This window comes from Pseudochaenichthys georgianus, chromosome 7 (assembly GCF_902827115.2).
Source record: "Pseudochaenichthys georgianus chromosome 7, fPseGeo1.2, whole genome shotgun sequence".
Lineage (NCBI taxonomy): Eukaryota > Metazoa > Chordata > Actinopteri > Perciformes > Channichthyidae > Pseudochaenichthys > Pseudochaenichthys georgianus.
This window is the reverse complement of record NC_047509.1, coordinates 7625645-7697733: the sequence shown is the minus strand read 5'-3', so window position 1 is coordinate 7697733 and position 72089 is coordinate 7625645. Positions and strand designations below refer to the sequence as shown.

At 40.9% G+C, this 72089-nt stretch overlaps 1 protein-coding gene across 1 annotated transcript; it reads left to right on the top strand.

Moving 5' to 3' along the window:
• The first annotated feature begins 32432 nt into the window (after positions 1 to 32432).
• sox18 (SRY-box transcription factor 18) lies at positions 32433 to 38977 on the top strand. The gene is made up of 2 exons (XM_034087601.2): positions 32433 to 33257; positions 34956 to 38977. The coding sequence occupies exons 1-2, from the start codon at positions 32855 to 32857 to the stop codon at positions 36281 to 36283; spliced, it is 1731 nt and encodes a 576-aa protein (XP_033943492.1). The 5' UTR covers positions 32433 to 32854; the 3' UTR covers positions 36284 to 38977.
• The last annotated feature ends 33112 nt before the right edge of the window (positions 38978 to 72089 follow it).

The following is a 72089-nucleotide window of genomic DNA, read 5'->3' as shown; positions in this document are numbered from 1 at the left end:
CTAAAATAGATGTAACTGTGGACATTTAAAAAAGTAAAAAACTGTATTTTCATTGGAGGGGGTTTTTAAGTGTCCACGTTAGCAAGTGCACAAACCGAGGGCCCTGGATCTCCTTCACCTAAAAAGGATGCAGCCAACATTAATGCTATTACTTTAACCTTTGCTTTTTGACCAGACAAAAGGACCATATACTGTAGAGGTCAAACTGAAAGTTAGTCCACCTTAATGTCAATAATAATGCTTTAATACATTATCGTAAAAATAGTAGATAAGATCTTAGCTCGTACCTTGGTGAGTATTGTAACGAATAGAAATGAAGATTTGAGTTCCAAAAGTAAAACCCAAGTTGACAAAAACAGTCTCAACATACGGAAAGTATCGAAGACTATTTTGTCAAATGCTGTTTCCTAATTCAATTGTGATCTTTCGATCTCAAAGTCTTGGCTCTATTCAGCCGTATTGTTCTGTAGATGCTGTTGTGTACATTTTATTCTATGGTCAAATTAAAAAGACAATGCAACAGGACAGGTTGACATCCAGCGGGGCAAAAGAGGTTTTTTAAGCTAAATGAGTGTCTGTCACTCTGCATCAGGGCTTTGTCCTTCTTTCAGCCTGCCCTCATTATTCTGGGTGAGAGTGTGTGCCTGTGTGTGCCTGTGTGTGCCTGTGTGTGCCTGTGTTTGTTTGCATGCAAAGTTGGATATAGGTCAGACCAGGGTGTATGCATGGCTTTGTGTCTGTGTGTGGGTGATTTTGAGTGTTGAAAAGGCGCTCTAATCTTTATCCATGTAACAAGTGAAAACAATGAACACACACACACACACGCACGCACGCACGCACTCACGCACGCACACACACACACACACACACACACACACACACACACACACACACACACACACACACACACACACACACACACACACACACACACACACACACACACACACACACACACACACACACACACACACACTCGCACGCCCACGCACACACACTATAGATTCCTATCTGTTGTGTACATAAGTGAGCACTGCACGTTGTACACGTGTGTCGACGTGTTTACATTGTGTATGAACTAAGTGCAGTAGGACAATGGTGGGACGCAGTGGATATGACATGGCTGTGTGTGTGGACATTCTTGATGACCACACTAACACACACACCAACACACAGGCACACACCGAGGGGATGTATGTTTGTTTGTTCTGTAGACCTGTGTGTCCTTTGTTTGTCTCTCTGTTTGTTTTCCTTCACACAGAATGCACCATCAGCTGTTTTCTGATTGCTTGTTTGTGTTAGCTGACGAGTGCTCGACCACCTAAAATCACAAATCTCTAATTATGGACATTTGCCAAAAAAAAATCTAATTTGAAAATTGAAAAGAAAGTCTCTCGATTCTGAGGAAACTCCATTAAAACATTTGTATTGATTTGGCTCAGCTGCAGTGGCTTCCCCTGTTGCTAAAAGCAGGACCACACCGAGGCTACTGGTGCTTCTCGGCTCCAGAAGCTTAAACAACATGAAATCAGAGGCTGTTCAAAACCAGCACATTTTGAGCATATCATGATCATCTGTTTGCTATCTTGCTCCAAAATGGTGGAACTTGCTCCCTGTTTATATCAGGAACGCTGAATGTCTACAAAGCGTATGTCGCAGACTGAAAACCTACCTGTAAACCGAACATTAAAACGATTTTATTAATATCACTTCAAACTAATTCACCAGCAGTTGCAACTTTTGGCTTAGTTGAAGTGAATGCACCTGCCTGTTTGTCGCCGTTTTGATCTCTATCTTCAGTCTACTGCACTTATTGTAGGTACATTAGGATAAAAGTGTCAGCTAAATGAAATCTAATATAAGTAATTAAGAAGAAAATACATTGTTTTTGTCTGTTTTGTTGCAGAAGAAACATCATGCTTTTACATTTCTGAGTAATGCTTGGGTCTTCCTGCTCAAGCTGTAAAGAGCCCTCACAACCTCCACCAATAAGGTACGACAGTTTCTATTAGGGGTCTGCACAAGTTCATTTGGTTCTGAGGAACTAATAATCAAGTAAAATGTCAGTAAAACCAGGTCCGGTCCGGGTTTAACATTACATACGGGCTATGCTTAAACACACACACACACACACACACACACACACACACACACACACACACACACACACACACACACACACACACACACACACACACACACACACACACACACACACACACACACACACACACACACACACACACACACACACACACACACTCACACACTGAGTCAGTTATCCCCTCCCTCCGTCTTTAACATTTTCTGAATAGCTGCAGCGACCACAGAATACTTTCCCAACTTCTGTGGCAGACTAAACTGGAGGCTCTGAGTTCGTTCACTACCACTCTGTCACTTCCACACTCTACATATCTTCCCCAACAGTCCCGAGTTGACTCCTCTCTCCTCAATTATGTTCCTCTTTTTTCCCTTTAACATTCACATATTCTTCCCATCCTCTTTTAGGGGTCTCTCTCCTTTCAGGAATATGTCTGATTGACTTAAAACAACTATGTTTCCATACAAAAAAATGCTGATCCACATCAAAGCAACAAAAGAGTTAAAAGGCTAATTTATCCTTTACAAGTGCTTGTTGTGGTTACTGTTCCATATGTTATGTTTTGATCCCAGAATGGAGAACAGCATATTCCAGTAGGCTCACATGAACAACACTTTATGTTGTGACGTCTGGTCACGGATGGCTTCTCAGGCCTTCCGTAGACTGTTTATTTGTCATGCTCTGGTCCGGTTTGCTTCCAAACATGTTTTCATTCAGATCAGTGCAAAGGCAAAGAAAACATCCAAAGAACACATTTTGCTGTTTATTTTACCAACTTCGACAGGTTGCATCTTCCCTTTTCTCCTAAATCCACCAAAGGCTGAATGCCTCATTTGCATTTTAAATAATCTGAGACAAGCCAAAATCAACCCCCACTTAAATAGCCCTAACACACACCAAATGTTCCAGTCTGTATTCTGAAGGTTTTTACATAGGGATTTCAATTCCTTAAAATGTGGCAGAAATAATACAAATAAGTGTCTTAATTGAATAATATGAGTATAGGAAGTTTTATGGTGATATTCATTCATTCAAGTTGGACCCTCTTCACCTGCAGTCACCATGTTATTAGTGGTATGGGATTCACCTGTGCCTCATGCATATGAGCCAGAGCAGCAGGCTTAGAAAACCCAACATTCATGCAGCACATTTCCACGTATCCACTACCGTCTTTTTTTAAATTCTTTCCGTTCTGATTATTTTGGTGCAAATGCATCACTTCATTTAGTATACTGTGTGTTTCTATACATTTCTACAGTCATTAAGGAGTCTTACAAACAGACAACATGAAAATGAACATACTTAAAACTCCAATGAGATCCTCAATCCATGACAGTGAAATCGTTGTTGACTATTTTCATGAAAGCTATTTTATTATTAAAATAGTTGAAAGACATATTGCTCTTGGAGGTTATTCAGGTGCATTCATGGATTCAGGGAAGCACTGAAGTCTAAAAGAAGCATGTTAAATTAAATTTGCAGTTCCAAATAACATTGGGACGGGGAGGAAACCGTAGATTTGTCTAACTTGTGTTACATAATGGAGCTTCCTGTCAGCCTCATCAGACTGTCACTAACTAATCATTGAAAATAAAAGCTTACTTGCTGGATTATGTGTCTGCGTAAAATTCTCTCCAAATTGATTTGTATAGGAATGAACTAAAACCACAGGCTGCCTGGAAGGGAGCAAATCATAATAAAACCTTTTTTTATGCTCTGGAAAATGTTAGGCAGTAATTCATCATTTGTATTAAATAAGGTAAAACATGTGAAGACGCCATTATATTCCTTTAAGGTCAATGAAAGCGACCTAACACAGTGTGGAAACTATGAGTTACACTTCAATGACTGACTTAATCCACCACAAAATGCTGAAAAAAAAGTGTAAGTATAGTAAAAATAAAAATGTGATTCACTGCATTCTTCCTAACCTGCTGTTTTCCAGCAGTGATGGGATGCACTGCTGAATTACAGAGATGTAAAAGCACGCAGCTGAGGACTCAGCAGCAGCTCTGCCTCTCACTCCCTTTCCTCCAAAATACAATCACATCACACCATTTAACATCTAAATCAGATAAAAAGTGTCAACCACACTCAAAATAATTCAGCGGCAACTGAGATGAGAGGAGTTCCACAGGACAAATGCTCAAACTTGTTAATTAAACATTTTGAACTCACTAGACGCATCTTCACATTGTGCGCCATCTAAGGCAAATGTACTTCTAATTGTGTCCTTCTGGTACTGTTTACATTCGGTCTTAAAGGTCACATGTCATGGCGATTTCCACTGATCATAATTCCATTGTTGTGGTCTACTAGAATAGATTTATACTGTGCAATTTTCCAAACTCACATTGGTTTCGCATGTATACAGCATCTCTGTAAAGTATGTGTATTCACTCTCTGTCCTAAACGGCTCGTTGCAGCTCTTGCCCCCCCCCCTCCCTGTGAGCCCAGTGTGCTCTGATTGGTCGGGACCAGTCGGGACGTTGTGAATCGCGCTGAGCTCCGTGGAGGTGTGATTTCCTTGTTTAGCGATACACAGCGAAACACAGCCAAACTCACCCTGAGCACACACAAAGTCACAGCCGAAGTAAAAACAATAAGTGTGGCTTGATATTGAGTAAGAAAAAGGTTGATTAACGCTGTGAGAATGGGTCTGCAGAGAGAATTTTGCCGCGATCCCAACTGTCTGTTATCAGCCTGCAGCCAGGGAGGAGAGATCAGCAGAGCTGCATGTACTGAGTGTGTGAGGAAGTCCGTGGATTGGTCAATTTGGACCAATCAGCGGGGGCTTAACGTAACGGCTCCGCGGATTGGTCCATTTTGTTCCCGGGGACGACATGACATCATGATGTACCCGGAAGAATCAAATGGACAGTGACGTATCTCCAACTAACTAATAACTAACGTTATTTGTCATTCTAGCCATTCGAGCGTAAAAACTGTAACTATAAGTATCTGAAATAAATATGTGTACTGAAACAAATACCAATAACTGTATTGCATTGTTTTCTTATACTTATACTTCATACTGTCTTTGTATTTTTCGTCCTGCATGTATTGTGCCCCTCTCGGGAAATAACTGGCCCCAGCCTGGCCCCCCTAGTCAAATTGGTCTAGAACCGCCACTGGCGAGTAACCAAGGCTATGAGCTAGCATGTGTAAGCAAACGCCATATAAGTATTAGCATTATATACATTTTCCTTCAATCTAATTTATTTTCTGTACCACGGTTGTTCAGTAAAAGAAGCTTTGCATGCTGATGGGAAGTTGATTATAACACCGAAATGTACATGTTTTAAACCCATGAAATATATTTCTTCTCTCAGACTGAATGGCAGCTACTGAAAATATGTAGACAAAAACAGACAGACACCATACAAAATGAGTAAAGAGTGAAGTCAAAGTTAAAATGTGTTCAGATTCTTTAAGTGAACACCGGAAAACCATTTAGCAGTGTCAAAATGCTGCCAGCAATAGCACCTATAATTATAATTGCCCTCGGCCCGTTGGTCTGCTCTGCCGTATTTTAATCACAGATCGTCCGCCCTGATTTAAATAAGGATGTTTTTTGCCTCAGAAATGACTAGAATGAACATCATCATTATCCCGTTTCACCTCTAAATCACTTTCTCTCCCCTGAACCGCACTCAAGCAGCTGCAGCCTCTGGAAAGTGGTAAAACAGTACTTAGGTTTTAAATTAGTGGCGTTACTGAGAGAATGAGTTTGTGTTGTTTGAAGAAATGACTGGGCCAGCAGTTTTGGGTGGGAGAAAGGATCAATGACATACGGGGTTGCAGTTACAGTAGTATGAAACAAATGTACTTTATTGCTTTGGATTAACAGGAAATTACACAAGACAAGCAGGGGGTTGTCATCAAGCGTGATTTGTTGTAGCTACCACCAGTTTTAAATTAAGACGAAAGATACAAAGATGTAATATTTCATTCTGAGAGATCTTTATTGTACCCCACTGTGTATAATGTGTTTAAATTGTATCCAGCTGTGAGCAGCTCTTCCATTACTGTTATACTTTGCAATGTGGAACAACAACTCAAAAATCAAACAAACTCAGTCTGCATCTTGATCTCCATTCTGTAAATCTGTTAAGAATTAGCATATAGAATAAACTAGGGCACAGCATTTGGAGAAAATAAATGGTGAGAATGAACCTCCTCGTTATCCTACTTCACGTATAAATCACTTTCTCTTTCAAAACAACTAAAGCCGAGAACACTGGCATAGAAAATGGATAGCATTTAGGTTTGCACAGCTCAGGGCCTTCCAAAGAATACCCTCATGCGTCCATAAACTTGTATTTAGGTGAAGATAGTGTTTATGATGACCTGTTTTGAATAATGATCATGTAAAAGCAAAATGATAAATTCAAATTAGAGCTATTGAAATAAATTCATTATCCCACTTTACAACTAAATTACTGTCTATGCGCTCAGACACTCATTTGAAGCAATGGCTTTTAAAACAGACGGTGGTAGAGGCTCTGAATTTTGTTTAACCAGGGGAGAAAAACACCTCTACAGATCTTAGCAACTGAGAAACTGTTGAGGACCAAATGAAAGCTACCGAACAGAAACTGTATCAACCTAAATGGGTTTACTTGATGTCTTTGGATTCTCACAATTGAGGAAACTGAATCTCTTAGCACTATAAATATGTGTATAAACTAGTGCTGTCAAAATTATCGCATTAACGGCGGTAATTAATTTTTTGAATTAATTGCGGTAAAATATTTAACGCATTTAACGCATGTGTAGAATGGCCGCCCCACACCAGTGGCAGCGCCAGGGTATGGCTGGGGTAGGCTACACCCATACCAAGAAATGGCTTAGCCCCACTATGAAAAATGATGTTAAAGTAAGCAAAATAAAGTCTGCCAACTCGCGGAGTAAATTGCACAGACAGCAGTTAGTAAGATTGATTTCAGTAGCCACGGTTTTGAAAACTTTTGTCACGTAGTGATCGACTTCTCAATAGAACATCTTTGATAATGTCTTCTGGCCAATCAGAATCAAGATAACGGCGTGGTGTTGTTGCAGGAAGTCCCGACGGAGAATACTTTTGCTGTAGTACAGGGGTGCACATAACTAACTGGTACGCAGGTTATGTGCGTAATCTGAGATGCGTACCGTCACTTGTGTCACAAAGCGCATTTGCCTACCGACGTACTTGTGAAGCTTTTCCAGAAGGCGGTTAGATCACCGGACGACAGAGTCGGTCTCCGTATGCACAGACAGGGCTGCTGTTAACGTCGGTCTGTACAACGGAATTGTGCCAAAACTACGCCAACCGGCTGCGGAGGGAGACTCCCCCCTTCACTGGAGAACTGCGCTAAAACATCTGATCACAACGTTCACACTCTGTGGTCACGAAGTACTCCACTAGCCGCCGCCGCCCCCCCTCTGTCAACTTTCCTGAAGTACTCCACTAGCCCTCCCCCCTGTCGACTTTCCTGAAGTACTCCCCCGTTGATAGAAATCAACACGTAATGAATTAAGACCCCACGGTTTGATGATTGATAGGTGTGTGGGCTGTCTTTCATTTTGACACGCAGAAAAATGTTATAATAAACATAGATACTGTATGTTAAATGGATATATCCTCCTTCTTTCATTTATCTTTCCATTCCCACAACAATATACATACATACATGGCATATTTTGGACATAGTTCGAATGGTGATTAATCATGATTAATTCATTTTTAAGCTGCGATTAATCTGATTAAAATTTTTAATCGTTTGACAGCCCTAGTATAAACAATTTAAAAACTGTGACTTACTTCACACTGTTGAAATATTGTAGACTTAAGAGTGCACCTTCACTTCCCATATTCAGCAATATGTTTTAATTTCTTTATTTGAAAGAACATTGTCAGGGTTTTGAGTTGTTATGTCTATCATTCTTATTCTGTTTGTATTTGTTTTCTAACTCTGCTATATTGCAGACCCTACCCTCCTCTCCTCTCACTAGATTCACATCACCTGTTCATCCTCTCAACTCACCTGTTACCCATTCCCTAATTAGCTCCTTAGTATATTAACCAGTCCACTTTTGCTGCCAGATTGTCCGTGTGTCATGTGCTTAAGCTTTCCAGCCTATAGCCTTCTTCAACTTATCCATACCCAGTTTTATCCCAGATTCTGGTTTAGCTCTTAAATTAAGAGGATAGAGTGATGGTGAGATGAAGCCTTATGAAGCTTTGAAGCTTTCCAGCCAATTGGTTCGCAAAAGCGTTCATCTCATGAGGCTTCATCATGGGCTTCATCTGAACACAAACCCCCCTGTTGGTCAAAGTGTGTAAAACAGGCAGATTGGACATCTCAACAGTGTGCTCTATCTCATACAGAGCTCATACAGAGTTCCCAATGAGTAAAGCCTTAGAATAACTCTAAACAACGAACATTAAATCATATTTTCATGTCAACAATATTTTATTTATTCCAGTTGAATGATTGTGATTGAAAAGCCTAAGGAGGCTGCTAAACATTGCAAAGAGGGATTTGTATTCCTTCATAAACTTAACCATGTTGTAGCCTGAGAAAGGCTAAACCATATCAAAGAATACATTTATTAACTACATTATCTCATTTAGCTGTAGCTTTTATAAACAACAAAAAATACGTAGGCCTATTGACCAGTTGTTGAACCAGGGACCCTGCGGTCGTGAGTCAACTGCTTTCCAGCTGAGCCGCAGCCCACACACTGAATCTCCCTGAAAACACTGCACGATATTTATTCCTGTATTTATTCATGTTTTTATTCCTACATTTATTTATGCTTGTATCTATTTATACTTATGACATGTTCCGACCTCTATATAGGTGAGGGTCTGAGCTCTCTTAATTCCATCGTGTCACCGGGCCCGGGTACAGGAGGGGAAATATGGTTCTTCTTATTATACATCCATGGGTATTATGAGCGTTGTGGTTCAACCGATCTGAATCACGTGGTATTGACAGGCAGCGAGGCTTCGTTTGTCATCGATGACGTCATTGGCCCAACACGATACAAGCCTCGATACATGCTTCACAAAAAGCTTCGGGGATTACTCGACACACGCTCCGAAGCCTCGGCACAATACGTAACATCACTAAGGATAGGCCCCAAAGTATTCTTAATCTGTTAAACCCTGAGCCTGTTTTTCAGGTTTCAGGCTCGAAAATGACATTCCCAGAACAAATGACCATATCTTCCCTTCTAAAAGGGTTACATTAATAATCTTTTTTCTCAAAGTAATGATAAACCTGTGAGTTGGATGTAGAAAAGTCAGATTCAATATAAATGTTTTTTATTTTAAAGAAAATTCAGATTGAACATGGTAAAAAACTGTAAATTATAGTGTCCGTCCAAAAAATATTTTGTACTTATAGTGAAAACTAACCTTGGATGATGGGTTAGTAGACTCAAAGCTTTAGGAATCCAAAGTACAACATATAATAAGTACCCTGTATCAAGATTGATGCAAAACAAGTGATATTTGACCTTTTTAGACAGATTTAGCAAAAAAAAACCCTCTTCTGGGGCCATTTGGGTGGATTTTCCATATCTCTGGCCCCCCTTGCTGGATTTTGACATGTGACATCTCTTTCTGACGGTCAGAGCCAATGGAATCGAGGGGAATCCCACATAGTCCTTATTTGGTAATGTGTGTGTGAGACTGCCGCATAGCCTAGACCGGAAGCAGCAGCCACTCTGGTGGCTACCACTAACATTTGCTCTCCGATTTTTACATACAAATTGAATTATGGATTATAAATTAAATCATTATTTTATACAGAGACGTTAAAAACCTATGGATTAACCGATTCAGCCGCGTTTTTTCTGGTTTTAATGCCATTGAACACATCTTTTGATCAGATTGACAGCTACGGTGAGACGATCTCCCTAGAAGCTCCGTAAAAGGTACGTGTTGTGATGTCTGTGTTTGCTTCCCCTGTCAAGAGTTCGGATCACTCAGTGATGATACTATATACCTAAATAATCTGTGGAACCTCAGCTTTAATCGGATATCTTATATGTGCAGCTACGATAAGTAATAAGGGTACTTTTATCTTGAGTTCTGTGCGAATGTCCGTTAGCATATTTCGCTAAGGGGTCATTTAGATGCTTCTTATGAGACTTGTGTTTTGTTTTGGTAAAAATGGTTTGTATCGTCAGTTAGCTGAGATTATTCCCGTTAATCTGGTACACACATTAATAGGTTCTTAAATATTAAGATCCCCTGAGACAGTGTCGTGAAAAAAAGAAACAGGGTCCCCGCCGACGGGGACCTTGGGGTTTAACAGGTTTTAAGAGTGTTACATTTGCCTACCTGGATATTTGTGTATACCTGCATCCTGAGTCATGCTATTGGGTTCTTTTATCTTTGAGATGTGCGACAGCTAGCTTATCTATCATATTATATAATATAGTTTCCCTGCCTAGTATATTGTCTAAAGAGTAAAATGGCATCACAAGTTACAGAGTTCAGTCACAATTATCCGCATTGGTTACAGGAAGCGACCCCAAACAGTGGATTGTCGGACGAATTGTTAGTGTAATAGTTTTTGATCAGCCATATGCTTAGTGTTGGGGACAGATCCTTAGATCTGGTTATTGTTTAGATTTAGTAGGTCTGTGACATGAAGCAGTCTTTGATCTACAACATGTCAAGTGACTAATGTCAAACCTCAGAAATCTGCAATGAACATAGATGAAACAAATTAAAATGAGACAACAAAAACAAACTATATGTGAGATTACAGCTTAGATCCTTTATCAGTTCTTTTCAACTGCTGCAGCTGTGAGCTCCATTTAACAAAACACACAGTGGCTGAAGATACAGTGTTTAGTGAGACTTTAAATTAGCATCTATTTGGGATGGAGGTGGTGTTGTTTTAGTGCTGGGCAGACACAAGGAGTCCCAAGGAGCAGGGCATTTCTTTTTTATCGTCATGGATACTTGGCTCGGCTTTAATTAATGATAATGGTAAACCACAAAACGACTAGAACAAACATTATAATTATGTCACTTCACAGCTAAATCATTTTCTGTTCTCCCAGCTCCACTCAAAACAACTGCAGCCCAGAGCACTGGTTGGCTAAGTGGATAGCGGTGAAGTAGATGGTACTTAAGTTTTAAATGAGTGGCTTTGCTCTAGGACTGAGGTTGTGTTTGTGTTTAAGCCCTCTGCAGGACTCTAGCTTCAGATTCTATAAACCTGCTTGGAGTGCGAAGTTCTTGTCTTTTAGTACCTTATATTAAATGTTCATAGTCCAACACTTTGCTGCAATAAAAAAATCCTTTAAGAGAGTGCTAAGAATTCCCGTCCCACAGTGGTATGCCTCCGCCAACCACTCAAGATGCATTTTATAGTTTGTCTGACCAAAATGGCATCACTCCATCATTTTATCCTGTTAGACATTTTGTGAAATGTAATTCTCGAGCTATGGCCACAAACATGTACATGAGGACCTTTTAATCACCAAAATCTGACCAGTTCACCCTTGATTTCAAGAGGATGTTTGTACAAAATTTGTATACATTCCAAAAATATCTCCTTTATTTCAAGGCTATACTATAAACAAAGACAGAACAGAACACTCACCGAAGACCAGGTCATAACACAAGACGAACCGACAAAGACAGACTTAAATACACACAAGACTAATTATACAAACAAGACACAGGTGAGGAGGGAGGAGAAAACACAGGGACACCAGGGCTGCAGTCGAATAGTCCAAAGATCAGCTCCTAAATTCTAACCCTATCGTCTATTCCTTGACCTCTGAGTGAAACGTCACGGGGTTAAGGGATAGTGCATAGGAGAATTCAAAAGGACTTAGGAGAAGAGACTGCGGTACTTTAGAGAATCCGAATGCACTTTCACTATCCGAGGTGTTTATGATGCGCCAGCGGACGTCATGAATGTGCGTCTGCTGCTGTGGGGTAACTATTGAAACTACAGTTTTCTATACAGCGGACTACAACATGGATGTTTAATAAGAACGAGGGACTACTGTAAACTCATCTAGAGACTCTGCACCGTGCTCTGATGCTGCTGCTTTGCTTTATGAACGTGGACAACAGAGAAACATATTCTTCATGACCAAAGTTGGAATTGAAATAAAAAAGGAAAGTGAAACTTATGCTCGTCACCCTCTCCCTCCGGTCCACATTAATACTAATGATCCCAATAAGTATGATTGATGGAAAGATCTTAAAATCAATACAAATGTATTTATTATAAACGTTAGTCCTTAACATCTATCACTGTGTACATCACCATTCAAACATCTTTTAAAAGTTGAACAAACTCCACACAGCTCAGTCCAGACTGAAATGTTGACTTTATTTGATCATTTCAGTGAAAACTAACGTTCATATTTCTCTTTTTGATTATAATACTGATGAACGTTCAAAACAAAGCACTTTGGCAACTTACCACCTACGTTTTAAAATGCTTAATAAGCACCGTAACTTTCATGATATCATTTCTCGGTCATAATCGGTTGTTTCCGTGAACGGCCGACTGTTGAGTGACGGCAAATGCTGCGGCTGCAAGGCATTGTGGGGCAGCATTTTCGCTTCTCCTGTCGGTTAGGGAGGTCCAGTGGTTCCTAAGCTAAAGGAGGTTATAAAGGAAGTTTGAAACCTCCTTTCCTTTCATTCTCATCATTCTAGAGAATTCGAACGGCACTTATCATGGCTGCCACTGAGGGACTTCCGGGTCATTTCACTCCTTTAGGAAGGTTCCTAAGCTAAATGGACTATTCGACTTCAGCCCAGGTGCACACAATCGGGTAATAAGACACACCAGGGAAACTAATGACAGGGAACCACAGACAGATCTAAAGACAAAACACCACGCAGACAGAAAACCAAAGACAGATCGAGACAAGACAAAACACAACACAGACAGAAACAGGCAAGACAGGAGGTGAAGACCTTTCAAAATAAAACATGAAACAAAAGACAGAAAAAGACAAGACAAAATACAATAAAGACAGATCTTGACAGTACTCCCCCCTCAAGGGATGGATCCCAGACGTCCCAACAAAAAATCCAGCAGGGTGGGTGGAGGGGGACCAGAGGAGGGACACAACACTAAGGCCAACAGGGAGGGTGGAGGGGGTCTGGAGGATGGGCTTGGGCTGACAGCGGAGGACCCGGAAGGGGTCTCGGGCGGACGGCCCGGGGGAAAGGCAGAGATCAAGGATGGGGTCTCGGGCGGACGGCCCGGGGGCAAGGCAGAGTTAAAAAAGGGGGACTCGGGCAGACGGCCCGGGGGCAAGGCAGAGTTCACAAAGGGGGACTCGGGCGGACGGCCCGGGGGCAAGGCAGAGTTCAAAAAGGGGAACTCGGGCGGACGGCACAGGGGCAAGGCAGAGTTCAAAAAGGGGAACTCGGGCAGAAGAGTAGTCGGCGGGGCCTCCAACGGCACTGGACATAGGGTTGGCAGGACCCCCGGCAGAAGAGTAGTCGGTGGGACCCCCAACGGGACAGGACACAGGGTTGGCAGGACCCCCGGCAGAAGAGTAGTCGGCGGGACCCCCAACGGGACAGGACACAGGGTTGGCAGGACCCCCGGCCGGAGAGTAGTCGGCGGGGCTTCCAACGGCACAGGACTTAGGGTTGGCAGGACCCCCAGCGGAACCTCCAACGATACAGGACATAGAGTTGGCAGGACCCTATTAGAGATTTGTAGGGATTACTAGTCCGCATTCCAAATCTCTGCGCGTCCCTAACAAGCTGGTTATCATACAGGAAGGAATCCAGAGCATACAATTAACCGTTTAACAATAATCTATTTTAATGGTAATATAACAATGCAATACAATCAATACATTACCATACAAAACCATATCATATGTGTAATGTCAGGAGTAGGCTTACTCCTGGCCCCTGTTCACAGGCCGCCACGACCTTCCGGTCCGAGCGGCGCGAGAAGAGAGAGGCAGAACAGAAAGCTGAATAGGCTTTCATACCAATAGATACAGGAAGGGGCGCACACACACACACACACACACACACACACACACACACACACACACACACACACACACACACACACACACACACACACACACACACACACACACACACACACACACACACACACACACACACACACACACACACACACACACACACACACACACACACACACACACACACACACACACACACGTGTCTTAAAGGATATTTCTTTGCTTCCAAAGATAACACAAATATTTCACCTCTCATATCTCCAACTTCTGGTTACACAAAATACAAAGTAATTAAACCCACACATATACTATTCAAGAGATGTAGACTTCCCTGAAAACATGACATGCTAGTGATCTTCCCCCACCTAGCCCCATGTCCTGCATAACACCTCCCCCGCAGAGCAATAAAACCCTGTTTACTGCAACTAGCCCTTTGTTCATAGCCATTTTAGTCCTCACATTTATGAAAGGATAAAACAGAGAAATCAATATAAAACACAAACACAAGTATTGTTTGAACAGTATTCACTTAACTGCTACTATTGATAATTACCAGAGAAACTCAAAGGACCTCTTTTAATATCTGGAAATTGCAACAAGACTTTCTGCCATTTCAAATGTAACACACTTCTTAAATATCAGATGCTGCAACCCCCAGCAGAAGAGCAGTCTGCGGGACCTCCAACGGCTCAGGACATGGGGTTGGCAGGACCCCCGGCAGAAGAGTAGTCTGCGGGACCTCCAACGGCACTTGAGTAGGGACTTGAGTGGGAACTCGAGAGGAAACTTGAGAGTTGACTTGAGAGGTGACTTGAAAGGAATCTCGAGAGGGAACTTGAACGGGGACTCGAGAGGTGACTTGAGAGGGGACCCGATAGGGAACTCGAGAGAGGGCTTGAGAGGGGACTCGAGAGAGGGAACTCGAGAGGAGACTCGAGAGGAATTTCGAGAGGGAACTCGAGAGGTGACTTGAGAGGGAACTCGAGTGGAGACTCGAGAGGGAACTCGAGAGGGGACTTGAGAGAGGGAACTCGAGAGGGGACTTGAGAGAGGGAACTCGAGAGGGGACTTGAGAGAGGGAACTCGAGAGGGGACTTGAGAGAGGGAACTCGAGAGGGGACTTGAGAGGGGACTCGAGAGGAGACTGGAGAGGGGCCTCGAGAGGGGACTCAAGAGGGGATTTGAGAGGGGACTCGGGTAGGAACTTGAGAGGGGACTCGGGTAGGAACTTGAAAGGGGACTTGAGAGGGAACTTGTGTCGGTCGGTACGCCGACAGGACACGGGGATCTGGCGTTGGCTGGAGAGCCAACAAGAGACGAGGTGCTGGAGTCGGCCGGTACGCCGACAGGACTCGGGGAGCTGGTGTTGGCTGAAGAGCCAACAGGAGACGAGTTGCTGGAGTCGGCCGGTAGGCCGACAGGACACGGGGAGCTGGCGTCGGCTGGAGAGCCAGCAGGAGACGAGGTGCTGGAGTCGGCCGGTATGCCGACAGGACTCGGGGATCTGACGTCGGCCGATGAGTCAACAAGTGATGAGGAGCCGGAGTCGGGACCATGACTGCTGGGGCCGGTACTTGAGCCAGAACCATGGCTGGAACTGGGGCCGGAACCATGGCTGCTGGGTGCAGTACTTGAGCCGGAATCATGACTGCATGGGCCGGTTCTGGAGCCGGAAACATGGCTGTAAGATCCAGTTCTGGAGCCGGAAACATGGCTGTAAAGTCTGGTTTTGGAGCTGGAATTGAAGCCGGAACCATGGCTGCTGAGGCCGGAACTGGGGCCGGAACCACAGCTGCTGGAGCCGGAACTGGGGCCGGAACCATGGCTGCTGGGGCCGTAACCATGGCTGCTGGGGCCAGAACTGGGTCTGGAACCATGGCTACTGGGTCTGGAACCATGGCTGCTGGGGCCAGAACAGGGGCCGGAACCATGGCTGTTGGGGCCAGAACTGGGACTGGAACCATGGCTGCTGGGGCCTGTACTGGAGCCCAAGGCATGGCCTCTGGGGCTAGGGCTGCTAGCCTGGACCTGCGATTCCTTCCCTTAAGAGCCTTTTGGAGGCTCCGTGGACCTCCAAAAGCCAGACGAGTTCCAGAGAATGGCTCCTGGACAGGAGCAGGCAATGGGGCAGAAGCCAGGGTTGACTCCAAACAGACCACACCGATGCGTGTGGTGTCATAACGGGAGTTGGGAGGCCTGGGGCTGTCAGATAGGGGATAACACACCATGAGGAAATCCAAAATCCCGCCCGGTAAGAATCTCACCAAGCCTGGTTTCTCCATAGTTATCTGGCGCGCCTCTGCCAGAGCAGCCTCTCGCTGCTGAACCCCGGACGCTCCCATCCATCGATCAGAGCAGGTAGCCAAAGAAGTAAAATACAACAATTCCTGCTCAAAAGGATCTGCTGGGCCCATATTTCAGGTCGGTCCGTAATGTTACGGTGTGTGCAGGAAGCAGGGCCCAAATGCAGATTAAAGTGTCAAAAATATCTCCTTTATTTCAAGGCTATACTATAAACAAAGACAGAACAGAACACTCACCGAAGACCAGGTCATAACACAAGACGAACCGACAAGGACAGACAGACCAGAACTTAAATACACACAAGACTAATTATACAAACAAGACACAGGTGAAGAGGGAGGAGAAAACACAGGGACACCAGGTGAACACAATCGGGTAATAAGACACACCAGGGAAACTAACGACAGGGAACCACAGACAGATCTCAAGACAAAACACCACGCAGACAGAGAACCAAATAACAGATCTAGACAAGACACAACGCAGACAGAAAACCAAAAACAGATCGAGACAAGACAAAACACAACACAGACAGAAACAGGCAAGACAGGAGGTGAAGACCTTTCAAAATAAAACATGAAACAAAAGACAGAAAAAGACAAGAAAAAATACAATAAAGACAGATCTTGACACGTTCAGGAGTATAGGAACGGCAAGAAACCCTAACGCCTCATATGCACGACTATGGGAGATCCGCAACATTCCCACGCTTGACGCCTTCAAAAGGGCCCTCAAGTCCCATCTGTTTGCCAATGTCTTCGGCCCCTCATTTATTTGTTGTTTTTTCTGTCTGAATGTTTATCTGACTACCTTTTGTTTTTACTCCTGTTTTTTCTCTGTAGAGCGACCCTGGGTCCCATGAAAGGCGCTATATAAATCTAAGCTATTATTATTATCGCTATGCATTGAAAGGTTCTACATAACTGGACATTTTTTTGGTGACTTCTTGGATCTTAATCAAGAGATTTACCAACCATAACTCGGAGGCCCTGTATACGTTTTTGGATTGGACGTTAGACTGCCCCCTTTAGGTTGAGAAATAGTGCTTATTTTAAGTAAAAGTTTCTCTGGGTTTTTTTGTGAGCCTGAAATGACTTATTCTACTATCCTCAAGAACATAAGCTCAGTGTTAAGTCCTGATCTGAATCTACACTATTTGTTTGTTCATTTCTTTATATCTTGGAGATGTTGAAACAGTATATCTCCTCCCCTTCCGAACACTATCTCACAGCCTCCTATAATAACTCAGCCATACCCACTAATCTAAATCTAAAGACTGTGCTGCCCTCCACTCGACTGTTTTTCTCACTGCGGTTAACTGGAGGCTGATTTTGTTTAGCAGCAGCCAACCTTTCCTCCAAGGAAATGCAGTATGCATTCTTTATTCCAGCAGAGGACAGATGTTGGAGATGCAAAATAGTGTAGCTTTACAGTTACAAGAAATATTAAATTAAGCATGCCAGTTAGTTTGTCGGGTTGGCACACATGATGCATCCTTTCATTTTAAATAGAAAAAAGATGCACCCTCTTGGGAGCAGGAATGTGGTCTCATTTCTTTGTAGTCAGCAACACGATGGACTTTATGTTAAAGTCACATTTTGTTTGTGATAGCCGGACCAAAGGAAATCTCAACGGCGTTTCAAAAATGAGAAGGGTTCATCCTCCGAATGTACTAATTTCATTTAATGTTAATCCAATATTTCTTTAATAAATCGTACTATTCTGATATATCTTGCCTCAAAGAAAATGTTTGGCCAGACGGCAGAGCTAGAGGAAAGAATGGGAGAGTAATCAATTCACACTTTTAACATTAATACTCACAATTTGACCCAAACATAACACATCACTAAGACACAAACCAACTCAAAGACTGTATAAAACATAATATTTTCCTCCCTTACATTATTTTTACTATCATCAGTGATCCATCTGTTACTTAAAGGTGGGGTATGTAATTTATTTCAGAAACGCTTTTTGTTATATTCCATGGAATGCTCTTAACATCCTGAAAGCAATGAATAAATTAAATGCTATGACAATAAATACATAATATCATCATAATGTCATCTGTGGAAGCCGTAGTACTGTAAAAAGCACGACCAATAATCTGAGCCGGCCCGGCTAAAATAACTGGATGGCCTACCTGCCTGTCAGCCTTCCATCTCGTGCACAAACTTATCTCGTGCCCTCATTGGTCATGTGCACATTTGTGTGTGTTGGAGGAGGGGCTCTGTAAGGAAGTCTGAAGGAAGGGGCGGATTTTTTCCGGTTGTGTATTTTCAAATGCTAGCGCACTCGAGCTGGTTTCTCCAAAATTACATGCCCCACCTTCAAATCAAGAATTATATATTGTGTAGGAAAGTGTAAAATTAGTGCATGTTTTGAACCCTATGGTATATATCTTGTCTTTTATCTATTAAGACATTTTAGACATTGTAGACAAGAGGTGGAACAAACAGACTGACCAGATTACAGGTAACTGTGCTTCCAAAATGTGATCCTAGAAAGTACACTTTAAAAAATGCGGCGTCAACAACATGCTCTTCATAATGGAGAATCTTTATTGAAAGTTTTGTTGTCTCACACAAACACAAACTTAGTTACCATGAGCTTATTCTCACCAGATCACATCGAATATTTTTTTGTATCATTTAAACATGTTGCAATAAATTATTAATCCATGATTAATCTGTTAATGTGCTACCAAAAATGAGAAGAAAGAATGATGTTATCAAATGAATTATTTTGTCAACTAAACTTGACGTCAGAGCGGACCCTCACAAATTATATGTTTGGATGACAGGACAAGAAAACTCTCATAAGTAATTGAATGCATGTCTTCTCTGGTGCTTGCTTTGATGCGTGTCGAGACTGACGGATTGATTCAGTGAAAACATATTGAACTATGAGACACTGAGTCGAGCCAAAGCTTTAAACCCGGGTAAGATCTTGCTCGTATCTTTCCTAAACTCTACATGTATTTCTCTGATTCTGATTCTCTTGTATTCGTTTAGTTTGGTATCAAGATCAAATTTGTTGGAACGCACGGGCCCCATCCCATTTCTTATCAACCTCGACCACCATCACCCGATCCCAATCAACCCCCCTTCTTCCCTCTGAACCAGGGCCAGTGTTTGAGTGTGTCTAAGGCTGATAGCATTGACTTCAGGAATCACTTCATCTCATTCAGCAGTTCCCACAGGCTCACCACAAAAAAGAAAAACACACATTACACACACCACAAAAGAAAAAAATAGCCTTCACTTGCACACCACATAACTGTATCTCCCACCCAACTCCTCTAACTGTGCCAAACAATCCAGACTCCAACTTGTTTCACCCCCTCCCACCCTTAGTTTTGTTCGTGTGTACATTGTAGTCTTGCTCACCCTCCTCTTGTTCAGAAACACTTGTTTGATCGGCATAAGATATTCGGTTGCTGCCGGAAATGAATATGAGTCAGAACAATTTGGGGAGTTTACAGAAAGTTGTTGTTAGTATGGTAAAAAATAATGAAAATGGGAGAAATAAGATAAATGGAATGTACAGTCTAAACAGGCAAAAGGTCTGTTTGTCCGATAAAGAGCGAATACGTGAAATATTGCACAGACTCACTGCTTGTTTTTGCTTTCACACGTAAGCTTTTCGAGAGTTTTTCACATTTTACCGTTGAATTATTTTTACACAATTATTGAAATGTTATATTTCCCGCAGATGCCTAGGCTTAATTCATTGCACAACTATTATTACATCTTAACTTACAAAAAGCAAGACTCAATAACTAGGAGTAGCTAAAAAGGTTCACTGTAAAGTTTCGCAAAAGATGTACAATTTGAGTGCAAATACTAACAAATATCACAACCTTTGATTTTTGAAAGATACTAACAATTGATGACTGATAATAAGGACTTAAGATATAAGGAAATGTCATATTGTCTTTCTGAATGAAAAATTACATTTTCCAACTGGCTGAATAATTTTTCCTTTGATTTAAAAGTTTCTTAGGACTAACTAATGATGTAAGATTACTCTTGATGCTTTTAATGAGAACGATTAACTTTATATCAATCTTCTTCATCAAGCTCAGATTTTACAATCTCTATAATCTGTTCTATTTCCAAAGTTTTGGAGAAAATAATTTATAATCAACTGTCACATTATCTCAATACTTATAATATTTTATCTCCGGTTCAATCTGGTTTCAGGCCTAATCACTCCACAACAACTGGCCTACTTAAATGTACGAATGACTTGTACTCTGCTGCAGATGATGGTGAACTCACAGGTGCCATTTTTATTGACTTGACAAAAGCCTTTGATTTTGTTGATCGATATCTGCTCTTGGATAAACTTCACGGCATTGGCCTTTCTAATAATACAGTGTTATGGTTTAACTCGTACCTTCACAGTGGAAAGCAATGTGTGGTTGTTAATGGAAAACAGTCTGACCTGTTGATCCAACAAAAGGGTGTACCCCAAGGATCAACTCTGGGCCCACTTCTGTTTTCTATAAATTATTTATCTTCTTGTCTCATTAATTGTTGTACTCACCTTTATGCTGATGACACTGTCATATATACATCCAAATCAGATTTTTCACAAATTCAGATCTCTCTTCAATCGGAATTTAATATCTTACAGGACTGGCTATCACACAATAAACTACTGCTTAACAAAACAAAATCTTATACCATGGTCTTTGGTACCAAGCAGAAGCTCAAATCCAAATCTAATGTAGTAATAACATGTAAGGATGGCACTTCTCTGCATAAAGTTGATAGCTTTAAATATCTTGGTGTATGGCTAGACTCTGAACTTTCATTTAAACTACATACAGCATGTAATACAAAAGTCAATTACGGAATCAGTGTTTTACACCACTCTCGCAATTGTTTTACGCTCAGTGTCCGAAAGAGAATTGCTTCTCAACTTATTCTTCCGATTATGGACCGTGATGTTGTCTACCAAAATGCACATAAATCAGATCTTGCTCCACTCAACATAGCCTACAACAGACTATGCAGATTTGTTCTTGGTTGTCCTTTTCATACACATCACTGCACAATGTATAACCAACTTAAATGGCCTTCTTTAAATGTAAGAAAACACATGCATTGGCTTCAGCTGATATTTAAATGCATTTATCTTAACTATCCCCCTTATTTAAAGCAGTGTGTTGTACCCTACTCACCAATTCATCAAGTTAGACATTCTGATCAGATTTATTTCTCTGTCCCCTCTGCAAAAATTGATTGGCAGAAGAGCGTTCATTTTCAAAGCCCCAACTGACTGGAATACTTTACCTGCTGCTATTAGATCTCTTGCATCATTGGGTATATTTAAACATGCATTGTTATCTCACTTTCAACTGGTCTGTTCTTGTTATTAACTGATATTGATGAAACTGATTTGCTTGACTGTCTCAAATTGTAATGATTGTATGCATTGCTTGAATTTCACTTAACAGACTGTATGTGGTTTGTCTTGTGTGTCATGTTTTGCATTTTGTCTTTTTGTTTATGTATGTCTGTAAGTTGTTGCTATTGTCAGGACCCCCTTGAAAACGAGATGGTGCATCTCAACGGGTTTATCCCAATGAATAACATTTCTATATATATATACACAGTGCTTATGTGCTTTGTTCAAATTCAAAGCAGCAGTTAATGAAGTAACAACTCCCAGACTGCTATACTAAATGACTGAGATTAAACATGGCAGTCTTTCAGTTGTATATATGCTTTAAAGATGCAGCTGTTGAATAAACAACGAACATGCCAGGACATGCATCCATCAGAGAAACTCATTCTGTGACACGAAGTTGCCGGTTTTAACAAAAAATGAAATCAGTAAATGTTGTTACTGCAACAGTAAATGCATAAACAAAATGTAGAGTCAGCACAACAACAAGAACCAAAATGTCAGCCAAAAAAAGTAATGTTTTTTCTTTCTGAGCCACACTGACTTGATCTTGGGTTCATCTGGACATACGTCTTCAGGATGCTTTACCTGTAGATGTGACACATGTTGTTGATCTAGAAAAATTAATGTGCATTATTGCTTCCATTCTTTGTAATCCAAAGTTGTGTCGTTATAGTTTAAAAAAGGGGCTCTGCTCGGTCATACCAGTCTGAAGGAATGTGTGTGAGGGAAGCCAACATCATGTGGCTCACAACAATGCAGCGTGGGTTTCAAGTCTGTGTGAAAATAGTTCAGAAAAGTTGAGTTTGCAGACTGAGCTGTCTGTGAGATATATGACTGACAGACTTCTATATCCTCTCAAGGTGTTGATACTTTGGTTTATTGCAGCCTTTTTAGCATTCATGTATTACCCTATGGGACTTTGTAATGAAAGAAGAGAAGTCTGTAATGTAACTTAAGCTTGGTTAACCTAGATTAATTATAACAGAAGCAAATCTTTGACACTTTGGGCTGCATTTTAATACAAATATTTTAGTTTTTGTGCTGAGAAACAGCTATCCTCTTGTGAATAGTTAGAAAAACCAAACTTACAACGACAAACAAAGACATACAACCACTGAGAATCAACATCCAACTCTGTATCTCCACATACATGTCTGGCTCTTACTTCATTGTTTTGGTTAACTGGCCCTAAATTGAATGGTAGAGTACCTCAGGCTCTCACCTACCCCCTATATGAAACCAGAGGCACCTACTTCTAGTAATCAAGCTCAGGATGATAATGATGTTCTGTGTCTCCTGAATACAAAACCAGAAGTCAGGTCACCATAACAACTTGATCAATCTTACAAGTGGTAAAAAAAAGGCTTAATGCTATCTTTTGTTGTCTGTTAGCACAACCGAATTAGCAACGAGGACATCATCGGAACATTTTTATTCCAACTTGATCATGTTATCACATACGGTGATATTTGTTAGGGTTAGCTAACAGGGAAAACCAGAAAACGACTAACAGTGTGTTATTGTTTCCATTTAGCTTCATCAATTCAACGTTTTTGAGTTTGTATCAACATGAAACCATAATAATAATAATAATAACAAAAATAACTCTACTGGAAAGAGGTAGCTTGACTAGCTTCACAAGTTCACATTCAGTCATAAATAATAAAATAAAAATGTGGCTTAGTGCAGAATTCTAGCCTTAAGACTAACTAGTCTAGTAATAATGCAATGAACAACAGCAGCTTAACATAACATGAATAAACAAAGTATTATATTTCCATCTTACTGGAGTAACACAATTCAATAGTAATCAGCAGCGAACCACTTCAACACGTGTGTTTCGGTGTATTCACGGCATTAATTTAGTTATTCTACAGTATTGTTGTTTTATAGTTATTTGTTAATGTAACCCAATTTGTGTTCTTTGAAATTGAAAACGATATCGCATTGTGTTTGTTACTTTCGTTGCAGTTGTATATGTCTTAAGTGAAATATGGCTTGGCTTCCTATTTGTGGACATGCTTTTATTTTGAAGGAGAGGTAGCGCTGTTGACAGGAAGTTGTTGTTGCTTTGGAAACAACGTGACGGATATTAACGGAGAAAAGTAATATCTACATAATAAAGACCATATATACAGTCTATGATAAAGACGGAGAAAGTAAACGATAACGTTTATGGTTAAGTGTTAGCACCCCCCGAAGAGGCACAAGCTCTTACGTGGATATTGGAGATTTAAATAAATTCAATTTGAAAAAGAAAAAAACGGGGAAAAAAACAAACCAAAACGAATTTCCGAATAACGAAATTGAAACCCGAATAGTACTCCAACAAACGAATATTCGGGTACAGCCCTAGTGTACTCGCCGTGTTGTTGTTGGTGTTTGTTTCTCAGGTGGCGTATTAGATTGGTGGTGTTGAGCGTAGCTCTGTTCTTTCCACCACGTGGAACCTCCTTCTTGCAAACATTGCATATGGCTGTTACACTGCCTTCACTTTCAATTTATAATACTTCCAAACTCCTGACATTTTCTCTGTCCCGACTCCCGAGTCACCAGCTGAACGTAGCCTCTCGTTAGCTTACTGCTACTATTAGACACTGCGCCCACTCTGTTGCCAGATTTGAGAGAAATAAGCAACCAGGTCTGAAAACAAGCCCAAAGAAGAAACACATACATGATGTTGTGTAATTTTAAACCAAAACTAAGGCCTTTAAGACGTGAACATGGTCATTTTGTTTTGTAACATTAAATAAAAAAAAAAGATTCCCGATCCCCGATCTTTTTCTCCCGATTCCGATCTTTTAAAAATCACGTGATCGGCTCTGATCCCCGATCACGTGATCGGATCGGGTCATCTCTACTTACAAGCATTTGAAGCATAGTATATTTGAGATGGCTGAGTTTATCTCTCGTACCATCCTTCTTCTGGAATAGGTTCTCTTTCTCAATGCCACACTTTGCACTGCAATCATAACTGACTTACAGACACATACTGTATTTGGTCTCCGGTTAAAATACAAATATTGGTTAAAAGACTTTGAACCAAATGTGGGCATATGCGGTTGCTATACTTGTCAGCACCGTTGAGACAAGATGATTTGAAAGAAAAACTGGTCCTCACACAAATCCCTGAGGAGTCCCCAAATTGTCACAACCCAGGAGACATGAGAGAGACCACATGTCGTTTGTAATTTAAACATTCGCTTTGATTCAGAAAGAGACTACTGTAATTTTTGAATATTTGGTGTTGAGTCATTTTTAAGTTTTGAGCAACCATAGTATGATTGAACACTGTCTGCCCTCATCCCATCTTTCTGACTTTAGACTGGCGGGTGCTGCCGAGGCCAAGTTTGGTCATTTCAATTCATGCCCACCTGGCATTATCTAAAGTGGAAGGCTTTAAAGTCGCCTTACCATATCACCACTAGGAAAAGGTAACAACCTTTTAGCATGTCATTGGCCAACAACACTGCATATGCACTAGTTCTTTTGAGCCATCTATGATCAAAGCATTCTAAAACCACCAGCCTTTCTCTATCCTCAGATGCCCCTAAATATGAGAAATTATCCACAGGAGTCAAAATTGGTCAGAATTGACATTTGAATATTCTTCCAAAGAAAAACACATGTTTATACAGTAGGAAGATCTGTTTGTACATTTTTACCATCATCTTTAACCTTTATCTGTCGTTGGGCAGAGGTCGACTAAACTGGAGCTCATGGAAGATGACATTTTAACAGCCTTACTTGTCTTGATATTTTAATGCTGGGCAGAGGTTAGTAATTTAAAGATTTTGGAGAGTTGACACTTCCTGTCTCCAAACTCATAATCACATGTACTTAAATGTATCATGGTGCACCAGTAGGCACTATGACTGACACTAAAGCATGTGAGTCCATAATATTTAAATGTATTCCATAACCATTCACTTTAGTATCTGTTGAAAGTGTAAGCTCCGTTTACTATATATAACTCCATGATGTAACCCTATCATTTTGCCACTTTTATTTTTCCTGTTGCCACCACATTTTTGGCTCCTCATACACTTGTAATCAGGAGGAATGGTATGCTATGATTTTTGGCAGTAAAATGTGCAAACATGGTTAACGCATTTTCTTCCCACAGAGAATTGGGAGAGGGTGGCAAGGAAGAAGAAACTGCAATAAATGAGCTGGAAACTTTAGTCAAACGTGCAACAGATCACCTCCTGCATAGCTTTGGACCTTTTAAAAACTATTCTACTACTATTCTACTTTCTAAATTTAAAGATGCAAGATTTATTTTTTTAAAACTGCTATTTCAAAGAAGAGTAAATGTAAAAACAAAAAGTGCAAAAGACGTCTGTGTGTTCTGGTTCGGATGTTTAATGGAACTGAGAAAAAACTTGTTTTTTAAATAACATATATAACATTTTTATGCTTTGTTAAGAATTTAAAGTATTATTTTATAAAGCTTGAGAGAGCGGTTTTATAATAAACTATTTTCACTTTCAATACACTAATTATAAAGTAGGGGCTGCAGCTGTGTCTCATTTTAATATGTGAAAAAATCTAAACGACACATAAATCCATGTGATCCCAAAAAGCACCACGGCCAAAAGTATCTATAAGGCCACAGCCGTTACCACTGAGTCACTGATTATTACCTGTTATCAAAGACGACTCATAATCCTGATCGTGACATCACATGGCCTTCAGGTCACTTTCCCACAATGCATCTCTGCTTTATCTCTCGACCCTTGCTGCTAGGTTCCTGAAATGTCAGCGTGAGCACTTATTTTTCTGATAAATGGTGTGGGGCGTTTCCGGATTTTCCTGATGAAATAAAAGCAGATGAAGAAGAAGGATACATCTTTCAAGGAGACAGTGTTGTGAGAATACTAGCGTGAGAGTCAATAAAAGAAAGGCAGACAATGACAGGGACGAGAAGGATAACAGATCATAAGGGATGAGAGACAAAAACAAGTGTTTGACTAGAGAACAGAGGCGTTGTGTTCAGTAGGTCGTATATTGTCCTGCGGTGCTGCAATGCATTAATTACAGGACAAGAAATGATAAGCTCCGCAGCGGGGATATGACTAGACAGACAGAGAGACAGACAGAAAGCTGACAGTGCGACCGGATGCTGACTGTCTCTGCGCTGCTCACAGTTTGCACGAAATTAGATGCGATGACTATTTCTCCTCCATTTCCTACACCTCCGACCATATCTATAGTGTTAGTAAAGTTAGGTGGGGAGAATCAACTGAACTGCCAGTTCTCTGACCATGGGTTCTCTAAACAATATTTCAAGTTTTAAAGTAATTATTACCGTAGACGTAAGACATTGTTTCAAAGGTTTCCTGCTGTCCGTAAAGTGCTATGCGGTTATGAATAGGGGATAGTGTTATTTAGGGTTAGTGCTGGAGCTCTGCATTTAATCAATCAATCATCAGCTGACTAGCCATGTCCAATTGTATTCATGCAGGTATACAGCAGGCATGACTCCCAATCAATCTGCAAATACATTCATGCCAGTGATTTTTGCTGCACAGATTCCACAATCACCTTGACATCCTCCTTATATTCGTGGCATGGTTGGTAGAAATGAATAAATGTTATTTTTATACCTCATCTTATTATACTATTTCTTTCTTCATCGTCAAGACACCAACATCCATCCATCATGCTTCTTCGTCATGGAAGCATCTGTCGGAACTACATTTCTAAACGTATGTATTTTATTATTTAAGTTCTTCAAAATTGTGTCAGCCATCTGTAGTTATAGGACTAATTTCCACACTGTAAGTCACCGGCAGTGTTTCAAATTAAATGACCGTTGAAAATACGGGGTAAATGAAGTTAATATGAAAATCAAACAAAGGAACAGCTGAAATGCCAGGGCGAAATTTGACATTGCATAAATAACCCCAATAACCAAGAGAGTAAAATCTGTTCACAATCTAAATAGTTTTTGTTTGGCCTTGGAAAGTCTGACACTTTAAAACTAGCTTTGAAGTCGTCATACTGTCGCTGTGTCTCAAAAAGGGGAACACATAATAAGCTTGTTTATCAGCATTTACAGCAATTTGGAAAAACAGTCTCATTTTCACAGTTTGGCTCATTTTTATGAAATTATCCAATCACAAAACCCTGAAACTGATTCAGCATGTAAGCTCTGCATAAATGTCTGGTTCAAGGGGAATTTAGGGGGAAAATGGTTCTTCTCAATCACGCCCATGTATTTTTGGATCATAAAACATCACACATAAATGACCAGGCAGACATCTAACACGCAAAACTGAGGAAAACAGCAACTTTTGAATTGTACAGTGGCTTTTGAATGAGTTTCATGAGATCGTGAAACTCCGCTTGGAGCCCGCTCAGCATGCCAAAGACTAGAGCAGAAAGAAAAACACAATTACCCAAAAATATATAAGGCAGATTCAGCAGGGTGTACCACTGACAATTGAAAATAAAATAACCAAAGCTCTGAAAAACAACTATCTAGTTCAATGTAGCTTTGTGCAAGTTGAAGGCCACCCTCTGTCTTCAATTCACCCCAAAAACACTCAGTAAAACATTTAATTCTGTATTTTTATGAGATTGTATTTTAAATTTGCATATTATTTCTTAAGGTCATACGTTTTAAAATAATGTGCTTTTAATTGTATGAGTTTGAGTGTGTCAGTTCTGAAATGTGTCTACTTTGTGCATTATGCAAGTGTGTGTGTGTGTGTGTGTGTGTGTGTGTGTGTGTGTGTGTGTGTGTGTGTGTGTGTGTGTGTGTGTGTGTGTGTGTGTGTGTGTGTGTGTGTGTGTGTGTGTGTGTGTGTGTGTGTGTGTGTGTGTGTGTGTGTGTGTGTGTGTCAGTTGGTGATAGAGGTGGGGGATTCCCGTAGCGACCTGTGTTAGCGGTGTGTATGTGTGTGTGTCTCTAATCCATCATCACACACACTTCCCTCCTTCAGCGCGTTCCAAAATAGAACGGTGTGTGAACATGACCTCTCCCACACATAAACACACACACACACACACACACACACACACACACACACTCATAAACACGCCCATTACGATGCCATTGTGTCTTGGCTTCTTGTCCAGAATGCGGGTGCGTGTTTTGTTTGTGTGTGTGTGCGCGTATGTGTGTGTGTATGTGTGTGTGTGTTCATTATCAGGAGTTGCAACAAAAAAAAAGTCCCTCTCACTACACTCTCCCTGCTTCTTTCTCTCTCTGTCTCTCTTTTCTTTTCTCGCCACAAAGTCTGGAGTCGCTGCCAAATTTCCTTTGTGGCAAAGGTGTGGTGCCACGACACTGTCTTTCTCTCTGTCTCTAGCTCGCATTCTTATGAACACACACTCTTATGCACACACACACACACACACACACACACACACACACACACACACACACACACACACACACACACACACACACACACACACACACACACACACACACACACACACACTAACCTCCTTGTTCTATTATAGACACGTATATGCTGTGGATGGGACATTAAGTGAGTATGAACTCTGTGTGTTTTCCTGAGGTCATTGATCGTAGGATGCATCTGATCACATTAACATCATTTATGAAAGCAAAAGTTAATAAACTGATTACAAAATAAGGGTTACTGCTTAAGGATGGCAATGTTGGTTGCTCTGTGGATGAACATATCTCTATAAATCTTGGATTGATTCATTGTATACAGAGATTCATGGTCGCCAGAGGATGAAAGCTGATGCTCTAACTTTACATGAAGCACACGTCTAAACGTTTGCTTTCGCTGCACAATTGTAGCTGTTGTTGGCACGCTGTATGTGAATAGTTGTTGAAGGACTATTTTAGGAACCATGCTATGTGTGTTCAGTGTAGAGCTGTAGCTGGACGTTGATAGCTGGCTTAGCATAAAGACTGATCAAATCTCAACTTTTTTTAAACCAAAAAAAACAGTCGCTCTCCAATGCAAGATGCAAGTCCCTCTGAACTCACACGTGTAAGTTATTAATCAGTTTTCTCATGTCACTGATGAAACGGAACAAATATGCACTTACAAACAAGTTGAACCATTCCTTTAAATGTGCACAATTATTTGACCTGCAATGATCCGATCTGTGTGACTCTGTTTCTAATCTTTTACCCCATATTGTTGTACTTACATGTCTTTATGTGCTGCTTTGATGCCCTATTTGATCCATTTTAAAACACATCATTAGATTTAATTGCAAGTCTGTTCAACAGGACCCAATGCGGAATAAAGCAAAATCAGTGAACTGCATGCTCCCACGTACACTTGTTTCTAAGTTGTTTTATGATTCATACACTAAAACACTATAATACATGCTAACAGATAGATTGACACACACACACACACACACACACACACACACACACACACACACACACACACAGGGAGTCTGGGACGGCAGTGGTAAGTGGGAGTAGTTCCTGGTTGGTGGAGCAGGAGGCTCTGAGACGCCGCAGCCGTCTCCCCTGGAGCTGGGCGTGGGGAGGAAAGTGTGTGTGTGTGTGTGTGTGTGTGTGTGTGTATGTGTGTGTGTGTGTGTGTGTGTGTGTGTGTATGTGTGTGTGTGTGTGTGTGTGTGTGTGTGTGTGTGTGTGTGTGTGTGTGTGTGTGTGTGTGTGTGTGTGTGTGTGTGTGTGTGTGTGTGTGTGTGTGTGTGTGTGTGTGGATGCAGGGGGTCATTATATTGTGGTACAGGGAGGGGGTAGGGGGCCATGTTCTTGGTAGACGGACAGACGCTTCTCATACAGTATTCATCTTAAGCGATTGTTTAGCTGAGTTTTAAAATAATATCTGACCTCAAACTAAAGTTCTTTCCTTCAATGTCACTTAGCAAACAGAAGCTGCACCGGTTGACTGATTGCTACACCACGATATAAAACAAACATTAATAAAGTGTTTCTATAACACAGTATATTTAATTCAATGAGCTGTGAAAAACGTTTTATCATATCGTTAACCTCTGTGATTCATTTCCCTCTGGCTCGCTGCCATGATTTCAGATTCTTTAAATTAATAAATGCAAGCACCACAAGTCAATGCTTTGACTCTTTTCTCCCTCTGTATCATAAAAAAGTTAACTTTGACAGCTCATTTTACTCTGATGGTTTTCCTTAAGATCAAACACTTTTAACGCAGAAGTGACTCTTTTTCAGAATATGTGTCTGTTAATGTCTTTCTATTGACTAAGGAATATCACACCATTTTACGCAGAACAAAAGTGCACTGGTTTGATACATTATCGGATAAATCAAAAATATTCCTGTTATTAAAAACGGAATGAACTTTCTTTTCTTTTATTCCAACCAAGAATCCAAAAGTTATTTAGTTCACGGCACACAAATCAAAGCAATCAAACCAAAGAACGTTTGGTTTAAATTATTAAAATGTGTCCGTTCCTGTTAAACCATGTCTTTATTGACCTTTCATGCAAAAGCACGATGTGTGACGCAGAACAGACGGTGCCAGTACATTTCTGATAAATAAATTAAAATGATGTTTTAGGAACAGAATTTAACACTTTTTGCTCGTTTTGTTTCAGTCAACAAGGGATTCAGTCCACAGCACACACATCGAATCAATAACTTAAAGCAAAGTAAGTTTGGTTTATATTATTTACATAATCCACCATCAAATGTACAAATGGAGTAAAAGATGCCAGTCCCCCATCAGCACCACCACCCACTCCCATCCAGCCCGACAGCCTCTCTCTCTCTCTCTCTCTCTCCTCTCTCTCTCTCTCTCTCTCTCTCTCTCTCTCTCTCTCCTCTCTCTCTCTCTCTCTCTCTCTCTCTCTCTCTCTCTCTCTCGTTGTTGTTAAACTCAGCCACTAATCGCTCTGGTTGGGACTGTGGTCGACTGTGTTACCGCTGCCCTGCCCGCAAATATACTGTACACAGACACACACACACACACACACACACACACACACACACACACACACACACACACACACACACACACACACACACACACACACACACACACACACACACACACACTCAGAACGATATAGAAATGTTTTGTCACTCATTTGTGTGCAAACTCAATTACAAAATGTGTTCATGTGTTTCATGTTTGTGTGTTGAGTGCAAATATGTATGCATAAGTGTGTGAATGTGTGATTGTTCTCAAGTGTGTATTCGTGTGTGTGTATGAGAAGCTCCAGTCTCAGTTGGGCAGAAACAATGGAACCTCTCTGATTACATCTCCCTGTAAAGGCGGACAGGGTGTGTGTGTGTGTGTGTGTGTGTGTGTGTGTGTGTGTGTGTGTGTGTGTGTGTGTGTGTGTGTGTGTGTGTGTGTGTGTGTGTGTGTGTGTGTGTGTGTGTGTGTGTGTGTGTGTGTGTGTGTGTGTGTGTGTGAAGCTTCAGGGGGGAGGAAAGGGTGGCGGTCACGGTGGAGGAAAGAGGGGGAGGCAAGGCTTGGACCTGCCCCCCTCCCTCCTTTGCTCTGTCTCCCGCACACACTCGTCCCTTCCACTCGCGCCCGCCTGGCGTCTCATTGGTTAAATCCCCAGCTATATATTTATGTGATTGGTCAGGGCGGGGTATATATACTCGGCATGGGTCGGTTAAATCTGGCCACAAGTTTCAAAACTTTCAAACAGGGCACACATACAGAGACAGTGAGTGGGACGGCCCATGTGACCGAGGGGAACCAGGCTTTGGACAAACCGCTGAATCCACACTCTCCAAACAAGAGCTGTTGTCTTTTGAGAACAAAAACACAGTGAAGAAAAGAACGAGGCAGAATCATTGTGGACCTTTTCTCGGGAATATCCTGCACCACAACTTTGTTTGTTTTCTCTTTCTTCCTCGTCCTCTCCCTCCTCTCAGATCTCGATGCTTTGCTTTGGGAATTGTTCTCCAAATACATCAAATTCCTCTCTTGATCTTTCTCTTTGTCATCTGAAACATTTCAAGCTGCAATTTTTCTCCAGAACTTTGCAACCAAATAAACTGAGACAAACGTTTGCAGAATTTCAGAGGGACTAAAAGTTGAATCCAAGCCCGGTTCTGGAATGAATTTAACCGACACCAGCTTGTCCAGAGAGACTCTTCTGCATGCCAGCCGGATGAATCTCGGGGGCCCCTGGGCGTCCGGGACCCCGAGCCCTGCCTCTGATTCTGAGATGGGTTTTGAGCAGAGCCTCTCCGGGGGCTGCAGCTCTCCTGAAGGCCTTAGAGCCGGGACCCTGAGGAGGACAGAGCCCAGGATCTCTCTGACCCCCAGCTCAGGGGCACAGAGTCCGGACCTGACCCCGGCAGGTGTGTCGGCAGGCCTGGCCGATGGGAAGGCTGTGGGGGGGGAGCAGAGAATCCGCAGGCCCATGAACGCCTTCATGGTCTGGGCCAAAGATGAGAGGAAGCGTCTGGCCGTGCAGAACCCGGACCTGCACAACGCCGTGCTCAGCAAGATGCTCGGTAAGACGTAGATCCTCTAAACTCTCCAGGGTAAACCTACAAGTGAAATCCAGTTAGGGTAGGCAGCTTTTTAAAGTTGAGAGTATTTGGAGAATCAACAGACTTTTGTAAATTCATTTCTTTGCATTTATTTTTTAACTTTGGTGAAGTATCATAACCGATACATCAGGACACCATTTATAGAGAGCACTGGGCCTTGACCAGTTTATTGCCTGAACCAACATATCCAACTAAAGTTTTATAAAGCGACTTATAATAATATATCAATATTTGGAAGTTATTTGACATTTATGTCCAGCTCTGTGGGACAGACCTCACCTGTCTGAGTCAAAATAGAGCCAGTGATGCCAATAATACAAAAATAAAGAGCATAATGTTAGAATATATATAATTTTTGTGTAATAATAAGTATGAGTTTAGTTAATGTTCTTATTCAAAACTTGCCTTGAGATATTTCATGTCTTAATCTCCACATCTGTTCTCTGCTATCTATACAAACTATTCTCTTCTACTGAGGAAACTAATAACATTTCATTACCACCTTTTGCCTGAGGTGTAGCGTTTGAGATTTTGAATATTTATTCATCTTTATTTTATTTCGAATGAACACCACTATATTTAAAAATGAATTTAAGAGGAGGCTATTGTAGGCCGTGGTGAGGGATTACAGTGGATCACCGTATGTGTGTAAGAATGTGTACGATGTTTTGCCAATTTCAAATGCTTTATTATTTGTAATGTTATTTGATTAAGAATGGATTGCCATTGACTGAATAATGTTGAATACCCATCTAAAAAGGTGTTAATCCATTGAATTTGCACCTTTTTCTGCACCAACGCATTCAGAATAGCACATCAAAGTAAGAAGATAATGTGATACAGTTTGTACTGGTTTGTTTGATGTTTCTCACGAGAGCAACATGTTGTTTTTAATTCCCTTGCCTCAAATTCATACATTGTCACACAATTAAATTTATTTCTGCAACCAACGTCTGCTGAGGAGATTGAAATGTCCAGAGCCTCTAAAATATAAACCTTGACGTTTCTACGATTGTATAAATACATCAAGCAATTCATGTGTCTGTGCATCTTTTAGATCAGACCTAAATGTGTGTGAAACGTCTTTTGGGCTGTAAGGCCACAAAGGCTGCTGTCACTGTGAGTGATCATTGTGCGATTGAATTAGCTTCAGGGAGAAACAGGTGCTAATTAAAACTGCAGAAACCCAAATGCGTATACTGCAGTCCTTGTACTGTACTTCCAGTGTTACATTGAGCACATAGTATTAATTAGGATGCAAACAACACCAACGTTTTTTTACTGGATTTGAAAATAATCTCCCTCTTTCAACGCAAACATGTTGGCACTGCTTCCAGTTCCACTAGATATGAATGTTTGCTGGGGTTTTGGCTTCTTCTTCTTTTGGACAGTTCTTTGGATATTTCGAACCATTTGAATATGTCAGAAAGTTTGGTTGAAGATATTTTTCACTATTTCATAATATTGTACAGGCCAAAATAATTAATTTCAGATAGGTGTAAATAGAAATATAATATTGACTTGCAGCAAGCAATGTACTCTCTTGTGTTGACTTATGATGACTTTGATTTCAATAATAAATGTCAGACAGATAAATAGCAATCCTTTTCTTGAGTTACTTCCTTCTTTGCTCAAGGCAATGTTTTTCTCACTCTTCAGGTCAGGCCTGGAAGGCCCTGAGTGCTCCAGACAAGCGGCCATTTGTGGAGGAAGCAGAACGTCTCCGTGTCCAGCACCTCCAGGACCATCCGAACTACAAGTACAGGCCTCGCCGCAAAAAGACCACCAAAAAATTGAAGCGTGTTGAGACGGGGCTTCTGCTTCACAGTTTAGCCCAGGGCGGGGCTACAGGCCTCGGATTGGGACACTTGGGAGATGACGGTCACTCTGGAGGTTCTCCTTATGGACATCTAGGCGTCCACCATAGCCATCACCATCACTCCCACCACCTCCTGCACTCTCTTGGGCACTTCAGGGACCTCCACGCCCCAGGACACCTCGAGCTGGAGACCTACGGCCTGCCCACCCCAGAGATGTCCCCTCTGGATGTTCTGGAAGATGGGGCTGGGGAATCTGTGTTTTTCCCCCAACATATGCAGGAAGAGGCAGGGATGGGAGGTTGGAGTGGCTACCACCACCACCTTAACCCTCACAACCAGCATTACAGCCATAATTACAACAACCACAGTCACCACAACTCCATAAATGCAGCGACACACAGTCAGAGTTCAGGAATGAGTGTTGGTGCCAGCACGTGTTTGAACTCCAGTTTGAGTCCAGGTAGAAGCTCCAGGGTCGATTCTCGAATGAGTTCTGCTGAGTCAAATATGACCTCAGGCATGAGCTCTAGGTTGAATCACATCGCCTTGAGGAGTCCAGTGAAATGCCCCCCAGCTCTATCCGACTCCTCCTCCCCTGTGTCCTACCCACAGCCCTCCATCAGCCTCCCTGAGCCGATCAAATCCCACCAAACCCAACATCAACCTACTGCTTCAGTCAGCTACTACAGCCAGGTGTATGGGAACAGCGCTCCAAATGCTGCCTATTACATGCCCTCTCACCTGGGGCAGCTTTCACCTCCTCCTGAAACTCCTCCTTCTTCTTGCTCATCCTCCTCCTTGCAAACATCAACCTTCCCTCCTCCTTTGCACTTAGACCCTTCAAATCCTGAGTCCTCCTGCCATTTGGGGTCTTCTTCTGCTGAGTTTTGGTCCGAGGTGGACAGGCATGAGTTTGACCAGTATGTAAATGTGGGGAGGAACCGAGAGGAGGCCTACGGGTGCAGTGGGGGCTCTGGTAGTGGGTCCAAAGTCCTGAGTGGGCGCAGTAGTGTAGCGAGTAGCATGAACAGCAGCAGTATTATTAACAGGGATGTTAGTAGCATTTTGAGTAGTGCTGGTGTGTGTGATGATGGGAGCAGCCCTCTTATAACGGCTCTCTCTGATGCCAGTAGCGCTGTTTATTACAGTACCTGTATCACTGGATAAATACACCATGAGCCAGTTTTCTTACAGGAAAGCTGTGTTGGGATTAGTTTTGGCTCAGATTCTTAGTCATTGTCATGCCTCGCTTATCACTCAAATATTGGCTGGCTAGCTAACCAGCTTTCCTTGACCACCACAGGCTTGTGCAACTAGTTAACGTCTGGGAGGTTTAGTATGTTAACCAATTCCAAAAGAGGCCTACAGTACTTACATACAGTACACAGAAGGCACCTTAAAGAGCATTGTGTTTTCACTTACTTACCTATCAGAAGTGCTAGGTCTGTGTTAGCATGTGTAATGCTAAAATACTGGAGCCTTTATCAATAGCTAAATACATGTAAGACATGTAGGCTAAATTATTTGAAAGTCTGAAGGATTCAGGGCTGTATATCAACAAGTGCTTGTCTTAGTTGAAGTGCCTACTTTCTATTTCCTGTTTCATGGCTTGTGTTTCTCTTTACTCTTTCTGGTGACACTCTACTTACTACATGAAGAGTATGCAAGCAACGTGATTTATTTAATTGCACTCTAGTGTGAACTCAAGTCATCAGACAAGTCGGAATTTCAAGATCATCTCATTTCTTTTATATTTCATCTCAGGACCAGACAGATATTCATCTCCACTGAACTTCATAGAGTTTAGGTTTATCATCTCAATTTTGAAATGGGAATGTGAAGACAGTAAAGAAGAAATGTGGGAGATGGACAGAGAGAAAAAGACTGGAAAGAGACTTGGTCCAGCCTCCACATATCTCCCAGCGTTTTCGGGAAAGCCTTGGCCACGGACCCAGAGCAGACCACTGATGTCTCCCACAAACTTTCAGTGTGTTTTACAAGCCGAGTCGGGTATTTTCTGACCGTGATATATGCCATTCCCTCTCTGTCTCCTTCCATGACAGGGCCTCAAGTTAAAATCCATGCCAACATCTCCAAGTCTTAAATTGCTTTGCTCCATGGCAAGCACAACAATGTTGATGATTCCAAGATTATTCCTTGTAACCAGTTAGCATCACTGGTATAACATGCAAATCAATTGTTTTGACAAAATGCCTTTTTTTAAATGTTAAAAAGTGTAATTTAATCTATAAATACAAATATTGTGTTTTACAAATGAAGTGCCATTGGAATACATCTGGTGGGATTGGAAGCAGCTTTACTTTTTAACTCATCAGGTCTAAGGTCTTGATATTCTCCAATCAATGTATCTTCATTTATTTTAACATGTAAGGTATTTAGATGTATTGGTAATGTTTTTTATATGTAGCCTTTTACTGTGTATATATATATATATATATATATATATATAGATGCTGTGCCTTTTGGCAGTATGTGAAGGAGAAATTGAGACTATGAAATGTTCTCTTTGCACTGGGTTTAATGTCTTAGCTGTATAGAAGGAACACTACTTATAAAAGATCACAATGTCCATAATTGTAAGTTTTGTACAGAAAGGACTGTGTTTTGTTTTGTTTTAATACACTAGATTATGTTTTATGAATTTGTCTTTAAGGAATAAGTTGACACTTTATTTGCTTTATAAATTAGAAAATTGATACCGCTCTTGTGCGTGTTAAATACCGAGCTAAAGCCAGGAGGCGATTAGCCTAGCTTAGCATAAAGATAGCTATCAGGTGTAAACAGCTAGCTAAGTTTCTTCCAAATGAAAAGGTCTGCCAACTAACTTCTTTAGTATATACCAGCTAACATATCTCTCCGTAGAACAGAACATGTCAATTGCACCTTCCCGTTTGTTCTTTAATTAAACGATTTGAACTGATCCAGGCTAACTGTTTTCCACTGCTTACTGTCTTGGAAAGAAAGTAAATAAGCATATTTCTCAATGTTGAACTATTCCTTAATTAATAGATGCTTTGAATACAAAACCCTTGGACAGTGTGTTTTCTTTTCTTTTTTAAACCGTAATGTTGAATACTTGCTTTCAAAGAAAATATTGTATTGCTAAGATCTTTATTTATCTTTCATGAATTTGTGCTGAAAAATAAAAAATAAATAAAAGTTGTAGCCACTGTAGAGGTCTCTCTGTATGTGTTTATATAGCATCCATCTTTTAATATTTGTGTATACAGTGGGAGTTAAGAACAGAAGGCTCTCTTCAAGGATTTATCCTGCATCTGTTCTGCATTAGACTACAGACAATTCTCTTTTTTTCACATGAAACAGTAGAACACAATCCTGTATCTTGAAGAGTGAAACCAGTTATATTTACCACACTGTTCCTTGTGGCCAACATTGGTTGAAACAGAGTGGATTCCCCCAAAAATGTCTCTAAAGGAAGGAGCCACAGAGAAGCAGCAGTTCAAGCTGAGTATTAAAAAATACTTCTACATCTGCATTAGACATTCTTTTCTGTTGACACTAAACAGAGTCTTGTTTCCATTTTAATTGACTGTGACACACAAAGAACATCAGAGAGACAGGCGTTTTTTGGAGTCGTGCAATAACTGGGGCTTTTGGTAATAATTATCTGAAGAAGAAAACAAAACACCCAAGATGTTGTGATTAAAACAAAGAACGACAAATTAAAACCAGGATTTCCCCAGAAGTGTCACTGCGATGCTTCCAAATCTGTCTGCCAGCGATCCATTATATATTTTCTGTAGAAAATGGTTTTGTTTGTGTTTGTGTTGGAGAAATGTGGGTTTGCTGTAAATGGATCCATTCTGTTTTATAAAATAATGTTGCAAAATAAACTCTTTAAAAGTTTCCCTTTGGGTGCAAGTCTCTGGAGCAACACGTTCAGCTGAATGAAACAAAAAAGATGCCCATTTTCTCTTATAGCTTAAGAGATTTAGTCTGGCACATTCACGTCGGAAAGCTTGACAACCAAACTATATATAATTTTGTCTGATGAAATACGAATAAATCTAGATAACACACCAGGGCCGTATTCACCATATACATTGGGGGGGACACATTCCCCCCAATATTCAGATACACTCAAAATGTCCCCGTCCCCCCCCCCCAATAAATAGTAAAAAAAAAAAGTTTTTATTTTTTTATTTTTTTATTTAAATAAAATTGCTATTCTATGACTTCTTTATTTTGGTTATTTGTATACTTGAAAATCTATATTTTCTGTTATTGTGAGCTTCACCAAAATGATATTTCTTTTCATATGTAAATTGGTTCCTTATTTTGTACCCGCGGGTGTATTTCGCTGTTGCACGTCTGAGTCCACCTTCAGTAAGCTTGATGCTCCAAGCAGGTCAGTCATGTTTTAATTTGCCCTCCATCAGTTCTGGTATCTTTTCTAGTTAGCCCTAAAGTAATCTATATTATTTTATTTCGTAATGGTAATGTTAATGAACCCTCCGGTTTAGCTTCTTTGTGTAAGTAACTTGTAGTTCTGATGTTAAAACCGAACTTTTCAGGAATAGTAGCTAACTGGTTAATGTGGGCTAGCTGGTTTCAGTTGTTAGCCAGGGTTTGGCGGGCTAGTGTCAGTATATAATATAGATATCAATATAGATGTTTTTACATTACATTACATTGCATTTAGCTGACGCTTTTATCCAAAGCGACTTACATTCGACCAGGAAGACACAACCTTGAAGAAAACAGAATCATATAAGAACATCAGGTTTCAAAGAGCCAATCGTTTCAAGTGCTACTCAACTGGCTTTAGATAAGCCAGTCCTTTATTAGTATATAAGTGCTCTGATAGCAGTTCTTTGTTAGTCATTCTATCGCTCGAAGTGGAGTCGAAAGAGATGAGTTTCAAAGTAAGTTTTTTAAAGTAAATTCAGATTGAACATAGTAAAAAAATGTAAATGATAGTGTCCGTGCAAAAAATAAACCATTACTTATTGTGAAAACCACCCTTGAATGATGGGATAGTAGACTAAAAGCTTTAGGAATCCAAACTATAACATATAATAAGTACCCTGTATCAAGATTGATGCAAAACAAGTATTTCCAAGGCACACCTTTATATGATCATTATAGTTATACAAAATAAGAGAATAACAGAATAACAGGTATGAAATCATTCCAACTCATACTACAGTTTAAAAAGGGAGTGATTTGTAAAATATGCATAAAGAAAAAGTAAATCTGTTCAGTTCTGTTTCACATGGGTGTTGTTGAGATGTATCCATAGATTTAGTCCCTAAAGTTGCTCTCAAAGTGCACCAGATTGATGCTTTTAACTTCAACATTTAAAAAAAAAATCTTCCCGGGGGAGCATGCCCTCGGACCCCCCTAGAGGAGGTTAGGTCCCCCACCCGCCCACACCCCCGTCAAATTGTCCCACCCACATTAAGGATGCATCCTACACCCATGCCTGAGACACAGTTTCGTGACTATTGTTGTGTTTTGCCCCCACGGGCAGGGGCATGGGGTTTAACAGGTTATAAAGTATTCAATATGTTAGTGATTTTGTATGTATTTTCCTTTAGAATGGCAGGAAATTAGTATTCAAATTTGTATTGAATTTTTGGTCCCCCCCAATGTTGACTCCATGAATACGGCCCTGTAACATGCTGAGTTAGTTTAGTTTTAGTAGTTTGATTGAATACCTTGAAGACGTCCTGTTTGCAGTCAAAGCTCCTTCCTGCTACTTTTATAATAGTCGTCCGCCTTTAAATCTCCTCTTTGGGCCACTGAGAAAACGCACAGATCTTAATGTTGCATCTCTAGAGAAGATCCCATACAGACACCTCATCAGGCTGAGGATATGTGTGTGATGAGGCACACAAACCCTCCAGAATATTTCCATTCAATGTGATTTTCATATTAACAAAGCACACTTTACTCATACCATATCCACTGGCATAATTCTGGCCTGATGTTTGTCCGAGAGCCATACACACCATAATGAGCCCAGGGCTGCAACCCCAAAAACTCATGCAACATTAACAGGACATTCTGGCTCACAGTTTGTCATTTGGTGCTAAGACTGCCCTAATAATACTGTCCTGATAATTCAACAAAAATGCCATCTTGTTTCTCATCATTCTATTGATATTGGGCAATCACATATTTGTTAACATGATACATTGTTTAAGGTTGACACCAATGTGTTGCTACAGGCGGTTAAATGTGGTACTTGTAGGTTTGTTCTTCTCTGTGGTTATTCTTTATCATTGAAGCCAAGAAGCCATAGCTACTGTTTGAAGGAAGATGACGTCCATATTCATAATCATACCTACAAATTAGGAGCATCTTCCAGAACAAACGCAGTCTTTGCCGTGTAAACAGTTGTACAATGTCAGCAGTGAAAGCATGAAATCTGCTCTTCATGTCTTGGATGAAAATGAGGAAGATGAGACAGAGGAGGGGGGGGGAAAGGAGGAAAAGATGAAAAAACTTGGGTTAGACAGAAAGACAATCACCTCAGTGTTTGTGTGATGCTGTATAGTCTCTGTGATCTGCTTCTGTCCTCTCAGGGTTCAGATCCAACGCTAAACGAGTTTGGCTCGGTGGGACAGCCCCCCCATAACAAACTGCTGACGGACTCAAAAGAAAACATTTAGAACAAGGAAAAACTGTTCCCTTATTCTGTCTTCTCTGACAGTCTGATTTCTTCTCTTGTGTGTCAGTTGGCCTTGTTTTATTCTCAGCCCCCAAGCCACTGTAATTTTCCCTTTTTCTGCTTTTCTCTTCTCTTTCCCACGAGTTTGATTCCTGACTCTTGATTCTTTCTGTCGTACCCTCTCTCCATCTCTTCCTGCCACCGTTATATTTGGCATCCTGTCTTCCTTTGAAGTTCATTTGATCTCACCTTTCCTTTTTCTACCCGTTCTTCCTTTGCTTCGTCACTCTTAGTTTGAGTCACATTTGTTTTGTTTCTGTTTATTTTCTTTTTGATACCAATTTAGAATCTTTAACTCCATCTTCTCCCTTGTTCCATCTTTATGAACGCTTTCTCACATTTTGCAATAAAAATGTCACTCCATCTCCTTCGCTTTCATCGAACCCTTCTTGTATTTTTATTCAATTTACCCATCATCATATTTACCTCTAACTTTTTTCTCTCGTCATTTTAACTCATACATTATCTTGTCATCACATTTACTATTTTGTACACATAATTCTATCCCTTTCCTATTTCCCTTTCTCTAACAAATTACTTATTATCTCTATTATAAGTTTCTGATCTGTCTTATCTTTTTACCCGATCTTTCCCTTGTTCCTTCCCGGCTGGTTGTCCCTATTTCTTCCTAACTTTTCTCTTATACGATTCAATTAACAGATTATTGTAGGTGCCTTAACTGGGCTGTAAAAGCCAAACTGAGGATAGCGTGTGGTGTGTAGAGTGTGTGTGTTTTCCTACACCGGGTCATTTACTGTACTCGGGGTGTGTGTTGCTGAGGTAACTGACAGGAATGTGAGCAACAAGGAGGAAACTCCTGTGGAAGCTTGGGATGTTCGGAAAGGGTGTGTGGGCCTCTGTGTGTGTGTGTGTGTGTGTGTGTGTGTGTGTGTGTGTGTGTGTGTGTGTGTGTGTGTGTGTGTGTGTGTGTGTGTGTGTGTGTGTGTGTGTGTGTGTGTGTGTGTGTGTGTGTGTGTGTGTGTGTGTGTGTGTGTGTGTGTGTGTGTGTGTGTGTGTGTGTGTGTGTGTGTAGTAGGAGAGAGAGAGAGAGAGAAAGAGAGAGAGGAAGACATGTATATTTGTGTGGGAACACCTCACCCCGCTGCTTGTTACTCTGTCTGGAAAAGATAGCAGAGGGCCGGATTCCCCTCTTCCCTGCTGGAAATGAACACACGTGAGCTTCCAGGGTGTGCACAATGTGTGTGTGTGTGTGCGCGTGTGTGTGTGTTTAAAACTTTAAATAATTTGGCAAACAACTCTCACATCAGTCTTTGTCGGTTTTATGTGACACTGTTTGGTTGCCTTTAGTGTCTCTACTGTGACATGTCTCCATGCGTTAATGTTCAAAAAGCTCTTTATTGTTCTCATACTGCAGCACCTCTTTTCACCCTCTGTCTAAAACCAGAGCCCAGTCTGCTCTCATTGGTTAGCTGGTTGACTCTGTTGTGATTGGTCAACCGCTTAAGCCCCTGTCACACTGTCCCGAAATTGACACCCGATGGATACACGAATATGGAATTGTGAATTTCGCACGAAGATGGCCCCGAACCACACACGAAGGCAACATTTACATTACATTTAAGACATACAACTGCAATGAAAGTACCAAAAACAATTATGTTACAGTACTATGATACTGCACTGATATCTTCAGACTTTGTTCTTTATTTTCTCCGTCTTTATATGTAGAAAACATTACGTTTTCTCCGTAATGTTGTTTCCATAGCAACAACAACTTCCTGTCAACTGTCCTTCAAAATAATATATTATATCCTTTTTAGTTTCACAGAACACAAATTGGGTTATTTACATAATATGTTTACATGATTTTGTTGTGCAATAAAACAACCAGATGGACACACGATAAAGGAAATGTTCAAATTCGGCTCTGATCGTAGCAACATCGGGCCGTTCGTGAGGGCATCTTAAGCCTTCGTATGACTGCTGGTGGAGTTTCTCAGGCTCCGGCAGCAACTTCGTGAGTTGCTTTGGCATGTCAAAAAATTGCCGAAGGACCTTGCGAAGGTTCAATTTCGTGTTGAATTCGTGTGTCAATTTTGCCCTTCGTAAGGCCATCGTGAGGGCATCTTGTTATCATCGGTGCCATCGGGCATTCGCCCCGATCAGAGTGAGGGCGAATGCACCGATGATAACACGAAGATGACACGATTTGACAAGACGCCCTCACGAGTGCCTTACGAAGTTGCCGCTCACGAAGTTGCTGCCGGAGCCTGAGAAACTCCACCGGCGGTCATACGATGGCTTAGATGCCCTCACGAATGGCCCGATGTTGCTACGATCAGAGCCGAATTTGAACATTTCCTTTATCGTGTGTCCATCTGGTTGTTTTATTGCACAACAAAATCATGTAAACATATTATGTAAATAACCCAATTTGTGTTCTGTGAAACTAAAAAGGATATAATATATTATTTTGAAGGACAGTTGACAGGAAGTTGTTGTTGCTATGGAAACAACATTACGGAGAAAACGTAATGTTCTTAGCCTATCATGTACAATGTCTTGGAGCGCTAGCCAGTTGAAGTGTGAGTGTTACATGGTGATGTCACTATGTCACAGAAGTAAACAAAGGAGAATGGAGGCATTTCAGGCAGGAAGAGAGAGACTCCATCTGGAGGGAACGTTGGGATTGAAGTCCTTGCAGAACATTTACAAACACAAAGCCTTATATTACACTACAGGAGAGGGACATCCTAAAAAAGCCTAATAGGGATTCTTGAAATGATTTTGCTCACAGTGTAAGTTCATGGAGGGTCCGAGTGGACATTAAAGATGCATATGGAGATCGACACTGAGGGAAAATACAGAGAGAAATACGTGGAGAGGCTGAGAGAAAGGAATTTGAACATCCATGTGTTTGAAAGAAAGACAGAGAGAGAGTGATTAAGAGAGAGAGACTATGGCAGAGAGTCAGAATAGAGAGGGAGGGATTTTCCCGACTCTTTCTGTCTCTGCGGCGCTTTATTGGCCACATGTGGTTAGGATGTCAGATCAGTCACCACAACTACACACTGTCTCACTGACTCTGTGTGTGTGTGTGTGTGTGTGTTTGTGTGTGTGTTTTTGAGTGTGTGCCTGCGGTTCTTCATGTGTGTGTGATCTTTACAGACTCTGATGTTAGATGACAGCTGGTTGGTTCACGCTGTAAATGTGTTTGTGAGTTTGTGCAACTTTCAACTTTGACTTTGACCGCTGGGCAGTACATAAAATAATGACCTGTGTGTGTGTGTGTGTGTGTGTGTGTGTGTGTGTGTGGTGTGTGTGTGTGTGTGTGTGTGTGTGTGTGTGTGTGTGTGTGTGTGTGTGTGTGTGTGTGTGTGTGTGTGTGTGTGTGTGTGTGTGTGTGTGTGTGTGTGTGTGTGTGTGTGTGTGTGTGTGTGTACCGTATGTGTGTGTGCGTGTGTGTGTCACTGTCGCATAATAAATAGGGATTGATGACAGATACAGTTGAGACACACAGTCTTGCCTCTGTGTTTTTAGGCAGTTATTCGTCTGTAAATTACTTTAATTAAATGTTTGTTCTCATTAAATCTATTGACATAAAAACATATCTGTTTTTGATTTAGATTTGACGGAATGATTAAAGAATTGTAATTAAGGTTCTTGTAAGAAGATAATATTTTAGCCAGATGAATCATATGGTAATCTGTATTAATATAAAACAGGAGATCATTTGATTGCAGGAACATGAGTCTTCCAGGCAACTTTTCAAGTTGTTGTTCACATCTGGGTCACTTTTTCACTCACTTAATCAGACACAGAAAGCAGACATTTTAAATAGTTGTATTGTTTTTTTGATATAAATGCAAGTCGAGGGAACGGATGCCACGCTATATTTGTATCACTAGTTCTGCGTCAGAAACATTCAAACTACTGCAGGACAGATGCTTATGTAAAATGCAGGGAAGGTGGCTGTTCTTGTGGCTGTTTGATCCCATAATTGTTCTTATAAGTACTTTTTGACATCAATGCACATCACTGAATTTGCATGATATATTGTGTATGTTCCTATCGATTCCTAAGAGTCTTTGCAGATGTATTATCATCATAATAGTCATTCAGGTAGAGTTTTAGACAGTTTTAAGTTTAGCAAACTTATTACAAGGCAAGGCATGGCAAGGCAAGTTTATTTATATAGCACTTTTCAACACAAGGCAATTCAAAGTGCTTTACAAAAAATGAAAGACATTAAGAAAATGGCATTTAAAATCAGTCATTAAAAAGAAAAGCTAATAAAATAAACATTAAAAGAAAAAGTACATGGATAAAAGTTACAGTGCAGTCTAAGATGTGAATAGTTCAATTAAAAGCAGCGACAAAAAGAAAAGTCTTCAGCCTGGATTTAAAAGTAGTAATAATAATGAGTTCCATTTATAAAGCACTTTATATTTGAATGCAAATCCCAAAGTGCTACAAGTAGTGAGCATGAACAGTATAAATAAACATTACACAACACGGTAGAATTAATTAAAAAGCAATAAAAAAATAAAAATAAATAAAAATAAAAGGGTGATAAAAATGTCTAGGCAAAGGCTCTTTTGAAGAGATGGGTTTTGAGGCCTTTTTTAAAAGCCTCCACGGTCTGTGGTGCTCTCATTTGGTCGGGGAGAGCATTCCACAGGCTGGGAGCAGCCGAGCAGAAGGCCCGGTCTCCCATAGTACGGAGCTTAGTCCTGGGGGGTTTGAGGAAATTGGAGTTGCTGGAACGGGTGGTCCGCAAGGAGGTAAGGGGGGTGAGGAGTTCCTTGAGGTAGGGAGGGGCAGTTCCATGGACAAACTGGTGGGTGAGGACGGAGACCTTGAATTCGATCCTCAGTTCCAAGGGTAGCCAGTGTAGTGCTTTAAGGATGGGGGTGATGTGATCATATTTGCGCACCCTCATCAGGATCCTAGCAGCGCTGTTCTGGATGTATTGGAGCTTCTGGATGCTTTTGTTAGGGATCCCGATGAGGAGTGCATTGCAGTAATCCAGCCTGGAGGAGACAAAGGCATGGACCAGCTTTTCGGCATCAGACAGAGTGAGTGTGGGGTGGAGTTTGGCGATGTTTGGCGATGTTCCTGAGGTGGTAAAAGGAGTTCTTGCACAGCTGTTTAATGTGGGCCTCAAAGGTCAGATGGGCGTCCATTTTCACACCCAGGTTGGTGACTATTGAGGAGAGGGTAATGTCCTGGCCGGAGAAGGTGATGGTGGTGATGGTGGATGACCGAACCTGGTGTGGGGTGCCAACTATAATGGCTTCGGTCTTGGAGCTGTTGAGTTTCAGGAAGTTTTGCTTCATCCACGCCTGTATCTCCTCCAGGCAGGCAGTGAGTGTGGGTGAAGGCAGGGCTGCAGAGGAGGTAGGGTTGATCCTGAGGTACAGTTGGGTGTCATCAGCGTAACAATGGAATGATACTCCATGTCGGCTGATGATAGAGCCAAGGGGGAGCATGTAGAGTGTGAAGAGGGTGGGGCCGAGAACTGATCCTTGAGGGACACCACAGGTGATGTTGTGGGTACCCGACTCTGCCTCGCCCAAGGAGACGTACTCTGTTCTCCCGGTGAGGTAAGATCTGAACCAGTCAAGGGGAGAGTCAGAGAGTCCGATGGTGGAGTGCAGACGATGGAGGAGGATGCCGTGATCGACGGTGTCGAAAGCTGCAGTGAGATCGAGGAGGATGAGGAGAGAGGGAGAGCCAGCATCAGCCGTCATCAGCAGGTCGTTGGTGACCCTGACCAGGGCAGTTTCTGTGCTGTGGCCTGAGCGGAAACCAGACTGGAACTTCTCAAATAAGTTGTTGGAGTTTAGGTGGTCCTGGAGCTGAGCAGCAACTAGTTTTTCCAGCACTTTAGATAGAAAAGGAAGGTTGGAAATGGGTCTGTAGTTAGCTAGCACTCCCGGGTCAAGGGAGGGTTTTTTGAGATGAGGTTTGATGACAGCGGTTTTTAGGGCAGAGGGGACATGGCCAGCCTGGAGTGAGAGTAAGTAGTAAGTAGTAAGAGTTGTAGCGGACCTGCAGGTTTCTGGGAGTTTGTTCCAGATATTTGGAGCATAATAACTGAACGCTGCTTCTCCATGTTTAGTTCTGACTCTGGGGACAGAAAGCTGACCAGTCCCTGAAGTCCTGAGAGATCTGGATGGTTCATAATTTAGCAGGAGGTCAGAAATGTATTTTGGGCCTAAACCATTCAGTGCTTTATAAACCAGCAGCAGTATTTTGAAATATATTCTTTGACACACAGGAAGCCAGTGTAAAGACTTCAGAACAGGAGTGATGTGATCCACTTTCTTAGTGTTAGTGAGGACTCGAGCAGCGGCGTTCTGAATCAGCTGCAGCTTTCTAATAGATTTTTTAGTGAGACCTGGGAAGACACCATTGCAGTAGTCGAGTCTACTGAAGATAAAAGCATGGACAAGTTTTTCCAAATCCTGCTGTGACATTAGTCTTTTAATCCTAGATATATTCTTTAGGTGATAGTAGGCTGATTTAGTAACTGTTTTAATGTGACATTTGAAACTCAGGTCAGAGTCCATGACTACACCTAGATTTCTGGCTTTATCTGTTGTTTTGAACATTGCAGACTGAAGCTCAGCGCTCACTTTTATACGTTCTGACTTGGCTCCAAAAACCATTACCTCAGTTTTATCTTTGTTTAATTGGAGAAAGTTCTGACACATCCAGTCATTGATTTGTTCAATGCACTTACAGTACAAAGTGTTTGAAATGGAGCATAGTCTCCTGGTTAAATTGTTACGTACATTTGTGTGTCATCCGCATAGCTATGGTAACTTATTTTGTTGTTTTTCATTATCTGAGCCAGTGGTAGCATGTAGACGTTAAAGAGAAGAGGCCCCACGATGGAGCCTTGAGGAACCCCACATGTAATATTTGTCAACTCAGATGTGTATTTACCTATAGAAACAAAGTTGTTTTACAGTACAAAGCAACAGATGATGAGCTGCTAACAACTGTCCTTTTGACATATCAAATTGTATGGAAAGCTGTATTTGGGTAAATAGCCACCCTAGAGCGCACTCTGGCACAAACTGAACCGGAGCACTTTCGGAAAGTACGGTTCGTATATTCAGAGCAGCTCACTCTCAGAGGGGCAAAGTAATGTGCTGTGAACGTGTCGATTACATTTGAGCAAAACAACTTAACAATAATCTATAGTTAACTAGCTCACATGTTCTCTAAGTCCTAATGTTAGCTAGGATAAATAGACAGTTTTGTCTCTTAGAACAACAACGCTCTCATTTAAGTGCAGTCTATGATTGGAGATATGAAGGCACCCATTATCTGCTTGTTTGTGAAATAAACGATCCATTATTTAAAAAATTTAAAATGTTAAGCTTGGCAACCATAACAATGGTAACTAAGGTGGGGTATGGCTTTGCAAATGGTCAGCTAATCCGATAACGTTTATGTTAACACTTAACCTCTTGGTAACCAGGCTTAGTGACTCTGGCAGTGTACATACCTGACCATTTCTGTATGGCTCTGTGTGGACTACATGATGTCATGGGGGGGGGGTCTCTTTCCCTCCCTGCTGCAGGATGCCAGCTCTCCTCCGTACTCCCACTGCTTCCTGTTTCCTGACTCTGAAGGAAGTAGCTCTGCGTTCACTTCCTGTCAGAGGGGCTGTTGGGGACAAGAATGGAGAGGAGGTTGAACAGCTTGTAATAATGTTAGCAACACTGTATGAGGTCAGGGGAAAACTCTTTGACCTTATACAAACTATATAAAGCACTAAGATTTGAAAACAACACTTATATAATAGATGTGTAATACAAGTTCAGAACATGAAAGTAAATCATTAATAGTCAGGTCAAGGACAATAACTTGAATATCTTCCCAGCCTCGGTGGATTCAAACTCTGGGATTCAAGTTTCCGGTCAGGGAGGAAGATGAATTGTGTTTATGTAGAGTGTAACCTGATGACAGTTGGTCTATTTGAACAGATCAAAGGACAGAATGACCCTGACTTTACTTTTAATAGACACCAAGGCAACTCCCCACATCTCCTCGTCTTCTTTTATTAGCTTTTCTTCTCTCTCGGTCAGTGTTCCTGTCTCTCCTTGTCCTTCCTCTTGTCTCTTCCTCTTAAGCTACTGTATGTGAAAAAGTTTGATGGATGAAACCGTTCATTTAAATAAAGACAAATGTGAGATGAGATGAAGAACTGAAAAGGTAATGCAGTGGAGTCTTCCATACATGTCTGTGTATAATTTGTGACATTTCTGAAATACTCCTGACTACATGTAGCCTCTAAAGACACAAACAAAAAATAATCCAGCTTCACTTTACATAATGTGTAAACTTGAGAAGGGAGACTGTCCTGACCAGAAGAAAACAGTATGTTTAAGTGACCCAGCACTCTGGTGTGTGTGAAATTATGACAGGAACAAAAGAGTGACTTTGTGATTTGAAGAGTGATTTGCCTTCTTATGTCACCTGACCTAAGGCCCCCAAAAATCTTAAGGACAAAGTTGAGGTTGTGGGTCCACGAAACATTGAAACTCCTTGCTCATTTCCAGAATGCAAACATGTGTGATTAAGCAGGGCCACGATCATTCCCTAATCCCAACCATGTTTTTATTGTTGAGTTCATGATTACACAGGTCCCCTAACTTCTGGAAAGTCTCTCGTCAAGGACATTTTTTGGGGTTGCAATGTGATGTAAATATGAAAAATTACATAATTAGAAAGCTTTGGAAAGTTGAACTCCTGACACCTGACCAATCACTGTGGGATGTGGAAGAGATCATTAGAGTGTCCGTTTTGGAAAGTATTGAAAACTTGTCAGATGAAGTTCCCTTTTTATTGATTTGTCTTACTTTTCCTCACATATTGTTTCTCTGTTCTCCAGCCTTACCCTACTCTTCCTCCCCACTATCTCCCTCCTCTCCCCCTCAGTGGGAGCCAAGGTGTGGGTGTTAAACCTCTGCGGTCTGCTGGTTTGGTGGCCTTGGCTTTGAAGGGCTTGTGGGTTGCGGGTTCAGATCCCAGGCAGGCCTGACCACTAACCTTCACTGGTGGAACCCAGTTATCACCGTGGAAACAGTCAAAGCAGCCAATCAGAGGGCGAGGAATCTGAGTCAGTAGAGAGACAGAAGAAAACATTTTTATTCTACTCTAGTTAGTCATTTGTCTTAAAATGACTCAGTGTTCACTTTTGTTTTGCTCTTTGTTTTGCAATTTTAAAGAAAGAATGAACTTTGAAAAATAACACATAACAAATGAAAAATGAATTAAAGATGAGGAATTAAGAAAATTCGAAGAGTGATTTTAAATATTGGAAAGGAAATAAATACAAAAACGAAATGTATATTTAAGTCAATAAAATCCTTTTCCATTAATATTGTGAGTCAATTCATTGGTTTATTGAACGTGTGGCTGTTTACTTACTTACTCATGTTTGTTGGGGTTTAGATCTGTGTGTTATTTGTTTGTATTAAAACTTGTTCACAGGGTCTAACACTTTTCTAGCATTGTGAGCAAATGAAGCGTGAAGTGTTACGATAAAATGTATTTGTTTTCTCCTTCCCCACTTAAAAACAAAAGTTGTTAAGTTTATACTTATATCCATACTGCTCAAATTGTGCTTATGTTCCCTAATTAGTTTTTTCTGTCTTGCCTGTTTCAGATTGTATCTTCCTCTCTCTCAGTTGTCGCGTTGCTACCTTTCAAAACAACTCACAACATTTAAGATGAGAAACAGTTATGTTAAAAAAAAATCATGGGAACAGTGGCGCAAACAAGAGAAAAATGAAACCCAAATGAGAGACAACAGTCTGTGTGAGTACAGTTGAGGACATTTTTAGGGACTTCAGGCTCTTTGTGGTCTCAAACATCTATTTTAAAACCCATTACAAAAGTACCCATGCTATTTGGGGAAGAGTGGCTCCAAAAGTTTCTGTTATAATTCAGACTATTTATCTTTCTGGCAACCCCTGGTTTCCCTAAACCTACATGCATGTCTAAACACTGGGTTTATGAGAGCAGCGCTGATGTGGAAATCTCCTCAAATTAAATGGAATTTCAGCCCACTTTTATATATTTGTCTGTTGTTGGTTTTGTCCGCGGCGTTGTCACTATAACAGGCACTGACGCCGCGTGGGAGTGTGTGTGTGTGTGTGTGTGTGTGTGTGTGTGTGTGTGTGTGTGTGTGTGTGTGTGTGTGTGTGTGTGTGTGTGTGTGTGTGTGTGTGTGTGTGTGTGTGTGTGTGTGTGTGTGTGTGTGTGTGTGTGTGTGTGTGTGTGTGTGTGTGTGTGTGTGTGTGTGTGTGTGTGTGTGTGTGTGTGTGTGTGTGTGTGTGTGTGTGTGTGTGTGTGTGTGTGTGTGTGTGTGTGGTGACCCAGCATGACGCCGTAGTAAGCGTTAGCAGCAGACAGAGAGAAAAATAGTGTGGGAAATTGAAGGAAAAATTAATAGTGATGGAAATGAAAATGTTGAGAAGATGTAGAATGGAAATTATTATAGACAGAAAAACTTAAAAAGGGGAAACATTATAAAAAGGGAGTGCAAACTATGAACAATAAGTTACATTGTATTGAATCAGATTGGTGCGTTCAATAGTTTGACATACACACCCTGTTGTTACTTAGAAAAATAGATAGACTGAGGCACAACAATTTCTAAATATATCCAAAGAAAAGGAGTAATTTTTTGGCCATCTCAGTCTAATCTGAATACCCTTATATACTGTAAATCATCATTGTAAATGCTCTATATTTTGTCTGTATGTCTATCAAAGGCAACTATTGTATTCATAATATATGCATACATCTCACTCTTTTTTTGTGTCACATATTTCACGAAGAAAAAATAAGTGTTATTATGCTTTGGTTAAGTTTAGGCTTAAAAACAGGATGAAAGACAACCATTAGACTTCATATTGAGAAAAACCTGAAATCTTGCAGAACGTGTTTTAGACAACACCCTGCTAAATGTCAACAAAAGCAAATAAAGTATTTGTTGAATTTCCACAAAAAAAAGAAAAAAGAAAGAGACGCAAGTGAAAGGTTTGAGGTCATGCCCATCGGACAATTTCCAATCTGGTGATGAAAAGCTCAAAAACAGTTGTATTTTTAATGAAATTTAAAAAGGGTAAACTTCCCCAGTCTCTTAATTTAACAGAAAGCATTAACTGGAATTATTACAAATGGTGTCTCAACTCATCCTCCATACTGGTTTTAGTTTTAGTTTTCCTTATGTAACAGCATGAAGGTGATTATTTCTACATTTGATTGTGCAACCCTGTGTCATACAATCAGAGATGGGGACTCGAGTCTGCGACTCGGACTCGAGTCGCACTTAAGTCGCACACACAGAGACTTCAGACTTGACTTGGACTCGTGACCAAAAGACTTCAGACTCGACTTGGACTCGTGTGTTGGGACTCGTGAACAATCATTGTGTTTTCTATTTTTGGCGTATTAAAGGTGGGGTAGGTACATTTGAGAGAAACCGGCTCGAGATCGCTAGAATTTGAAAATACACAACCGGAGATAATCTGCTAGAGGCTGCTACTTCCTTATAGAGCCCGCCTCCTCCAACACACACGAACGCGCACATGACCAATGAGGGCACGAGATAAGTTTGTGCCCAGATGGAAGGCTGACAGGCAGGTAGGCCATCCAGTTATTTTAGCCGGGCTCATTACGCAGACGTGTGCGCCTCTGTTACTACCTCGTAGTAACACAATGGCGACCGGCGGCACACCTGCGGCTGTACTGCTTGTAATTAGGTTCAACTACAAAAACTTCGAACAAAACGCTGGCGGCACCAACAAAAGGAGCGCACACTGCAAAGTCTGCAATATCAAAATCAAGGATGCTGGCGCAACAACGTCGAATTTCATCAGGCACTTGAAAACTCACCCGGAGAGGTCAGTCACATTAACACATGGACGGTTAGCAAACATGTTTAGCTCAGCATCAGCTATGTAATGTTAACTTAGCTTGCTACTAGCTTTGTATTTGTGATACTGATTTCTGATTCTGAAGTGTTTTGCTTATAAGTTATTTGCATTTAGCTAAAGTGTGATGTTTTTCCTCATATTGCATTGCAATAGCCTGTTTAAAGTGATCATATAACAAACAACTAATCAGTACTGATACTGTATGCTAATAGATATAGGAGTGATAATAACACAGTAAATGCTTTGAATTGCTTAGATATAGCTGTGCAGTATTCTTAACAGACTGGATAGCAGCAGACAATAGAAGGCTTATTACAACCAGAAGAGACATGAGACTTTTATTTTTTTAGAGACTTGAGACTTGACTTGGACTCGTGACCAAAGACTTGAGACTTGATCAAGTCTCACCCCACAAAGACTTGAGACTTGATCAAGTCTCACCCCACAAAGACTTGAGACTTGATCAAGTCTCACCCCACAAAGACTTGAGACTTGATCAAGTCTCACCCCACAAAGACTTGAGACTTGACTTGGACTCGTGACCAAAGACTTGAGACTTGACTTGGACTTGCAAAAAAAGACTTGTGAACATCTCTGCATACAATGACAATAAATAACCCTCAACACAGTATTTACTGTAATAGACAGTCTGGCAGAGTAACACAGAGACGAAGCAGAAAAAAAAACAGTGACAAAGAGACAAGGCGTCCATCTTTTTTGGTCTTTCTTGTTATTGTTTTTCTTCTTTGGTCATTTTTCCCCTTCTCAGGTTTCCCCCTCACTACGTTTCCCAACATATCATTGGCCCCAGTGTGTGTGTGTGTGTGTGTGTGTGTGTGTGTGTGTGTGTGTGTGTGTGTGTGTGTGTGTGTGTGTGTGTGTGTGTGTGTGTGTGTGTGTGTGTGTGTGTGTGTGTGTGTGTGTGTGTGTGTGTGTGTGTGTGTGTGTGTGTGTGTGTGTGTGTGTGTGTGTGTGTGTGTGTGTGTGTGTGTGTGTGTGTGTGTGTGTGTGTGTGTGTGTGTGTGTGTGTGTGTGTGTGTGTGTGTCTGGAGCCATGGGATGAAGTGTGTGGTTACCCACTGGTGACAGGGGCACCTCGCTCTCTCTCTCTCTGTCTGTCCATAGCTCGCTCTCTCTGTCTCTCTCTCTCTCTCTGTCTTTTTCTGCTGCATAACCCTTTCTCTCTCTGTGTGCGTTGTAATATTTAAAGATAATCTGGGCTCTGAATCCTGCAAAAAGTGCTGTGTCCAGAGTAAATAGTAGGAAATATTCCACAGAACATGGTGTACTATAATATAATTTTCTTGGGGCTTTTTACACATTGTAGTGTAAGTGTCCGATTATTCGCGATGGTATGTGTATGTCCGGTATGTTCCTTCAACATTTGGCAGTAGATGTTTTATTTAATCATATTATTTTAACACATCCTCTGTCATCAACTTAATTGAGGGGGAAAATGCCAATATTCTTATTTTAGGAGCCTTTTTTTTATTTTGAAATGCCAAACCAACCATCAAAACTTCAGCATTAAAAATAACCAACTATAAATAAAATGTCTACTTTAAAAATAAGTTTAACAAGAGTTAATTAAAAAGTACTTGTGCTCTAGAATGCTCACAGTGCCCTTTAATAAAGGCCGACGACGAATCAGAGAAAATTAAAGTCATCTAGTTTAGTAGCCAAGTAGCCATCTAGTTTATCTATTCGTCTCTCTTTTTACTCAGTATCCCAAAACTCATATTCCATATTATGTGTATTTTCTTCCTGTAGAATCTAGATGATATAATTTCTTGTTTTCCTCGGGCTCTGTCCTCATGAGGTTTTAAACACACTCTCCCAGGTGTCCCCAGCTGTTGTACGGATTCAAACCAGCAACCTTTCAGTACAAGCCTCCCATCCTGAGTGTCCAAACCCTAAAACCCTGTCTGAACCTCCTAACTGTCGTGTCCGAGGCCACGACAACCACCAGCCCAAACAGCTGGAACCGAATCGCCTCCCAGGAGACCTCGAAGTCTCAGTGGCTGAGAGGAGCTTCCAGGTTTCTGGACAGAGAACATTTCATCACAGGTTTGATTTCTGCTTTAGCAGCAAAGAGCCGTACAGTAAGAACCAGATCTGCAGGACGAGTACAAGGCAGAAAATAGCACCAAGGAGATTGTGTCGTCTAGATACTACAAATTTCACATATTCCTTTTATTTACTTTTACTTTTGAAACAACATCCATAACATTAATCTGGCTGCAACTTAGAAATGATGTATTTAACGTATCATATTCCAATCACTTGTATATAGACTCTTATTGCACTATTTCACTATTTTACTATTTTTCTTTTTGTATTTACTTGCACCATTTTTTCTGTTTTTATTGTGTTGCACTGATGGAGGAGTAATAATGAGTGACAAGTACTTAAAATATTTCCTTAAAACGTACAAAAATGTGTGAAAATGCAGGGGAAAAACACATATTTGATCTTTATGTACAGTCTAAATATATGATGTCATTTCCTGTTATCCTCTGAACTCACACACACACGAAGTAAAAGGAAGCAGTAGTAAGGAGCAGCAGTAACATCAGATGTGTGATCAACAGCCGGATGAGAGGACGAGTCATGGATAAGGTCAAGGTGTCCCTCTCTCACACACACACACACACACACACACACACACACACACACACACACACACACACACACACACACACACACACACACACACACACACACACACACACACACACACACACACACACACACACACACACACACACACACACACACACACACACACACACACACACACACACACACACACACACACACACACACACACACACACACACACACACACACAGCTTATTTTTTCCTTCAGGAGGAAGGACATGGATGAGGAAGGAATGAAGGCAAAAATGATTGATGCATTTATTTCTGTTGAACCCTTGTAACCTCGTTGTCTTGATGTTTACAAAACAGTGCTGACTCAAATGGTAGCAAAGTTTAGGCTACACATCATATTGCCTTCTTTGTAAAGTGTATCATTTTACTCTTTTCCATTTTTCTACATAATAATAATGTCAAGTAAGCGGCGAGCCACTTTTCCTCTTCATTGTTTTATAATTTGCTTCCCTTTATTTCTTTGTATTGAATTGAATATGCTGAATCATGTTTTGTATACATTGTGGTAAAGTCCAGTTTACAAGTCAATGTTTTTTACTTGTGTTATAGACATTTACACCATTGTATTGGCTAAACTAAAACAAATACAGTACATACCAGTAAACCATAGCAACAGGAAAGGAAAGAGGTGACTAGATGATACAGCAATATTATTCTGCAGCCTACATCTGTTATCATGTAGATGTAAGTATTTGAATATTTGTATGGTAGTTCGGGGTGTAACTTGAGCTGTAAGAAAAAACGGTTCTTGGTTCAGCAAACCTGAAACCCAGAGACCTGGAAGCCTGTCTCTGATGTTGGTTTCCTGGGACGAGCCGTGGTTCTGAATGTGTGCCGGCTGCTTCTCTTGGCTTCAGACGAGCACCAATCGTACTTGGCACGTGGATCTTTCATGAAGCTGTTATGGCTTGCAGCAATTCAGCAGAGAACAAACAGCAGCTGCATACAAATATTCATCAAGTGTTTAATAGAATACTTACTCAGGCACTTATGTGATAAAAACGTGGCGATTGTCTTGAAACAGATATTTATTTTCAATAATTGTTGTCAGCTTCATTCCCCCAGCAGGGACTCAACAGTGTCGCTGGCCAGCCGACTGGGTGCTGTTGGATTGATTAAAAGCAATACTTTATCAAGAAAAAAGGCTGGATTTACCCTGTTTTAATTGTTTGTTGTATTTCATACAGCGGGAATCCAAATGAATTAATCCTGAGTCCAATAACCATCAAAGTCACTCCAATAGTGCTCCTTAATTACGCTTTCATCCTCCTTTAACAAAAAAGGTTGGGAACCCCTGCACCAGATGGCCTCCGACTCTCCTTCCCGTCACAGTCACCTGCTCACCTGTTTCCACTCTCCCTCATCAGCTCTCCAGTGTATAACCAACCCATTTCCACTCATTCACTGTTTGGTTGTCTGCGTTTTTAATCTGATCTCTTGATCCTGGATCCATCTTTACTGCCTACCTGATCTAAGGACTGGCTTTCCCTTGGGGTAAGTTTGCTTGTGTTGCCTTTCTGCTTTTGACCCATATCTGTTTTTGTGATCTGAGTTAAAGGTGGGGTAGGTAAGTTTGAGAAACCGGCTCGAGATACACTTTTTGTTATATTCCATGGAATGCTCTTAACATCCCGATAGCAATGAATATCTGAAGTGCTTTGACAACAAATCCATCAAAACATGTCATCTGTGGAAGCCGTGGCGCTGTAAAAAGCACGACCAATCATCTGAGCCGGCCCGGCTAAAGTAACCTGATGGCCTACCTGCCTGTCAGCCTTCCATCTGTGCACAGACTTATCTCATGCCCTGATTGGTCATGTGCGCGTTCGTGTGTGTTGGAGGAGGGGCTCTATAAGGAAGTGGCAGATATTTTCCGGTTGTGTAATTTCAAATTCTAGCCACTCGAGCTGGTTTCTCCAAAATGACCTACCCCACCTTTAAACAAGCATTTATCTAACACAAGCTAAGCCTGCTTTTTTTCTGATAGACGTACAAAGAGTCTTCAGACTTCATGACTCTTCTGGCAATGTAAAGAGGAATCGGGTGCTTTTCAGAACAAATGATAGCAAACTTTAGAGAACACATTGTTTGATATGCATCATCTTAAGAAAGCAAAAAGAACAACGTTGTACTCTCTTCACCATGGTCTAAAATGGCTTTAGACTAAATTCTTATTCTGAAATGGTCCTTAAACAATGAATGCATTTCAAAATGTCTTCAAGAATTTTGTAAACTCTCTCTCTCTCTCTCACGCAGAAGCGCATACACACACACACACACACACACACACACACACACACACACACACACACACACACACACACACACACACACACACACACGCGCGCAGAAGCACATACAGGCAGCATCTTCCAGTGTGACGACCCAATAATGACAGTGAGCAGATTTTAAATCTCATCCAAACCAAACAGAGCATGATGACTGTTTGAGTCATCTGCAGCTGGATGGATCGAATGAACTTTGACAACATTGAGGCTGGAGTGTTTTTATAAATCACACCTAAAGTGAGCGTTTCAAATTCAGAAGGCTTAAAGAAACTCAACAAGGGAAAGTAGTGACGTTTGGGAGAAAACACACTAACTTTCTGCCTGTCTCAGCTGAACTGAACACAATGCTGGGATTGTTCTGTCAAAGTGTCCGCGGTATTGTTGACATGGTGGATGGCACGGGGGTGTAAGAGGGTGAGCACAATAGAGAGAAGAGAAGGAAACGGAGAAAATGGTGGAGAAACATTTTGGACCTCCCGTTCTCAGCTCCAAACATCCTGTCAGAGGGAAACCCCCAGTGCTTTATAGCAGGTGTTTCACTTTGCTTCACACACAAAGAGAAATAATATTACTAACTGAACAGATGTTCATTTCAAGCACACTGTTTTTTGGCTGCATCCTATTTCTAAAAGAAGGTAAAAAGGTCAAGGGACAATGCATAAAAGCATTACAAATTGGCAGCTTATGAAGCAGTGGCCCCCATTGTTTTTATTTATATTTAAGCCCAAACACAGCTGATCAGCAGACTCAGATTGTATGCTCAAGTATATGTAGCAATACTAAAATGTAAAGATATGTTGTTAAAGTAAAGGTCCTGCATTCAGAATCTTAAGAAAAGTACAAAAGCATTGGCATCAATATATTTTCGTAAGGGCCAAAATTAAAGTACTTTTATAGCGTACTTACATTAATGTGTTATGATAATAAAGAGGCATTAAGAGGTTCTCACAGCTGGTAAAGGCGGAGACCATTTTGAATTTGCTAATAATCTGAATCTGTAAAGTAACTAAAGCTAACTTTAACTATTGGATTGAAAAGTGCAATATATGTTAAAGTAGCATAACATGAAAGTACCTCAACATTGTACTGATGTAATGATGCATCTTGTGCACTGCAGCGTCGATTAATGGATACCAAATTACTTCAGACTGTGTCAGTGTAAACAAAGTTGTGTTACTGCATCAATCAATACAGTTGATGCTTTGTTAGCAGTGGTGATGAAGAATAGGTACGACATCTCTCAGTATCATCAGACAGATGTTGACATTTTCAGGTACAGTATGTTTTGAAGCTGTTCAATGTGCTCGAGCCGACAATCCAATTAGCCATCCCACCTTTATATGCACATTTTCCAGCTGCCTTTCGCTTTAAGCCATACTCGCAAGCGACCGGAGGGCAGCCCTCCGCAGATGGCATGCTAACTATGAGCAGGCACAAAGGCACTTTTGCTCAAGCATTGTTTGTTGATTTATTCTCAAACACAGGGGTTAGTAGTACATTGAAAACAACCAGTGAATCAAGAAGTCAATATGTTTCCTTATCTCTAAAACACATTGGAGATATTTCTCCAAATCCTGAAATGAAAACTAATTCCTAATGTGTTTTAATTCAAGTTGCCTGCTTTTAGTCAGGTATGTTTGGAGTTATTACTAGTGTGAACAGAGCTTAACCAAGCTGCACACAAACTTCTTATTAACGCCCAGTATCTGATGACGGCAACTTTGCCTCACAGCCTTTCCCTGGGAAAACTAACCACCACAGTGACCTTGAAGAAAAGTATTTCATTTTCATTAAATACTTTCAAACCATCTTAAAAGCGATATAAATCAAACATTTACACGAAGGTCTTTGTAAATAGGACTGGAACATACCAGTATACATTTTCACTTTGGCAGATATAATGTTTTGCAGAGATGCTACACTCTCCCTCTGAGCAGAAAAACTCATAACCAAAAACACCCTCTGAAATATATTAATCACAAAATGCAGGAAACACAAACAAATCTTTTTTTTTGTTTATAATAAATATATAACATACTTTGAACAAGGCTATGGGCCTTCATTACTCAAATCAATCACAGCTGCATTCTCTAAACAAACAAAACTAATTGTTGGATCGAACCCAGGCTACATCGACCGCAGTGAATACTGGACTTGATATGTATGTTATTATTCAGCCTCATGTAATAACCTAAACTGAGGTTACAGCACGCATGTTGACTATAGGGACAGTGAACACACCACGGCTGTCAAAAACAATAATAAGGATAGTTGAAGCATGTGTTTTTTATTCTTTATATGAATCCAGTGGGGTTATTTGCTTGGTAATTTGAATGATTTATCAGTGCATCTCATCAGCTAACAGACTTTGGTTAGGTGTAATTACAGGCTATAAACAGCAGATGGCAGCAGAATATCATCTGTCACAGTGTGAACACAGAAGTAAAAAGGATAGACAAGACACATGTTATACTCTAGGTCCAAATATCTCTTCTTTAACCCATTCTCTCTCTTCATTTAGTCCGCCATTGTCCTGTTAGAGGACTGAGACTCAGTTGTGTTGGTGTCACCTGAGTTTAAATGACATCATCGTACCTCAGATAGGTCTGCAGACAGCCTCCGTGTCACTGAGTGTCAACGCTGTTTAAAATACTTTTAAACCTTGACAATTATTAGGTAAATTGGGTATTTTTCCCTGAATAGACAGACACCGTTTTCAAGTGTGGGACATAGGGTAACAGAGGAGGTATTGCACATCATCATCATCTTTATTTAAAGAGACTCTTAGTCCATTATTACAAAACATACAACACTCAAATATAAATAAAAAAAAGACAGTTATACCAATGTTTCCACAGAGGTGACTGGTATCGTACCCAAAGCAAACACCAGGAGAAGGTAACATTGTTTGCTTATTTGTATATCTAGCAAGGCTGGATGAGTGCCATTTAATTAATATCCTCTTTTTCCAGCCAGATGTGTTCACTTTTTTGAAAGACATGGAGAAAATTCTTTCAGCTATTCAAATGTTTCTGTTCCCTATAAGTCGCTATCTATCAATCCAGCGGCCGGATGCTGATGAGAGGATCATCAATATCCTCCTAATTCCCCTCAGATTTCTTTGACATAGAAATTAACTGACCAGCAACACAGGGCTTAAATGTCAACGACCTTGTAAAACAGATGTCAGTGCTCACAGTTTGCATTGTTTTATATATTATTTTCCCGTTTCAGATGTTTTAAATAGAAGTATAATTGTATTTTGAGTGGCTCTGATGGATCTGGAACGTGGCTCGCTGCTACTTGTTCAGCTTCTGTGTCAGACATTACCTCACCCATCTGCTGTGATGTCACCCCTCTCTTTCTCTCTACCTTCCCGACGCCTTGCTCGACCTGAAATCTTCTTCCTTCTCTATTCGTGTCGTCTCTGTTTTTCTGTCCTCCGTCTTACCCTCTTTCTTTCTTCCGTCTCCTCCCCTGATGGTTATAGTGCAGCAGCAGAAACGGCACACTAAAAATGTGCAATTCTGCATACAGTACATTAAAAAATATATAGTATAGATGTGTATTAATTCAAATTGAATACACGTGCATGAAAGATATCGTGAAAAATATGCACGTACTCACAGAGAGTCATTTGACCAGCAGCTTCATCAGAGTGAATGTGACTCAAACAGCAAGGGCATCACTTTCTTCTCTGATCTTCAGGAGCAATATCCTGGGATCTGCTGAACATGCGAACAGTCTTTCCAAATAAGGGTGAAGTGTTGGAATACAACAACTGTGTGAAGAACCCTGCATCATGCTTTACTTTGAAGATGCCCTATTACGCATGTTGAGGTTTTCCCTTTCCCATAAGTGTGTGAGCATGTTGGTCTACAAAAAAACAGTCTGTTGAAAAACAAGCCTAATATTGTAGCTATGATTCGTATTAGCAAAAGTGTTGATCTTTTATAAACATAAATGATAATGTTAATCTTTAATTGTTCCTGTTTCAGTGATGTTTTATTTTCTGTAGATCCTATGAACATGTAAGTCCAGCAGCTTTTCAAAAATCTTGAAAATCTTGGAGCTGGGCGTGTCTGACAGCTTGGGGATTTTTTGCGAGCAATGCGACCAACAACCAATCACATGAATCTCCCGCCCCCGACATACAAAGCAAAAAACCCCGGGGATTTTATGCGAGCAATATATATATAAATATAAACTCCCCAAACAGGCGAAAACCTACCAGTTTCACCCACTGTCTCTGCCACCTCCCTCCATGCCTGGTTCCTCCGGTTTGTATCCCGTTAATAGCTCTGGTCGTAAAGAACCGGGTGATTTGCTACCGTAATTTCTCGTTTGGAATATGAGGAAATGAACTCTGTTTATTTTGTATAAATGCTGTCCCTGTTTCATGTCTGTTTTTACTTCCTGCCTTTTTTGTATTGTTTGTACAGGCCTTATTAGTTCCACCTGCTAAGCATGCATTTTGCACACCGGTCTGGCTCTCCCTGCTTACACGTGGTTTGATTGGCTAGCGCTTCTTCTGTCAGATTTGCATAAACGTGTTTGATTGGCTGACGCTTCCAGCTCAGCTTCAAAAGTTGAACATTGCTCAACTTTTGAATCCTGGAAATCCTGGAAATCTTCGCTTCGCTCCCGCACAATGCAGTTCGGCGAAAAGCGAGGCAAAGTGACGTCATCCCCATTCAAAGTCAATGGACCAGTGGCGAGCCGTCAGGGCCCTCTTTTTTTTTTTTTTTTGTTACATTTTTCATTAGTTTTACCAAAATAACTTGATTTAATTGTATTTAAAATAATATTTCCAAAGAAATAAATCCTTCGAATCTGCCTGTTTAGTTTCTGTTGGAATGTGAAGGGTTAAATACCATCTCTGCGAGTTATGTGAAGACCGGATGGCTTGTTGGTCTCTCTCTACATTCACAGAGGGCCAGCTACAGTAACTCAATGAGAGAGTAATGTCAAATGACAGTACAATTGACCAATCATATCTTCCCTCTAAATGGGCGGGCTTTATTTGACAAGTTCCGCCCGCTGTGAGATCAATGCAAGAGGTGCAGTGACGCGTCCTAAAACCCGGAAGTAAGCTGCGCTCGGATTCCCTCGACAGAAAGCAGTGGGATTTCTCCAGAGGATTTTGGAAAATAGCTCGAAATAATGTCTGTGGAAAACGAACCTGTTAGATAAATGCACATTTTGTTCAGCCGGATAATATCCACATGTCTACCCTACTTTTATTATTTTCGAATCATAAATCTAATCGATAGATTTATGATGGATAGATTTATGATTAGCATAAATTCGTTCATGATGGCTCATGTCAGTGATAGTGGTGACATCGTTGCGAAATTATTAACCGAGTCATTTTCAAGATTTAGTTACAATGATAAACTGGAGTGGCAAAGGATCAGCTGCATGACCCGCAAGTGCTTCATCCAAAAGGACAGGAGGATGGACTTTGTGTTTCAGTGATTTATCATCAAAGGTAGGCCAAGTCATTTTCAATGTGGGCTGCCGTGCCGACTTCATTCATGTTTAATTGTTACTTGGCTGTGGGTGCCCTGTCATGATAGGTGTTTATATAAATGGTGTTGTTCTGTGTGGTAGAGGGTCGCTGTCATTGATGCGTTTTGCACCCCGGGCCGCTGTTTTGATATTCCGCTGAAGTATACGCTGTGACATAATATCTCTTATTTTCTTTCGAGGGAAGGGGGGGTCAGAGGGCCTCGGTATAAAAGTCACGGCTCGCCACTGCAATGGACAGAGAAGCGTTGGAAGATTCGTCTAAAGCTGCTGTGTGGACGTACCGTTAGTCATTGTAGCAAAAGACTGTTAAAAACCAACTTCAAATGACTCAAACTGCATCAACAGAAGGAAGAGTATAGTTTGAGAGACGAATGACAGCAATGAACCTCATCGCAACAAGAATACAATATTAAACAACACAAGTACCTGACATTACCACTTTAAATGCAAATAAAAGAAGGCACACTCCTTGACGATTCTTTTCCCAGGACAAGCTCTTCTGAAGTTCAAGTCTCATCTTTATTGATTATGGACTCGGGTGTATGCTCTCCCTGAATCGCCCATTTCATTTTACTCTGCTCATGGTTTATTGGTTTTAAAGCACGAGGCTCCGAGGAGGGACATGTTAAGCTTATTGCTTTGGCAGATGAAGCAGCGCTGGCTCATTGTTGGGAGTCTGGGAGTCCGAGCTGTTTCATCAGCCGAGGAACACAGACATCTGTATTGTTGGAGACACCAGTGAAACCAGTATGAATTACAGCAGGCAGCACTGGCCAGACGGCACACTCAAACATTCCCTTTCTATGCAAACTAGACAGACTCCCTTGGGGTCTGGGAGGACAATCCTTCACTTGTTGCAATTTCCAAAAGGTGATATTTTAAAATGTCTTGTTTTGTGGGAACCAGAATCCAAATATGGTCCATGTTCAGTGATATAAAACAGAGGAAAGGAAATGGCTGATCGATAATCAGTCCCAGCGGCCATTTATTGCAAGGCAACTCCTCTGTCTGCCCCCCTCACCTTTATATCTTAAGTCGTTCTTGAAATATATGAAAAAAAGTCCCAAATAATCTGAGATAGGGGAAGAAAAATCCCATAATGAACCGCTAAAATATTTATTAACAGCAGCATATAGTTTGAGTTTGGCATCTAAGCTCCGGCCTCATTATTTCCCGCAAATATTTTTTACATAAAACATTCAGCATTGAAGATTAAATAACTTTCCCCCGGGGCCTACAGGAGGATGCTGGGGGGCGATGGGGCAGAAATGCAGCAGCAGCAGCAGCAGCAGCGGTGCAGAAGCAGAGCAGCAGCACCATTAGAGAGACAGAGGGACAGATGATACATCTTGGAGTTTAAATGGAGCGCCAGATTACGGAGGATGTGTTTGGTTGGTTGTACGAAGGGGTAAGGCATGTCATGTGTCAATGTATCAATGCTGCTCAAGTTGAAAGCTTGAACTAGCTTCCCTAAATATCTTTGGTTTCAATGTTACTTGTACAGCACACTTACTATATGGTTCTCTTTTCACTCATTAACCTGGTTTCAAGCAACAGCTGTTTTCCACAGAAAACAGCAGAACAACAAATTCTATGATGGCAAAAAAAACAGCAGAAGAAAATCAGCACACAGTTTTTGAAGAAAAGAGAAACATCTGAAGCCAGGTATTTTCCTCAGCTCATTTTACTGATCATGTTCAAGAAACCAGTGGAGATGATTTGAGCTTTGTGACATGGCACGTTACCCTGTTGGAAGCAGCCATCAGGAGATGGGTACCATCTGGTCATAAAGCAACAAGCAACAATACTCAGGTAGGCTGTGGCATTTAAATTATGCTCAATTTGTACTTAGGGGCCCAACATATAACAAGAAAATACACCCCACACCTTTTAACACCACCCGACCAGCCTGAACCGTTGATACAAGGCGGGATGGATCCATGCTCTCATGTTGTTTATGCCGAACTCTGATCCTACCATCCGAATGTCGCAGCAGAAATCGATACTTGCCATACCAGGCAACATTTTTCCAATCTTCTATTGTCCAGTTTTGGTGAGACCATGAAAATGGTAGCATTATTTTCCTGTTCTTAGCTGACAGGACGGTTGTTTGAGTTACTGTTGCCGCTGGCATCAACAAGGACATTTGCGCCCAGAGAACTGCCGCTCACTGGATATGTTCCCTTTTTCTGACCATTCTCTGTAATCCCTATGGTTGTGCGTGAAAATCCCAGTAGATCAGCAGTTTCTGAAAACCTCAGACCAGCCTGTCTGGCATCAACAACAATGCAACGTTCAAGGTAACTTAAATCCCCTTTCTTCCCCATTCTGATCCTCTGTTGAACTTCACCAGGCCGTCTTCACCATGTCTACATGCCTAAATGCATTGAGTTGTTGCCATGTGATTGGCTGATTAGATATTTGTGTTAACGAGCATTTGTACAGGTGTACATAATAAAGTGGCCAGTGAGTGTGTATATATATATATTATATATGTGTGTGTATATATATATATATACAGTACCTGTCAAAAGTGAAACACATCTATGAAAGATCACATGGAATTATCTAGTTGACAAAAAAGTGTTACAAAATCCAGAATATGATTTTTATTTCAGATTCTTCAAAGTAGCCCCCTTTTGCCTTGATGACAGCTTTGCACACCCTTGGCTTCTCTGTCAGCTTCATGAGGTTGTCACCTGGAATGGTTTTCAATTAACACGTGTGCCTTTATCAAGAGTCAATTTGTGGAATGACTTGTCTTCTTAACACGCCCGCCCCCTCCCTACACGCAGATCACGCCTCATCACATACGTTTTCGTGGGGCCACAAGTTAGCCAGGGGCGGCCCTGCTTCTTAATGTGTTTGAGACCATCAGTCATGTTGTGCAGAGGTAGGGTTAGTGCACAGTGGAGAGCCCTATTTGAATACTGTTGTGATCCATATTATGGCAAGAACGACTCAACTCAGTGAAGAGAAACGACCGTCCATCATCACTTTAAGAAATGAAGGCCAGTCGTTCCGGAAAATGTAAAGAACTTTGAATGTATCCTCAAGTGCAGTCGCAAAAACCATCAAACGCTATGACTCTCATGAGGACCCCCCCCCCCGGGAAAAGGAAGACCAAGAGTTAGCTCTGCTGCAGAGGATAAATACATCAGAGTTACCAGCCTCAGAAACTGCAAATGAAGGCATCTCAGATTAGAGCCCACATAAATTATTACAGAGCTCAAGTAGCAGACAGTCTCAACATCCGCTGTTCAGAGGAGACTTCGTGGATCAGGCCTTCGTGGTCCAATTGCTGCAAAAAAGCCATTATTGAGGATGAACAACACGAAGAAGATAATTGTTTGGGCCAAGAAACACAAGGACTGGACATGAGACAGTGGAAATCTGTACTTTGGTCTGATGAGTCGAAATTTTTGATTTTTGGGTCCAACCGCCGTGTCGTGTGAGATGCATAAAAGCTGAGCGGATGGTTTCTGCATGTGTGGTTCCCACCGGGAAGCATGGAGGAGGAAGTGTGATGGGGTGGGGGGGCGTTGCTGGTGTCACTGTTGGGGATTTATTCAGAATTCAAGGCATACTTAACCAGCATGGCTACCACAGCGTTCTGCAGTAGCCAGCTAAATATAAAATCATATTCTGGATTTTGTAACACTTTTTTCTGTACTAGATAATTCCGTATGTGTTCTTTTATAGTTTTGATGTCTTCAGTATAAATCTACAATGTAGAACACATTTCAAATAAATAAAAAACTTCGAATGAGAAGGTGTGTCCTAACCACAGTCTATGGTCCTAACCTTTGACTGGTAGTGTATATATTAGAATATCTTTACTCATATACATTCAGATATTCAGCTGTCCAGTGTTTTACCTAGTTCTAATTCTTATTTCTATCAAACTGTTACTTCTATGTTTACTCTTATATTTATTCTTATTATCCCTGTGCGAACTCTGTACAGATCTGTGTTTCACTCTTATTCTTTTCATCCTTTAACACCTGAATTTCACAACCTGGTCTCACCAGAATGCGTGACTCCACCACGACTCCTTAACACCGCATTGCGTGGTGGACTCACGAACGTTGTTACATTTACGTGTCTGCACCACGCAAACAACCCCAATGTAAAGTGAATGAGGCTCCTTTGTCGTGGTGCACACACGCATTTCTACAACGTCCTGCAGTGAGCTTTTATTCTATAAAACGTTTTTTAAATCTACTTTATATCTGGTAGTAACTCACGGGAGGCTTCTTTTATTTTATTTGTATTTTTCGTCAGAATGTATTATGGCAACCCTGTCTCCTAAAAATTACGTTCCCACAGAACTAAACTGCATTCTCAATTACGTTTAGCTAGAAACGTATTTTCTCCCACGTGACATTCGTTATGAACGTATCTCAAATACCTTTATTTTCTACATATCTTCTAGAAACATATTTTCTCCCACGTTACGTTTCTTATGAACGTATCTTAAATACGTTTATTTTCTACACACATTTGAAATCAGTAGGCGAGGGTGTAAATTCGCCAGCTGTTGCTCTCATGAGCAAGGCAGAAAATAATAGTTTTAACGTGCCAAAAAGCTGCCGTGTCGTTTATTGCACCTCAAACATTAAAACAAATCCAGAGTTACGTGTTTCTGTACTTCCTCTAAGAAGAAAGGACAGTAACAGAAGATCTCTGTGACGCCAGATGTGGTGTTGTTAATGCGATATGATATCCGAAAAAAAATTCAGTTTAGGATGACCGAAGACACTACACTACCCATAAACCCCAGCTATCGTTTGGGACTACAGTCCCGTTGACAAACCCCGTGATTAATCTTCAAGCTCTGGGATTGGATGTTGGAGTGGCAGTGCGCCAAAGTTACGCCGAGCGTCAAGCTCTTTGAAATGGAACGAAACCACGGCTATTCAAAACTGGACTCGAAAGCCCCCCCAGAACTACACATGCTGGCTATAGAGAACCGCAGTGACGCGTCCTAAAACCCTGAAGTAATTTAGCATTTTTAGCACTTCCGGTTCCTTCGTCAAAAAGCAATGCAATTTCTCCATAGGGTTTTGGAAAAAAGCTTGAAATAAGGTCTGTGGTTGACACTAGTGATGGCAAAATGAAGCTTTGAATAAAGCATCGAACCACTTGGACAATTGTATCGGAAATGGGTTCATTTCTCGAAGCTTCAGTTACAGCGACCTCTCCTGGCGAAGTGCAAGGCTGCAGTGGGTTTAACGTATCTTTGCCTTGCAAAATATTCAATGCACACACACACTAAGACTGAATATCATGTTCTATTTGCAATTAAAGATTGATAATTGTGTGTATTGGGTTATTGAGAAGAGACTAGAGAGTGCTGGAAATTCTTTTGGGAGGAGAGGGCCTTTTATCAGTTGTTAAAGTTGAAAAGCAATGATTAAAATACATCCATTCCGGGCTTTGAACCAGCTGCAACGGCGATGTCCTCCGCGGACATTTGGGCCGCCGGCTCTACCCACTGGGCTATCTATTCCTTAAAATATTGAACTGTTTTTATATGACTGATGACTGTCTTTTTGTTCACAACTTCTCCACATTTCGAAGTGTTTCCCGAGCTAGAACGACCTATCTTTCTTCCTGGCTTGCTCTATAATGATCCAATACAAATGCAATACCAACAACAACTCAACAGCGACAACGCAAACTACGACAACAACCCACACATTGCGCATGGTTTAGAGCAGTCATAAAGTGTTGAAGCGCTCACATTTGAAACTGTTTCAACCTGTCACCTGTCAGAATAGAGACGAGGCAGTGCATTGAATCCCGTGATTGGACCGCGAACCAGTCAAGTGATTCATTCAGGAAATGAAGCAGTTGCTGCTTCGGACGTCACATGTCACGTGATTTGAAGCAAGCTTCGAAGCACTGCTTCTATGGAATAGGACGTCCAGGGTTGAAGCTCCGTTCGAAGCTTCAGTGTCAAACTGCCATCACTAGTTGACACAAATTTAAGAGATGAATCACGATTTATTTTACGACATTAAATACATCAGCAGTGACCCCACTGGTGATTTTAGAAGAGTTTACGTATCTGAAAAATGATGGTTGTTACCGAGTGGCTGAATAGGACTACAGAAATGGTCAAGGCCGTTGTACGTCATTACGCCGAACACGTAAACACTCGACCGCTAAGTTGTTCTGCTTGAAGGCAAGTACCTGCCTATCTTTAGTATCTGTATATCTATATCTGACCATTAGAATCCGTATTTTTGAAATTGTCGTTTTTAACACCGTAGTTTTACAAATTATAGAATAATTAATTACCAGTGTTTTCCAATTTTACTCGGCAGTTCGTTTCTTTAGCTAAAGCTAGCGCTACTAGTTAGCTACGCAATGGTGTGTTGCTTTGCTCCGGGTTGCAGCCACAGGTCTTCGCATGAAAGGTGCTCGTTCTATCGCTTCCCGGCCAATGTTTGTCTGGATTCGTGCCATGAGGTAAGCTGACGTTACATTTTTGTCCATGTCACGGTGACATTTAAATGATGGGTACACTGTAAATCTTAATAAGTTGACTTTACTTAGAACACTTCAGGAAACCGATTGCCTCAACATTTCCAAGTAAAGTTAATCATTAATTTTAAGTTGTTTCAACTTAAAAGTTCAGGCAACTTATATCATTAGCGTAAACTTGAGTAGACCCCACTCAAGATCATTCATTACGATGACTATAAAAAGTTGGTTGAGACAACTTAAATATCTGAGTTATGTTGAATTAGCACAACTCATAATAAGAAGTGAACATTGCTTGTCAAAGCAGTTCACTTTATTAGAGTAATATCAGGAAACCGATTGCCTCAACATTTTCAAGTAAGCTGAACTTAAAATGTTAAGCTGTTGTAACAAACAAGACATTTCAATGGTAATGATATTCACATTTTATGTGTTTTGTTAACAAACATATTTTGAGAGGCTGATTTATGTGCTTTCATCAGAAAAATGTACACATTTATACAAAAATGTATACAAACAGAGTCCCTCTGTGTGTACTACAACGTGGCCTTTGAAAAAGAATAATAATTACAAAAATAAAATCTCTTTTCCAAAAGAGAAACGGTCCCACTGCTTGGCAAGCCGATTTAGCTTTTATTCATTTCTGAAGGATATCAAAAATGCAATTCTTACTAGTAATAATCTTTTTTTCTGATATCAAAAATTGTATTTTCACTAGTTAGAAAGCAAATTCTTGATATCAGAAATTAAATTGTAACTAGTTGTAATGTGTATTCTTGATATCAGAAATGCGATTTTAACTAGTGAGATTTGCTTCGTTTTTCTCATTCATTTCAATGGGAGTTGGAATTTGAACTATAGTTAGGTATAACCCAAGGTCCTAACCTAACCCAAGGTCGGAGATGAACAACTTGGGTCGCAGGTTACTCAACAGTGCATTACAAGACATCTATCAATATGTGTGCATACCTCCACCATTAAACCGTCCTATTCTGCACATTTCTTATACTATCTACATACATCTTATAAGAGTATAATACATATGTATAATATCAGTTAAAATAAATGCTTAAACATACAGTAGTTAACATTGCAGGAAAGCAATATATTAGTTCTTTGTCAGGCTTAATATTTATACCCCCAAAGCTTTTTTCTTATTCAAAATAAGACCTTAACCTAAAGTATTCTTTAATGTTTGAATAAAGCCTTATTAGTTTGTCTGTATGTGTCTCCTATTAATATCTAATAATTAAAATAATACATTTCAATAATGTGCTTTAACCACCAGGTGTCCCTTTCTATCAGCTGTGCGCCGTTATGGTGTAAATATACCAATATACCGA

What these genes read in the sequence shown, in the direction of transcription:
- sox18 (XM_034087601.2), top strand. Translation starts at nt 32,855, where the DNA reads ATGAATTTAACCGACACCAGCTTGTCCAGAGAGACTCTTCTGCATGCC. An exon ending in CGTGCTCAGCAAGATGCTCG is followed by an intron (nt 33,258 to 34,955) that starts GTAAGACGTAGA and finishes CTCACTCTTCAG; the next exon opens with GTCAGGCCTGGAAGGCCCTG.